Here is a 72,089-nt window from a genome sequence, read left to right as displayed (position 1 = left end):
TTGAGAAAATTATGGAGTGGGTAGATAAAGATCTATCGAAAAGAGTGAACTGAAATCCAAATCTACTGCTTATCAAGCCAAAACACCACTGGAAATGTTTATGTTTGGCAAGGAATTTCTAGAACATTTGACATATGAATCCAATAGGTACAGGTTACAAAACCGTAGCAAAATGTATTCAATCACAATCGACGAAATGAAGGCATTTTGAGGAACTGTATGTACATGTCAGTTGTAGATTTACCATTTAGAAGATGGTAATGATCACTGCAAACAAGGCAGGAAATGATTTCAAATGCAATGACCGTAAATCGTTGGGAAAAGATTTGTATGCACGCACGTATATGCATGCTGTCCACTGAAGTGAACAAACTGTGTTTATTATTTAAAACGAAATTTGAATAAAAATTACTTTTTTATTATTACTAAGATTATTTTAAGTAGAAAAAATACAAACATTTTCGTTTAACTTCTCTAAATTACTTGTATGCAAAAAAGAGTTAACTAGAACAGAAAGATTTCTTTTGAATGTGAAATGCCTCTAGAAAATCCAGTTCACCAATGGAAGATGTTTTTTGAATAATTAATGAATAGTTTATGAATAAGTGTGATTTTCGGACCAACAATGTTGGGCAACAGAAGACTTCTGTTGCCCAACATTGTTTCGCAGGACACACGATAACGTGCAGTTTTTAGAGACTAATAATAATTATTATTTAATTTTAAAAGACTTGCATGGGAATACCCGAAATTGTGTTGCCTTGACTTACGCTATCTCGCATTAATATAGCATATTCTCTTCTAAAATTGATTTATGCTGAGTTAAGACAGCTTAGAATGGAATGTTTCACTTTAATAAGAAACAGGAAATACAGAATCCCTTTGAAGAAATAGTGGAATTTGATATCGAAGGAGAATAGAATGATTGATTTGAAAAATTATGTAAAAGGTACAAATAAAATTTATATAAAAGGTTTATATGAAAATTTATATAAAATTACCCAAACTAGGATTCCCATCTTGGAAGATGATTATTAAAAAAAGGAGGCATTAACAATCATAAAAAGTGAAACAATTAAAACAAACAGAAGCCTGTTAACGTTCTGCTAAAATACTGGCTGTGGAAATATAGCAGGTTTCTGCGGGCTTATGAGATGCATCTAGGGTGTTTATACGTTAGGAGTTGCATGTCCAGGTCGGTCTCTCTCTTAGAAAGTCCTCCACGAAGGCATCCCTCCCCTTAGACAGATAGCCCTCCTGGATTTGCCGTAATGAGATAAGCCAAACCAAACCACACCAAGTCTGTCTATCAAGTATATGTCGATATTGACTTCAGTATAAAACTTCTTTTGGACTTCAAAGAATCTCTTATTGCATTAGCCTTTTGAGGCCGGGGCTTTGGTAGCAGTAAAAGCTACCAAAGGACGTGGAATCTTGAACCGAATGCTTTCACCTCTTTAAGAAATCACCTCCTATATTCAAACAAAGATTCTTGTGTGCAGTTTAATGGATTCTCAGAGGGGTGCATCCATGTCGCAAAAAGGAGATCTTTGAAAGAGATAAGTGATTAAAACCTCAGGGAAGTCAAATTTGACATTTCACCCCACTTTTCAGCCTGGAAAATGGGGGGGGGGAAGACATGGCCATTAAAGTGGACAACTCCGTCTTTTCAAAGAGAGGACTCTATGGCCACTATAATGGCCATCCCGTCTTCAAAAGGTTAAAATCATCCAAATGCACAAACATGTAGAAAACTGGATATTGTTACGAATTTTGTATTTATTTAGCCATTTTTAGTAGAATTGTAATTAAAATTGTTTTATATCCCCGTGCAATGCAGCACGAGACATATTTTAAGAAAAAGCTACGCCGGAAAAATTAAAATGCAGAAGCACGCGCATTTAACATTTAATAGATATCTCGTAATTCTTCTCTTTTGCTTTCCAGAAACCTCGAGAAAACGGAAATTACCAGAAGCTTTTCGTGACTGATTAAAAAGCTTTAAAAAGCCGGACAGAGACATCTCAGTTCAGTTGTTTACTGAGTTGTTGTTGTTTACTCAGCTGCTGTAATTTTGAGATCGAATTAACTTTCTCTGGGCTTTGAATTGCGTTCTATTTAACATTTTAGTAGTTTAAATATAATTACCGCTTGATATTGTGATATCGTACGAATACCTGTGAGGAAAAATTTCAACATTTTGTTTTATTTCTTGTGATAAGAATAAATTTTGTTAACTTATTTTATCAACTTTATTAACTGAATTTTATGGTTAAAGTGCGAAGAACATGATATTTAATAAATAAAGGCAACACACAAAATGTTTTTAAAAAATGTCCCTTTGGACGTAATTTAAAATCTGAAACCTTTCAGTTTTTTTATTTTTATCTGAGAGTTATTTCTTGTTCAGTAGCTTTACTGTCATCTTCCGTTTTCCAGAATGATCATTTTAGTTTGCGTGTATTCAAATGAGGTAGAAAGAGATAGCATTTAAGGGGACGTTTTTAGATTGTAGAATCAGAGCGTGTTTCGCCTGCAGAAGGCCACGTTTCTAATTGTAATTCTTCGACAACAGTCTGTCTTCGGCCTTGTGTTGTTCTTGCCAATAATGCTTGTCACTCTGGCTTAGGCTTGAACCAAGTTGTGCGTTAATCATTTCTGCGTAGCCTTTGGCTAACTTACTACTTAATTTGAATCTATTTTAAGTTACGCCGTAAGTGCTGGCTGGTTTGTAAGCACAAGAAATGCCTTCTGGTAAATTATCTTGAGCCTTGAATAAGGGTCTTTTTAACCCTTCTTAAGTCCTGTTTCATCTTAGATATAAGTCGCTTACATGTCTGTTGAAGGATTTGTCGCAAGGTTACCTTTAGTTACAGGCACAGTCTCTTCAAATATAATGATATCTAATATAGGATTAAAAAATCTGATGTGTGCACCACATAACTTCCTTGCACGGAATATTAAATTATACGCATTTTTTTCTTGCATTTCATTTTAACTGATCGGATTGAATTAGATCTACTTCGTCGATAGCGCATAAACCACAACAGAATAAATGCACTCTTTTAAATTCCCTTTATTTGTTTACCATAGCGACACTCTGGCGTTAGGTTCACTTAACAGAGTTATGTTTCGTTCATATTATAACTCAGAATGTACAAAATTTATACCATTTGAAGAATTATCTAATCATTGCCACATGTTCTATTCAAATACTATAATAAATCTAAAACAATGTATAAAAGAAATTAAGCAAAGAACAATTTCACAGGCGATTCAGTATCTCTCATTCAATTCATTCAGTTCTCACTTCGCGACAAGGCAAAAATACATTAAAACTCAAAATATCTGTATTGAAAAATTATGAAGTAAATCTTAAACACTTATTTCCTCGAATAAATTCCAGAATGGATCAAGCATGATTTAATTCGCAATAATAAAAGAAGGAATTATGTTTGTTATTGCGAAGTTTACTTTCTCTAGATTGGCAATAAATCCGCTGTTTTGCCAAGTGTGAATGTCCGCCATCGCAAAATTAATTAGGCTTAGCTGCACTTAAACAACTTTTAAATTGTTGATACCTCCACATTGCATGCATATTTACTAAAGGCATAAAACCCTTAACCGGAAGATAAGAAAAACATAATTCAATCATTTTTAAAGCAAAAAATGCACAATTTACAAACATATAAGAGTAAAGAAACTGAGATCACTGAGCCGGGTAACACAGTGAATATATATATAAATAATATTTATGTACGTTTGGTGCGGCCGATTGCAACCAAAATGCGACGTGCACATCTGCATGTTATAGCAGTCCTATATACAAAATTTCAACGTTCTGAGGCTACTCGTTTTTGAATTATGCGAGATACATACATACGTACAGACACCATAAAAAATTCTCTTCAGAATACATTTTAAAGCAGTTTTATAGTTTTTGGAGTAAAAGAGTCCTTTATCTTGTCCTTACGTACAGATGTCACGCAAAAGCATCGTTAAATTGCATTCGAAAGCGGGGAAAATGGGTATTTGCGTTTAAGTATGATGCCTGAAACTTTTCGCGATTACAATTCTTCCTCTTTACTTCGTGCAAGGAAGTAAAAAAAGGCATTCAAAATGGCACTCAACTTCTTTTTACTTCCTTGTACGATGTAAAGAGAATATGGTAATCGCGAGATATTTCGGGTATCATGTTTCAACAAAAATATCCATTTTGACCACTCTAGAATCCAACTGGACAATTTCTTGGTGTGACATTTGAACCTGCGGACAGAATAAACGACTGTCTTTTTCAAAAGGAATTGTAATATCGATTTAAAATTGATTCAGAGAGGATTTTTCGTAACGTCTGTACGTAAAAACAATTAGCCGTAGAACGTTGTATTTTGTGTATGGGACTTCAATAATACCTATTTGTGAGCCTGCCATTTTTAATTCCATTTCGGTTGCACCAAACGTATATACATACGTTTATATATATGTGATGTACCAGCTTTTGTCGTAACTTAAATCATCAGACGATAAGTTTTAAAAACAGGATCCATTTATTATATTTCAGGAGAAAATAGTAGTTAGAAAATCAGATATCCGGAGTAAATAAAAAAAAATTGCTAATAACTTTTTGTATGAAGTTTACTGCATCGTTACATTAAAGAAAAAGACCCCGATATTCTTTTGCGAGTCCTTTTATAGGCTCTGGAAAGGCGGAGCTTCCAAGAAATGACGTCAGCCTCGTCAGCCAATCCAGTTCGCTTTAAATATTTCCAGAACATTCTATAACTGTACGTGTAGAAAAGGCGGGAAAAACAACTTGACTACGGGGCTGTGAATTTAATTCCACGTACTTTCAAATAAGAGAACATCGCCATTAAAAACGAAAAGAACATACAGTTAAAATTTTAAGTGTGTTTTTGACTATGGAATTTTATTATTACAAATATATATATATCCATTCTGTTAGGTGAGCTCTGTTTTTTTTATTCTTCGTGCATTTTTTGCTTTAAAAGTGATTATGTTGTTCTTATGTTTCGGATAAGATTTTTATACCTTTAGTTGCAAAGTAAAATGTAAAATTAACAAAGATTTAAAAGTGGAGCTAAGCCCAGCATGGGGTCCATTTGGAGCTCCATTAAGTGAGTTAGCCCAACAATTTCAGTGTGTTTTTGCGCAGTGAACTATAAATTTAACTATATTTGTGGAAGTAAACTAGAAATTTGATGTACCGAAAATTTTATCTTCTCGCCCTTTGTGCCAATTACTTATTCTTGCGTAGAAACAGTAATTGCCAAAACTGTTTCTAAATGTATTCGGTGTTTAAGGTTTTTATAGTTTTATAGTCAATAAAAATGGTTGGAGATTTTATGTACCGTATATGCCGGCGTATAAGACTAATGTTTTTTCTTTGAAAATAGGTTTGAAAAATAGTGTGCGTCTTAGACGTCGATATTTAGTTTTCGATTATATGAATTTCTGGAAATTTCCTCTAATCGGAATTATGTGATTTTTTTCTTGTTTCCTTGCTGTGGGAATATTGCAGTTACGTAGAGTTCAGCGAAAGCGCATGCGCTGTCATGGACGATGACAGCTGGTTTCGTTTAAACTTTTCAATTTTTGTGAACGATTTTTAAGTGTGTGAAACTTCTACCGTTCAATTTTCTAAATGATACATGCACAATGGTCAATGGTTATATAAACCGCTTTTTAACTGGACATGGGCCATTTCCCACATACTTCTTCAGATTCAACATCTCAAACTCTGAGCAATGTGTATGTGGAAATAAAGGTGATCCAATCCATTATATTACTCAATGTCCCTTAACAAAGTCAACTCATATTAAATTGTCTAATTCAAATATCAATGCCTTCCTTCGTTTTGCAATTACCAACAAACATTTAAAAAATCAAATAGAAAATACAATCAAATATCTATCTTCAATAGGCAAAAATTTATGTGAGCACTAAAGTAATTAATGTCAAAACTAATTTTCAAGCTGCAATTCATCTAAAACATTTATTATCTAATTATCTTAAAGACAACTTCTTGCAATAATAATGATATAGTAAAAAAGAAGAAAAAGAGGAAGAAGATACAGATTCATATAATAAACTTTATCTCAAGGAACTATTATGAACTGTTATAAATTATGACTGTTAGCCTACTATTATTACACCTATTATAACTACTATAATTATATCTAATACATATATCAATCAAAATATTGACATACTGTTTATACTGTTATATTATGTGTTATATTATACTATGTACTATTTTGAATATTACTTTAAAAATAAACCGAAGTGTAGTGGGACTATACCTACATTACTTATAGTAAACATTGGGTGTCCCACTACATTTCCACCTGAACCTGAACCTGTTCAATTTTCTTAAATTTTTTGGCAAGTTATGACTCAAAAACAACGTTGGCATTGTTATTACATAGCTACGTGCGATTGCGTATTCTAAAGAACATGGAAGCTGGGTTGCAGAGAGGCATTTTGGACCACCCCAATTGAGAAAATTATAAGAACTTTGCAGAATCAGGAAGAGGATCTAAAAAAAAGAGAACTCACAGTATACATAACTAAAAAAAAAAAAAAAAAAAAAAAAAAAAAAAACGCGTAGTGGCCTGAACTTGAGGCAGGGCTGAGTACTTGGATTTTAGATCCCAGAAAAGCGGGACTTTTCAGTCTCCAAGAAAATGATTACTCATCAAGCGAAAGCGATAGCGACTGATAGAGATCCAATTTTACTGGATCAACATCACGGTGTTCAAGATTCATGAAGAGAAACCAGCTATGTATGCGGACTAGAACAAAAATATCGCAAAAGACAACAGTTTTTCATTCAATGCTTTGTATACTGGACTGCTGACTGTTGAAAATCAGCACTATTGCCACTTGGAAACTTGCGGACGCTAATTCTGCGCAATTTTTAAATTTAATTTTTCTCTTGGATATTGAACGTTTGTCGACAGAAGGCAACGGGAAGTTGGTTAATTTATTGATTAGGATAATTATTATTTGTATTAAGGGGTATTGCTTATTTCATTGTAATTTTTTTATATGTAATATATTTTTATTGAAAATTCTGTCTTTTTTTTTTTAATTTTTTTTTTATATATATATATATATATATAAAGTTGTTCTGCAGAGTAAAATACTGTGCAGCTTTTAAATTTAATGTTTGGTGTTCCCTTTAAGCATTTTCCAGGTACATTTAAAAGCCAGACGAAGGCTGGCCACTTAGCGGCTAGTCAGATATAAAATGGCGTGTTTTGGTTTATGTGATTATAGCAAAGCATTGAGGGCTATCTGCCTAAGGAGAGGGATGTCTTCGTGGAGGCCTACAAGGAGCCCGTTCGCGGGAGTCGAACCTCGGACCGAACTACCAGTGTTCGACGATTTCACCGCTCAACCGTTGGTGTATAAAATGAAAAAAAAAATGAATTTAAGTAATTGTCTCCACGGCGTTAAGTTGAATTAAGTTAATTTATTAAGAAAAACACGTGACCTGTTTAAAGGGTCATACAAAGAGCCATTACCTCGCGATCGAAAGCAGTTCCTCGCGTACCCAGGGGTCAAGGGTATGTAGAATGAAACTGGGCGGAAAGAATTCCTTGCTCCTGCTTTTGGGCAAGGAAAAATCCTTCAGTGAATGAACTGAATGAATCGTCTGCATATGTGTGAAATCAGTCAGATTCAGGATAAAGTGTGTGTATGATTCAAGGACCAAAATTTTTAGGACCCACTAAAGGACTTTTGTCTAGGACTCAAGGACAAAAAATTTTAGGACTCAAGGACCAAAAGTTTTAGGACCCACTAAAGGACTTTGGTCTAGAACTCAAAGCCCAAAAATTTTAGGACCCACTAAAGAACTTTGGTCTAGGACTCAAGGACTAAAAATTTTAGGACTCAAGGACGAAAATATTTAGGACCCACTAAAGGACTGATCTAGGACTCAAGGACCAAAAATTTTAGGACTCAAGGACCAAAATTTTTGAAGTATCTTGAGATGTTCGATTTTCAAACAACACTGAATAAGATCTGAGTTGATATTTTTCCCAAACAAGTTCACAGGTCTACGGGGCTCCAGAAAAGTCTGAGAAGTGTCATTTCCCAGTTCAAGTTCTGATCTAAGTTTCGTCACTTCTGGAGGAATCCATCTTGGGGTATCAGATTACTGTGGTCATTTCTGTAACAAAAAAAAAAAAAAAAAAAAAAAAAAAAAAAAAAAAAAAAACATCAAATATTATGTTACAGAATTTTTATATTGCATAAAAATCCGCTCAAAAATTTCACTTTTCAATGAATATATAAACATTATTGTAAAGATTTAAAACACTTCTGTAGTTTAGATTAAGATAACACGCCGAGCAAATATTAAATTTGAAGTCGAACAACAAAAATCAGCGTTATATTTGCAAATTTTCACAGGACTAGTTTCGATGGTTTTACCGAACGATCTGTTTAACTTAAGCTTCTGTAGGTTCAAAACGATAGTTAATAAAAACATTATTTTGAAATAATTAATAAATAAAAAACCTGAAAGCTTTCAGATTTTACTTTACACCAAAATGAGCGTTTTTTTAAACGTTTTGTGTGTTACCTTTATTTATTAAATGTACTGTTCTTCGCACTTAAACCATAAAATTTAGTTCAAGAGTAATATCTGAAAATAATTTTAAAATGAGCGTATCTTACTGTGCATCGTAGAATTTCCAATACACAGTCTCACGCACTGGAGACGAAAATGCTTTTTTTTTCGCACAGTATTGCCATTGCTGGCTTTGAAATCGTTCAATTTGCTAATCAAAAATTCGTTAAAGTTTTACAAAATATGAAATGGATAACAAAACAAATTCCAACTTTGACCTTCCAGATGCCCACATTCAAGTGGAGGACTGCGTTATTCAAAATTTGATGTCTCTAGATATCGTTGTTTCTTCACAATGCGAGAAACATACATACATACATGCGTATTCTTCATTATTTAATTTCTTTTAAGTATAATACAGGTTGATAATATTTGGTGTCAACAATTTGAAAAGTGAAATGCCGTTTATAGTGAACCAACGCAAAATGCCAAAACAAAATTAATAAGTCTTCTGGGCAAACTGTCCCTTTGGGTTAATAGTTAATTACTAAGAAAGTGGTAGGTGTTTTCTTCCTTTCGCCATTTTTACATTTTACGCTTTTCTTATTTTTAGGGCAACTTCCTGGCTTCATTCCCTAGGAATTTTGTAAGAGTTTCTTGACTTTGTTCCCTACAGCGTGACAGACATTTTCCCTGTTCAATATTGAACGGCTGGTGCCTTTCTGCTTAATCAGGTGCACTCGGAGAATCAGATCTGTCCGGGCGATTTGGAGTTTTCAAATACAATTTTGGAGGGTTTTGAAAATGGATTTTTCCCAACGATTACTATCGAAATTTCCTGTAACTGAACACTACTATTTCCGACTGTCAAAGATGCTGACTGGAAAAACAAAACACGGCCCGGGGATTATTAAGGACCAGAGTTAAGTTGGCATCATTTATGGGAGAGAATATTGAAGGGACATAAAAATTTGAGCGACAAACTTAAAAAAAAAAAAAAAAAAAAAAAAATCTGAAAGGTTTTTATATTTTTTTTACGTCCAAAGGGGCGTTATTTTAACGTTTTATGTGTTACCTTTATTTATTAAATATCATGTTCTTCGCACTTAAACCATAAAATTCAATTGAACAGCAATATCACAAAATACTTATAAGCAGCATAATTTTAGAATTTCCGATACACAGTCCCGCACGCTGGAGATATTATTATTATTATTTTTTTTTTTTCCCGTAAAGTATTGCCATTGCTCGATTTGAAATCGGTGAATTTGTTAATCAAAAATTCGCTAAAGTTTTACAAAATATGAAATCGACAATAAAACAAATTCCACAATTCAAATTTCGGCTTCCAGATGCCGAATTTGAATTGTCGACTTCCATAGAATCTCCCATATTCTATGGGAGATTACGTTATTCAAAATTGGATGGCTCTAGGTACAGTTGTTTTATGACAATGCGACAAACATGCATACATTTGTGCAGATTTTTCATTATTTAATATCTTTAAATAAAATGCAGGGAAGGCAACAATTTGAAAAGTGAACCAATCGAAAATGCCAAAACGAAGTTAATAGACCTTCTGGGCTAACGCCCTTTGGGATAAAAATTCTTTTTAATGATTTTTGTTCTGAAACCTTTTGGATGGTACAGTTATTACGTTTTAATCTCGTTATATTATATTATATAACGTAAAAGGATATCAATTTGAAATGTTAAAATAAATAAAACTCAGCTCTATATTGACACCGGTAACTGTGCCCGTATATCTGAAAAATTTGTAGAGTTGCGAAATCATTTTCTCGTTTAGCCAGAGATACGTCATTTAAGTGTAAAGAAGTATTAAAAAAAGGGAAGTATCAATTGCAGCGCTATCTGTTGAGCAAAATTTAAATGATAGGTCTATGAAATTATCAATTAAGACATTTTAAAATTTCGGTAAGAAACTGGATTCGAATTAAAATCGTTAATTGTGGTTGAACAATTTTGATTAAGAGGAAAAGTTTTAAAAATTCGAATTAGAAAAACCGAAGAAAAGTTAAGAATGATTTTAGTGGAATTAAAGTTAACTAAGTTTAGTATAAAACTTAAGTAAGTTGAATTAGCTACTAAATAACTTACTTTCGACCGGTGTATGATGAGTACTTTTAATACAAAAAAAAAAAAAAAAAAAAAAGAGAGAGAGAGAGAGAGAGAGATCAAAATTTACGGGCGCCCGTTTTACTGCGGATATAAAAATGATAGATTTTAAAACAAGGAAAAGATGAGCGTACAAAAATTAGATTTCTACAAGTATCTAAATGCTGCTTCTGCCGATTCAGTCGACTTTCTGGGAGCAAGTTCGTAACACTTTCTTCTAGGATAGGCCATTTCATTACTCCTTTACGCAAAACATATTTATTCGTTGGTATTTCAATTTTGTGACTTTACTTCTCTTGCATCCCCTAGGGAGCTTTTAGCAAAACGTCAAACATCCTTGTTGCAATCGCAATAGTATTTCCATTTTTTTTCTCAAGCTGAATGACTTTAAAACCAGCACGTGTTTGTTTCGTTTGGCAGGCGCCATATTTACTACACGAGTACCCCCCAAATCGCCCAAATTTGGAATTTGGAACTGGTTTTATTATCAGTTTCATATTTTGTAAAACTTCAAAGAAATTTTGATTAAAAAACTAAGCGATTTCAAAGGGAGAAATGGCAACATTGCACGCAGGTTTACGTAGAGAACTCTGCAAAGCTACTGGCTAGGATATGTACCTAGGCAGTCTCGGCCACGAGGTATAAAATGCATGTACCTAACGGTGTAGGCCCCAGAACGGTCACGCATTGGCCGGCCCAGTGGTTTGGCGAGTTCTAGAGCAGAGTGGCTCTAGTAACCCGGGTTCGCTGGGTAATATCCCTCTGCGACGGGCAGCCAGTATCAGTAATTGTATGTACATGGAACAATCTAGTTGTACGATTATGTATATTTATCTATTATGTATGTTATTATGTATCTTTATCTATTGTGTAAGACAGTAAATGTGTGGATGTATAGCACGGAACAATTTAGTAGTATGATTATGTGTCATGTATGTGGGAAATCATAACGTCCAATGCTGAATTAGAATTGCCCGTATTGACGTCATAGCCCAGCGCAGTAAGAATCATCTCAGACAGCGCTGAGACCTGGTCGAGAGCGGATGGCAGACGTGAGCAGACGGCTCACGCGTCTTCAAGAGTTTATGAACTTAGATTGTGCTTTTGATGTTATGCCTTTAGCTGTGATGATTTTAGATTATCATACTATTTAAAGCTATGCTCGAATGTTTGTGTAAAAGGACTGCATCATTATGTTAATCCTGCATACCGTTAACTTCATCTTTATATACTTTTCTTAATTACTTTTATTTCTTTCTATTAAATAAACCATTTAAATATTACTTCGTGCTCTCATGCTGTGAATTAAGTCAAATTCTACATATATGTTTTTGTATTATGAATCAGTATCAGTAATCGTGTGTATGGCACGAAGGAATTCAGTTGTATGATTATGTATCATGTATGTTTATCTATTATAAATCAGTATGTTTATCTATTATGTATTATGTATATGTTTAATATGAATCAGTATGTTTATCTATTATGTATAATGTGTATGTTTATTATGAATCAGTACGTTTATCCATTACGTATTATGTATCCTTATTATGAATCAGTATGTTTATCTATTACGTATTATGTATCCTTATTAAGAATCAGTATGTTTATCTATTATCATATGTATCATGTATATAAGTAAAGTATGACCTGTTCAGTGTGAACTAACACACGCCCCGTTCAAATTACACACAACGTGATCAGATCATACACACAACACACTAAGCTTGATGCTTACAATTCAGTATTTGTATGTAACTAAGAAATTGTGTAAGACAGTAAATGTGTGTATGTATAGCACGGAACAGTTCAGTAGTATGATTATGTGTCATGTATGTTTTTGTATTTTGAATCAGTATCAGTAATCGTGTGTATGCCACGAAGGAATTCAGTTGTATGATTATGTATCATGTATGTTTATCTATTATAAATCAGTATGTTTATCTATTATGCATTATGTATATGTTAAATATGAATCATATGTTTATCTATTATGTATTATGTGTATGTTTAATATGAATCATATGTTTATCTATTATGTATTATGTGTATGTTTATTGTGAATCAGTATGTTTATCTTTTACGTATTATGTATCCTTATTATGAATCAGTATGTTTATCTATTATCATATGTATCATCTATATAAGTAAAGTATGACCTGTTCAGTGTGAACTAACACACGCCACGTTCAAATTACACACAAAGTGATCAGATCATACACACAACACACTAAGCTTGATGTGTACAATTCAGTATTTGTATGTAACTCAGAAATTGCGTAAGACAGTAAATGTGTGTATGTATAGCACGGAACAGTTCAGTAGTATGATTATGTGTCATGTATGTTTTTGTATTATGAATCAGTATCAGTAATCGTGTGTATGCCACGAAGGAATTCAGTTGTATGATTATTTATCATGTATGTTTATCTATTATAAATCAGTACGTTTATCTATTATGTATTATGTATATGTTTAATATGAATCAGTATGTTTATCTATTACGTATTATGTATCCTTATTATGAATCAGTATGTTTATCTATTACGTATTATGTATCCTTATTATGAATCAGTATGTTTATCTATTACGTATTATGTATCCTTATTAAGAATCAGTATGTTTATCTATTATCATATGCATCATGTATATAAGTAAAGTATGACCTGTTCAGTGTGAACTAACACACGCCCCGTTCAAATTACACACAACGTGATCAGATCATACACACAACACACTAAGCTTGATGCTTACAATTCAGTATTTGTATGTAACTAAGAAATTGTGTAAGAGAGTAAATGTGTGTATGTATAGCACGGAACAGTTCAGTAGTATGATTATGTGTCATGTATGTTTTTGTATTTTGAATCAGTATCAGTAATCGTGTGTATGCCACGAAGGAATTCAGTTGTATGATTATGTATCATGTATGTTTATCTATTATAAATCAGTATGTTTATCTATTATGCATTATGTATATGTTAAATATGAATCATATGTTTATCTATTATGTATTATGTGTATGTTTAATATGAATCATATGTTTATCTATTATGTATTATGTGTATGTTTATTGTGAATCAGTATGTTTATCTTTTACGTATTATGTATCCTTATTATGAATCAGTATGTTTATCTATTATCATATGTATCATGTATATAAGTAAAGTATGACCTGTTCAGTGTGAACTAACACACGCCACGTTCAAATTACACACAAAGTGATCAGATCATACACACAACACACTAAGCTTGATGTGTACAATTCAGTATTTGTATGTAATTCAGAAATTGTGTAAGACAGTAAATGTGTGTATATATAGCACGGAACAGTTCAGTTGTATGATTATGTATCATGTATGTTTATTCATTATGAATTAGTATGTTTATCTAATATGTGTATCGATTATCCTTCGTCTCATGTATGTGAGCAAGTATCAACAAAAGTTTTTATGTACGATGCAACCAGCTCTTGTATACCTTGTATGGCAATATTCAACCTTTCTGTTTTAGGTTGACGTTCTGGGCAGTTGCGGGATTCCCATGATATCCGTCTAGTTTGTGTAAGCCACCAGGGTGTCCGGATCCCGCTCTTAATTGTCAATTGCGACGGGCAGCCTGAGCGACTGGCAGGTAGCAAATAGATAACTGTCATCGCCGTATGGCGATTGGTGCCAATAATCACCAAGGTGCGTGGAAGGGGGGTTGAACGCACAAAATTGTTCCAAGGGTTTGTTGGCCATGTAGTGCCGCCATTTATGGCGCGAGGAGCATGTAGTCCCCTAATCTTTTTACTACAGGAGTAAATATCCCTCCCTTGTCTTTTTCAGAAAGAACAAATGTATTTCAACTAAAGCAAGTGCAATTTGCTAAAGCCTTCAATGTTCACTTCAAAATCCAGTTATAAAATCATTGCAGAAAGCGAAAACATTTCACTCGTAATTCCTCAGATTCATTCGGGTCGGAAGTACGTTCGTATCCCAAATTATGTTCCCCTTTTCTCGAAATTCTAGAATAACATTCTTGTGCACAACTGCATTCAATACAACCCATGCAGAATTATTTACTCCCTCAAGCACTCCCCGCCCTTATCGGTTTTCATTTCGTTATACCAATGTTCGAAAGCCTGGGAAAAATCTTCGATTAAATGACTTCAAAAGATAAAACCATTGCGCATGTTATCCTTTCAGGCTTCTTCGTAAGGAAAAGGGTGCGCGTTATATAGTGAATATACCTAAATATTAAAAAATCTAATTTGAAATTACACGTGCGAGTTATACTCGGGTATATTCGGTATTTAAAATACATTTGCGGGCCGTATGAAACTGTTTCTGGGGCTGCAAGTGGCCAGCGAGCCTGTAGTTTGAGTCAATCGACTATTTGAAATAAAAGCTGAACTGCTTTTCATTTCATTATACCAACGTTCGAAAGCCTGGGAAAAATCTTCGACTAAATGACTTCAAAAGATAAAACCATTGCACATGTTATCCTTTTAGGTTTCTTCGTAAAGAAAAGGGTGCGCGTTATAAGGGGAATAGACCTAAATATGTAATTTTAAATTATATGTGCGAGTTATACACCAAAATATGCGGTAATTAAAATATATTTGCGGGCCGCATGAAACTGCTTCTAGGTCCGCAAAGAATGAAGCACCAAATAGAACTTGTCATAACTCTCCTTTTTTTTAAAAAAAGAGAATATTAAAGTTTAACTTGCCTTTTTCACATTTTTAGCCCAAAGGGCGTTTCCCCAGAAGGACTATTATTTCGTTTTGGCATTTTGCTTTGGTAATCTATAAATGTTGGTTCACTTAATCAAATTGTTGCCAGCAAATATTAGAGCCCTGTATTATATTTAAAGAAATTAAATAATGAAGAATCTGCACAATATATGTATGTTTCTCGTGCTGTGATAAAAGAACAGTACCTAGAGCCATCCAATTTTGAATAACGTACGTTTCCACTCGAATATGGGCATCTGGAAGCCCAAATTTGGAATTTGGAACTGGTTTTATTATCAATTTCATATTTTGTTAAACTTCAACGAAATTTTGATTAAAAAACTGAACGATTTCAAAAGGAGAAATGGCAACATTGTACTTAGGGGGGGGGAATTTTTATCTCCAGCGCGCGAGACTCTGTATCGGAAATTCTAAAGATACATTCATTTTAAAATTATTTTGAGATATTGCTTTTGAATTAAATTTTATGGTTTAAGTGCGAAAAATATGATATTTAGTAAATAACGGTAACGCACAAAGCGTTAAAATGCGTAGTGTAAAATCTGAAAGCTTTCAGATTTTTAAAAAAAAAATTTTAACATTTTTTTTCACATTTATTTTAGCTTCATATCACAAGCTTCATATTTTTCACGTTTATTTTAGGCTACATTTCCTTAAAGTGATGACTGTAAGTAAAACGTGAACACACCGTTGCCAGATTTATTTCATTTTATATTTTTGTTCATTAGAGGGGTGACTGTGGCTGAAATCTCGTTAATGGAGAGCTTAAAAGTAGCTTTTAACTTCATACTGTTTGAACTTCAGCGATTTCTCCACACCATAATACCTGTTTAGAACTTGACTATAAGCTCTGTCAGCTTCTTTTTGCAAAGAATTCTGAGCCTATTTCTCGGATGTCCTCGAAAGGGAAAACTGCAACAACAGCGTTAGGGAATATGTCTCTCTTTTCGGAAAGCCATTTCTCTTAATTCATCAATTGGATGGACGAGTTTTCCCTGAAATGCCATTAACAGGGACACATTTCGACATCCTAACGTTCTCGGGAGAAATTTCTCTCTAAATTTAAGAGGTTCAGGTCCAAGTGAGCGGTAAATATACTTGGGGGATGGGGGGGGAGGCATGGACGGGAGGGCTGTAATGGCCAAATAATGAGCTTGTGCCCATTAGATTGTGTGCGACTGGATATGCGCCTACTCCACTTGTATTTCCGAGTTCCGAAGAATTTCTTGCCTTCCCCTTTGCATTCCCCCATCCGGTAAAAATGTGAATTTCGATTATGGTTCCTGCCGTGCCATCTCGGTTGCAGTTAAGAGTTGTACGTGCTTCCGGTGTTAGTGGCCTGTCATTGGTGGTCTGACGCGTGGAGTTTTTCTGGGAGTGTGTTTGTTATCGTTTGTATGAAAGAGACTGCAACCGTCACTTCGGTGTTCTGGAATGAATTTAACGAAATGGTGGCATGGCCAGAGAAGGCAAATTTAATGAATAAGTCTTTCATTTCTGGACTGAGTAAACAGGGAGCTACATTACGCAAATAATATTACTCCAAAGTTTCAGGTATATTAGTTGAAGATTAAGTCACGAGTGATTATAAACAGATCAACATTTCAATCTATCTAAAGTCATAATTGTAAAATTTCAAATACTGTAGATACCATTTAAAGACTGGCTACAAATACTGTAGATAACAATTAATGACTGGCTAACGAGACGAAAGCTGAAGTTTGAATACGTCACAATAATACACAAGTCCGATAAAAGGTTAATAAAATTTATTTTTATCAAAAGAAATCTTTCAGAACTCTGTAATTTTCCTCAGAAATATCAGTGCAAGTGTTCAGAATATCACGTAGTATAATTGGTAGTTACACTTCAAACTACTAAGAACGTTAAACACAACGCAATGCAAAGCACATCTAAAGAGAAAGCTAATCAGATCTCACGCTGAACTCGCAGCAATAACAACAGCAGCTGAGAGCAGCTGCTCAATTGCTAACAATGGTAACTGAGAGCAGATGCCCTCTCTTAGGTATTAAATAGTTTTTAACCGACGGCGAGATATTTCTAGTACTTTCTGCTTCTCGAAATTACCAGAAAACAGTACAAGGGTTGAACTACGGTTACAACTAGCATAGTGATCAATTACATTTCTGCAATTTCAATACATATTACAGTAATAGTGTCAATAAAAATTTATATTGTACGAAACTTTTAATAAGTTTTGTACAATAAAATTTGTGAAAATTTATAAAAATTTTTGTGCAATATAAATTTTTATTGCAGAAAACATTATGAAAGATAAAGAAGCTACTCAATATAAATTTTTGTGCAAAACAATTAACAGTTTTGTACAATATAAATTTTTGTTGTACAAAACTTTATTAAAAAATTTTAAAAAAAATTTATGTCTTTTGACTGAAAAGGCCTCATTTGAATTATTATGTAAACTGTTAAGGAGATAACTGTTGCATCATTTTTGAAATGTTAAACTCAGTCAGAACCACAAACATTAAAAAACTTTTGACAGCCTTCATTTAACATCTACAGAAGGTCATCGGCAGGGATTTAAATTGGAAGAAAATGCTGTTTCACTCTACCGGTAATTCTAATCTCAGTTCCCACGTGAAAAAAAGCTGAGGTGTTTTTACGCATGGCTACGTTATATCGTCCCAGTTACTTATTAAAAGAAGCTTTTGCTTTAAAATAATAGATCTGAAATCTTAAAGCCTTTTGCTCGAATGGAAAAGCATCATTAATGCGTCGATAAAACTCATGGTCACAGTTCGGTTGCTTCAACCTTACCTGTGGAGAGAGGCATCAACAAAGTTACTGCATATCTGCAACAATGTCTACTTAATCGAATTCCTCACAATATTATGTAATCTTTGATCACCGTATAATATCGCAATTAAGGTGAAGTACTTCAATGCATAATTTAGTACCATTTTGTAAAATACAGAGCAAAGAATGGGATGATATGATGCCGTCGAAAATAACCTCGAAGTTGTTTATCCTGAAAGTTCCAGCTAGGTTTTACGATTACATAGCCCTTTGCGCCTTAGAATAATTCAAAATGTTCCGGATATCAGAGTTCAAACAAAAATGGCGCAGAAAGAGTTTTACATACTTAATAGAAAATGATTTATTCCAGGCGAACTAAAGTAAAACGGTTTTCATCACAGAGCAAGTAAAAGTTATTTAAAGTGATTGTCTTTGTAAATTAAACAAAATTATAAAGTAGTACATGTTTCAAAATATCTCGGATATCAGAGTTCAAACAAAAATAGCGCAGAAAGAGTTTAACCAATTTAACAGGAAATAGATTCGTTCCGGAAGAAATAGAGTAAAGTGGTTTTCATCACAGACTTTTTAAAAGTTAGTTAAAGTGATTATTCCGCAAATTAATCAAAACTATAAAGAAAGACATGTTTTCTAGAGGTCTAGAAAATTCAGGATAGATGTCAGCTGTGGCTTCCTCAGCTCATTTTCATCACAGACTAAGTAAAAGTTAGTTAAAGCGATTATTTTGCAAATTAATCAAAACTATAGAGAAAGACATGTTTTCTAGAAGTCTAGAAGATTCAAGATACTAGATGTCAGCTGTGGCTTCCTCAGCTCCTTTTCATCACAGACTAAGTAAAATTAGTTAAAGTGATTATTTCGCAAATTAATCAAAACTATAAAGAAAGACATGTTTTGTAGAAGCCTGGAGGATTCAGGATAGATGTCAGCTGTGGCTTCCTCAGCTCCTTTTCATCACAGACTAAGTAAAAGTTAGTTAAAGCGATTATTTTGCAAATTAATCAAAACTATAGAGAAAGACATGTTTTCTAGAAGTCTAGAAGATTCAGGATACTAGATGTCAGCTGTGGCTTCTTCAGCTCCTTTTCATCACAGACTAAGTAAAATTAGTTAAAGTGATTATTTCGCAAATTAATCAAAACTATAAAGAAAGACATGTTTTGTAGAAGCCTGGAGGATTCAGGATAGATGTCAGCTGTGGTTTCCTCAGCTCCTTTTCATCACAGACTAAGTAAAAGTTAGTTAAAGCGATTATTTTGCAAATTAATCAAAACTATAGAGAAAGACATGTTTTCTAGAAGTCTAGAAGATTCAAGATACTAGATGTCAGCTGTGGCTTCCTCAGCTCCTTTTCATCACAGACTAAGTAAAATTAGTTAAAGTGATTATTTCGCAAATTAATCAAAACTATAAAGAAAGACATGTTTTGTAGAAGCCTGGAGGATTCAGGATAGATGTCAGCTGTGGTTTCCTCAGCTCATTTTCATCACAGACTAAGTAAAAGTTAGTTAAAGCGATTATTTTGCAAATTAATCAAAACTATAGAGAAAGACATGTTTTCTAGAAGTCTAGAAGATTCAGGATAGATGCAGCCTCATAAGCTCATTTCCCCATCATTTGCAGTATTTCCATCTTCCCACATTTGCATCGATTCCCTTTTCCTACCTAATTTAATCATTCGATTCCTCCTAATACGATTCTTTGGCAGACGTAACCGCAGCCACATTAACAAGCGAACGGCTTGTCCATCTGCATATTCCAAGAATCTTCTCCCCGTTCCTTAAACGAATCGTTTCAAATATCGAGTCAACCGTCCCCTAAATCGCGATCGGGTCGACTCTTACCTGAGTCGGTGGAGGCCTTAAAAGACATTAAAAGGTTTCTCTCTTTCTGATCTCATTTGGTCGGATCTTCCTGACCGAGGATCCGGCAGGTAATGGGCTTCAGGGAGCACTTTTCTGACTTTTGGGAAAAGCTGTTAATGGACTCTATGCTCAAAATTTTCCTTTTCCCCTAGCCCTTAATCGAAGTGATGGGTATTCCTTCGTTATGCAGCCGAGATTAAGATGGTGATTTCTGTTGAAAAGTGGAGATACTTTTAAGTCTTTTATGGTTGAAATGTAAGAGGTAGGACCTGGTGCCATATTTGGTTTCTGTAACGTCTGGCAAATTGTTCTTCAGGTAGAGGAGACTTATAAAGTGCTACTTTTCTGTAAATATCACGAATCTTTTCAAGCATTTATGTTAAATTCTTCATTCATTTTCATAATTTTAGTAATTTTTACTTCCTTGTACTAAGGAAGTTTTGTAATCACGAAAAATTCCGGGTATAATATTTCAACGAAAATATCCATTTTGGCCGGTATGGAATGCAAATGAATGATGTTTTGGCGTGACATCTGTTAGGAATGACAGAATGAAGGACCCCTTTTTTCCAAAACGAAATATAAAGCTGATTTAAAATGGGTTCAGAAAAGGTTTTTTTTTTTTTTTTTTTTTTTTTTTTTTCTCCTGGCTTCTACGTACGTACGTATGAATGTATTTCGCATAACTCAAAAACGAGTAGCCCCAGAACGTTGCAATTTTGTAGATATGACTACTGTAATATGTCTTTGTGCACCTCCCGTTTTGGTTGCAATAGGCCGCACCAAAAGTATATATACACACACACACACACACATATATATATATATATATATATTAAATTAATGAAATTAAATTCATTGAAATCGAAATAAATTTCCAAATACTTGCGCAATAGCTGCAAAGTAAGATAATTTTTTTTTTACTAAAGAAATATTGTACTTCATTTAGATGCACTCTACCTACATTCAGCAGTTACACTTCAAACAACTAAGAACGTTAAACACAACGCAATGTAGAGCGCATCTAAAGAGAAAGCTAACCCGCAGATATTTCAGTTCACGCACACTGAACTAACAACTCGCAACAACAACAACAACTACTAAACAACTGAGAGTAGATGCCCTCTGCGGCCTTATATAGATTTCACCCGGCCACCGAGATATTTCTAGAACTTTCTGCTTCTCGAAATTACTGGAAGGCAATATGAGGGGCGAAATACATTGATCATTACATTTATTCAATTACAGTACAAATTACGGTGATACAGTCACCGGAGCAAAATGTTACCAAATGGTCGCCATGTTTGGCAACTGTCAGCTTGGCACTATCTCGCCAAATTACCGAGATATTCATTTACTCAATGTTAAATGCACTTTCCCCTGTATTCCTACTTTTGCGGCATAGCTTCTCTCTTTTAGGTTTTTCTTATGTTACATTAGACAGAAAAGACAACAATTTCACATATAATTGCATTAAACTCATCTATTGATGCTCAAAAGTCCTAACAATGTTGTTGCGTGCGTATCGAAGCGTTCGTAAATATTGAATGCAAAAGTCCTATAATAGGTTAATAAAATTTATTTTTATTAAAATAAATATTTCAGAACTCTGGAAATTTCCACAGAAATATTCGTACAAGTGTTCACAGTATAATCAGTAGTTACACTTCAAATAACTAAGATCGTTAAACACAATGCAATACAAAGACCATCTAAAGAAAAAGTTAATCCGAACAATAACAACAGCAGCTAACTAAACAACTCACAGCAGCTGCTCTCTATTCGGCCTTAAATAGTAAATAGTTTTCAACCGGCCGCGAGATATTTCTAGCACTTTCTGATTCTTGAAATTGCTGGAAAGTAATACGAGGGTAGAATTACGGTTACAGCTAATATAGTGGTCAATTACATTTATTCAATTTCAATACTTATTACGGTGATACAGGGACTGAACCCAAATGTCGCCAAATTTGGTGACAAAAATAAGTCGTTAAAACCGTTATTAGCTTGGCGAAATCTCGCCAAATTAACCGAGATACCCATTTACAAAATGCTAATTGCACATGCCCCTGTACTCTTGCTTTTCCCCATAGCTTTCTTTTAATATTTGTCTCGCACTACAGTGCACAGAAAATACAATTTTAATTGTTATTCTACTAAAACTACCGATTTAAGCACCAAATTCGTAAGAATATGTTCTTTTTGAGTGAGCTAGATTTGTTCTGTACAAGAGGAATTTTTAATTTTGAGTGAAGTTTTACGAAATTTGTAATTAATTCAGTGCTTAGGATAATTTCAATCTTACGGAAACAGAATAAATCAGCTTGGAAAAATATGTTATGATAAGAAGGTTTTTACCTGCTCTTGACAACATAAAAGCCTGAAGGTAACAACACAGTTTTTTCTGCTATTAATAATTTCTACCTTTGTAAGGATAATGCAATTACATATTTTGACTCAATTTTTAGGTTTAATTTTAAAAAATAATTAATTAAAAAAATTAAAACTTCATTTATAATTTGCTATACTATTAATTTGCTCAACGAATAATATAGTGTTTATTTTGTTATAAGTTTTTCTTTTGCTTGTTTAGTTTTATTTTATATTTGCATTATATCTGAGTAGCGTTAAAGAATGCAGATATGTTTTATAGATATGTAGTAACTATACATAACAAGATAAAAAGTAATATAAAAATTATGAAATTAAAAAAAATGCTCATTTTATTTTGCCTGCATCTCCTTCCTGTAATCTAAACTGCATCGCTTTAAAAACTAATCGCATTAATGTCATCTACATTATCTGCATTGTTTAGTACTCTTATACTAGTCACCGTTCAAAAGGATTCTAGATGCCCTCGAAATAGACTGAGTTTTTTGTCTAAATCTATGCCAGATACGCCAAAGGTAGATTCTTTACTAATTTTAAGTTTCTCTGCTGATTTGAGTAATCACTTTCTTAATTTAAATGGAATAGAACTTTAAGAATATTGTTTTGCTCAAATAAAAAACAATTGCTTTGTTTGATTCCCTTCAATCTTAGTGGAAACATACTTGAGCGAATAAAAAATAATCTCTTTTTACTTCCTAAGTTTCAGGCAGCATATTTCAACGAAAATATCCGTTTTGACCGCTATCGAATGCAATTTAACGATGTTTTTGCGTGATATCTGTAGGTAAGGAGAGAATAAAATACTCTTTTCCTTCAAAAAAAAATATAAAACTGCTTTAAAATTAATTCTGAAGAGAATTTTTCGTGGCGTCTGTACGAACGTATGTACGTACGTATCTGGCATAACTCAAAAACGAGTAACCTCAGAACTTTGAAATTTTGTATATAGGAGTGCTATAACATGTAGATGTGCACCTCGAATTTTGGTTGCGATCGGCCGCACCAAACGTATATAAATATATTTATATATATATCCACTCTGTTACCTGACTCAGTGATCTCAGTTTCTTTACTCTTATATGTTTGTAAATTGTACATTTTTTGCTTTAAAAATGATTGTATTATGTTGTTTTTATCTTCCGGTTAAGGTTTTTATGCCTTTAGGAAATCTGTATGCAATATTTTGAGAATTATCAACAATTTTAAAGTAGTCTAAGTGCCGCTAAGCCTTTTTTATATGGCGGCCATTGATGTTTACATTTGAAACAGAGACTAGTGGATTTGTTGCCAATCTAGAGAAACTTAGCTTCCCAACAACAAAGATAGCGCATTCATTTATTATTGCCAATTAAATCATGCTTAATTCTTTCTGGAATTTTTTCGAGGAAATAAGTGTTTAAGATTTACTTCGTAATTTTTAATAGAGATATTTTGAGTTTTTATGCATTTTTGCCTTCTCGCTAAGTGAGAACTGAATTAATTAAATGAGAAATACTCAATCGTCTGTGAAAAACTGTTTCTTTTTTTTGTTTTGTTTGCTTAATTTCTTTTATACATCATTCTAGCTTTATTATAGTATTTGAATAGAACATGTGGCAACGATTAGATAATTCTATTCTTTGAATGATATAAATTTTGTGCATTAGGAGTTATAATATGAACGAAATATATAAGTTAACTGTTATATAATTATTGGATCATATAACAGCTAACTTAGTTTCCGTTATATAATTATTATATAAGTTAACTGTCTTACAATTATTAATACTGTAAAGTGAATCTAGCGCCAGAGTGTCGCTATGGTAAACAAATACTAGAGGGAATTTTAAAGAATGCATTTATTCTATTGTGGTTTATGCGCTGTCGGCGAAGTAGATTTAATTCAATCCAATAAGTTTAAATGAAATGCAAGAAAAAATGCGTATAATTTAATATTCCGTACAAGGAAATCATGTGGTGTACACATCAGATTTTTTAAATTCATTTTAATAAACTAGAAATGACCTTTGCGAATCAAAATTATTTTCCCTTCTTTATTTTAGTACAAATGAAAACGGATCGCATGTTTAGGCTGTCGAGTCATTACGATTTCTTTTTATGTTGGAGATATGAAAAATGTTCAGTGCCGTCGCCGGGACCCGAACCTGGACCTCTCGAATGAGCGCCGAGTGTGCTACCGCTACACCACGAAAGCATGCAGGAAGGAAGGAGAAAATAAATGTGCAGGCGTGTACAGAACTCAGTTTTGCCCACATAAAAGGAAATTTGGTATTCCAAAATGCTGTCACCGCCTAAGTTCCCATCTAGCTTCATACAGAGGTTGTGCTAAATTCCCTCAAATAATAAATTTAGTAAGAACATTAAAAAAACCTTAGAATCCATGTTTAATGACAACACCTGCCAAACCCTACTCCCCCTTTTAAACGGCCGGAGTTAATTCTAAATGTGTTCCGTTTTCGTGTATGTTCAGTTTTGATGTACATTCTCTTTATAAATGTGTCTGTGCTCCATTAATAAATACTTTTAGAGCTAAGTTTGCATTTATAGAAGAACGGCTGCAGTGTTATAATTGAGTATGCGGGTGTGACGAACCTGCATTTATCCCTGGCGGCCCGTAGAGCAATCACAAAACATCCGGTGGTTCAGTTTTTCTAATACTATTTATTATCCATTATATTTACATATTTACAACTGTCCTATTGTTAGGTGGACTACCTTCACAGAAATCATGTTGCCTAATCAAACGATATTTCGTTTCTATTTACATGCATTAGGCTACTGCCAAGCAGCGCCCTCTACTTCTCTCTTTACAACAGCGGGTAAGGTATATATTGCTTAAGTATGGTAAGTAATTAAGTGTATATTACTTAAATATGATAAGTGATTATCATACTTATTACTACACATCGTATAAGTAGTTGCTTAAATAATATTTGAACGTGTTGTTTTTAAATTTAATCTGCTCAAAATCTTTAACCTTTTTATTAGTCCAAAGGGACTTGAGTCCCGAAGGACTATTACTTTCGTTTTGGCATTTTGCGTTGGACGGATAAATGTCGGTTCACTTTTCAAACTGTTGCCATAAAATGTTAAAGTCCTGCATTATATTTGAAGAAATTAAATAATGAAAATCTGCGTAAATGTATGTATATTTCTCACATTGTCATAAAATAACGGTACATAGAGTCATCGAATTTTGAATAACGTAATCCTCCAACGAATATGAGCATGTGGAAGACCAAATTTGAAATTTGAAATTTGTTTTATGATCGATTTCCTATTTTTTAAAATTTTGACGAATTTTTGATTAACAAACTCAAGGATTTCAAAGCGAGCAATGGCAACGTTGTGCAGAAAAAACATTTTTATCTCCAGCGCGTGAGTCTCTGTATCGGAAATTCTAAAGATATGCTCGTTTTAAAACTATTTTGCGATATTGCTGTTGCACTGGATCTTATGGTTTAAGTGCGAGGAACATGATATTTAATAAAGAAAGGTAACACACAAAATGTTAAAAAACGCCCCTTTAGACGTAATTTAAAATCTGAAACATTTCAGATTTTTATTTATTTATTTATTTTATTTTATTTTTTCCCCCATTTTGATGCTATAGTTTTGCAATTGTTTGCACTGCTTTCTTCGCCTGTAAGGGTTGGATTGATAAAGACACAGATTTTGATTGTTTTCCTGAGATTATTTTGAGCTTTAAATTGTTTGTGTGGTGATGGCGATAAGGAGCGCGACTTGCGCCCTCCGATAAGTGTGGCAACCCTAGAGGAGAAGTTTCTTACGAGTAGCGAGCAGAGCGAAACAGGCAGGCTGTCGGGCAGTGTGCGCGAAGTTCCTAAATAAAGCTTAATTTTTATTGTGCACTATGTCTTGTTAATATTATATTAATGCAGTAAGAACATAATCTGTGATATGGAATTCGAGGATTGGTGGTAAAAACATAAGCGGAAATCTCCATAATGGTAACCCGGACTGTGTTAAATCGTATGAACAGTTCTCAAGCACTTTCGGTTTTGACTACAAGCCATCACTCAAGATCTCCAAACCAGAAGTAATGGATTACATCGGTTTTCATCCTCCGAATCACAGATGAGTACTAATTATAGATCATTTTATAATTCTGTTTTCTACTTATCATTTAATTTAATTTTCTTTAGTTAAATTTTTGCTTTTATTTTGGCTTAAAAACCTTGCACAATGTCTGATGTTCATGCCGTCCAAATTCCGGTTTATAACCGATCAGACCCATCTTTATTATGTGTGAAAGTACTTTTGCTCTTGCCACCCCCAAACCTATCACAGAATCCATTACTAAATATAATTATGTAGTTTCTCATCTTCCTCCAGATATCGCATCACTAGTACGGGATTTACTTATGAAACCAGACCCTATTGATCCATATGCAAAGCTTAAAACTGAGTTAATAAATCGTTCAGGAGAATCTTCTTAGCAAGAAATTCGCCAATTATTATCTGGAGAAGAATTAGGTTCTCGAAAACCTTCCGATTTGCTTAGAAATATGAAACGTCGAGCAGAATCTTTAAATGTTCCTGATAACTTAATGTTAGAATTATTCCTTCAACGTTTGCCTTCGACTGTTCAGTCTATTTTGGCAGCGGTTTCCAATTTAACTGTAGATAAAGCTGCAGAAATTGCCGACAGAATTTTAGAAGTAAATCCAACCTAAGGGACTTGTTCTGTTTCTTGCACAGTCGATCAGTCTTTTGAGGATAAATTATTTAAACAAATAGAAAAATTAAACAAACGTATTGATCGCATTTCTCTTTCTCGTGGTCGCTCGCCAATCGCGGAGATCGCAATAAAGAAAGAAGCAATTCGAAAAGGAGAGATTATTCTGTTTGCTGGTATCATAGACGTTTCGGGAAAAAGTGTACAGAAGACAAATGTACAAAACCTTGTTCATGGCAGGGAAACGAAACCAGCAAAGAATAGAGGCGACTTATTCTTTGTCTCAAGTTTCACGTCGCCTGTTCGTTCGTGACCGTAGAACAAACCTTTCATTCTTGGTCGATACCGGCTCTGACGTGTCTTTACTTCCAGCAAATAATTCTCAAAAACGGAATTCTCACCAACAAACACTTTTCGCTGTTAATTCTTCCACTATTCATGTTTATGGTCAAAAAACACTTTCTTTGGATTTCAAATTAAGATGACAGTTTACATGGACTTTTCTTATAGCAAATGTTAGTAAACCCATTCTTGGAGCAGATTTTCTCCATTTCTTGTGCCTGATCTCAGAAACAAATGTCTCAAAGATTTAAAAACGCATTTTAAAACCGTCGGTTGCGTGAAAAATGCAAGCATTTATTCAGTAAAAACTGTATTTAGTGATACACCATATCACAAAATTTTAAAAGAATTTCCTTCAGTTACTAGATTACCAGATCCTAACCAACCTGTTAAACATAACACCGTTCATTATATCATAACTAAAGGTCCACCTGTGGTTGCAAAACCTCGTCGGTTAGCTCCAGATCGCTTAAAAATAGCAAAACAAGAATTTCAAACTATGATGCAATTGGGGCATTTGAGACCTTCGAGCAGCAATTATGCATCCCCACTTCACATGGTTCCAAAAAAGGGAAGTCTGGAATGGAGACCTGTAGGAGATTATCGAGCATTGAATGCTCAAACAATAAAAGACAAATACCCTATTCCATGCTTAGCCGATTTTACTGCTGCATTGCACGGTACTAAAATTTTTAGTCATGTCGACCTGATTAAGGCATACCATCAAATACCAATTAACCCAGCCGACATCCACAAAACCGCCATATGCACACCATTCGGTTTATTCGAAAGTATCCGTATGCAATTCGGCTTATGCAATGCATCTGCGACTTTTCAACGTTTTATAGATGAAGTCACGCGGGGTTTAGAAGGCGTTTACGCTTTTGTCGATGACTTGCTCATAGCCTCTAAAGATTCTGAGGAACATTGCAGGCATTTGAAAGCTTTATTTTCCAAACTTCAGGAATATGGACTTTGCATAAATGTTTCAAAATGCACCTTTGGTCAAACATCTATTGATTTCTTAGGTTTTCACCTTAGTGAAAACGGAATTGAACCTCTTCCTGACAAAGTCAAATGTATTTTAGATTTTCTTCAACCTACCACTCTCACTCAGCTTCGCCGATTTTTAGGCATGTTTAACTTTTATAGATGTTTCATACCTAAAGCAGCACATATTCTTTCTCCTTTAATAAAATTGTTAGAAGGCTATATTAATAAAAAGAAATCTCGTTCTCGTGTTCAGGATTCATCCCCACAATTAAATTGGAACGAGAATGCTGAACAAGCCTTTATTGCTGCCAAAAATGCCATTGCTCAGGCTACGCTTTTGAGACACCCTATTCCCGGAGCTCAGCTAAGCATCTGGGTAGATGCCTCAGACGTCGCAATCGGCGGCACACTTATGCAGTTGTCTCAACAAACATGGGAACCTATAGCATTTTTCTCTATGAAACTCAATAAAAGTCAACAGAAATGGTCCGCGTACGATAGGGAATTATTTTCTATTTATTCTGCAATTAAGAAATTCCGACACATGTTAGAGGGCAGAAATTTTATAATTTATACGGATCAAAAACCGTTAATATACGCTTTTAAACAGAACCCTCATAAATGTTCACCTCGACAATTGCGACATTTAGATTTTATTTCTCAGTACTCTACTGATATTAGGCATGTGCAAGGTTCAAAAAACGTCGTTGCTGACGCTCTTTCAAGAATCGAAATTGATTCCATAACAAAATCTCCATTTTTGGATTTTAAAAAATTTTTGGAAGCTCAAAGGCATGACCCGGAGGTACAAAACCTTCTCAAAAACAACACATCATCTTTGAAACTGGAATTTAAACCGTGCCAATATTCTGATGGTAATATTCTTTGTGACATATCAACAGACATTCCTCGTCCATTTGTTCCAAATTCCTTTCGCAGACTCATCTTTAATCATCTGCATAATCTGTCACATCCAGGAATTGCAGCTACTACGAAGCTTATTTGTTCTCGTTATGTATGGCCCGATATGAAACGTCATATCAAAAATTGGGTGAAATCCTGTGAATCTTGCCAAAAATCGAAAATTACTAGGCATACTAAAGCACCACTGGGCACATTCTCTCTTCCTGATGCACGTTTTTCAGAAATCCATATGGATATCGTCGGACCGTTACCTCCATCAGAAGGCAATGTGTACCTTTTGACTCTAATAGATAGATTCTCCAGATGGCCTGAAACCATTCCCATCCCGGATATGAAAACGGAAACCATTTGCAGAGCCATCTTCAACTGTTGGATATCTCGTTTTGGCTGCCCATCGATCATAACAACAGACCAAGGTTCTCAAATGAGATCCGCACTTTTTGCAGAATTTACGCGCATTTTGGGTACGAACAGAATCACAACAACAGCCTATCATCCAATGTCAAACGGCATTGTTGAACGATTTCATCGACATTTAAAATCTTCTCTCAAGGCTCACGAGACCAATAACTGGACTGAAACACTACCAGTTGTTATGCTTGGTATTCGGACAGCCGCAAAGGAAGATCTACAGTCATCTTGTGCTGAACTGGTGTACGGCACAACTCTCAAGCTGCCTAGTGATATGATAACGTCATCTAAGATATCTCCGTATGACACACAATTTATCACGAATCTTCGGCATAGAATGCAACAGTTGAATCCAATAGCAACATCTGCACATTGCCAAGAAAAATGTTACGTAAGTGCTACCTTAAAGTCGTGTACGCATGTATACTTACGTGTCGATCGAGTAAAGCCACCTCTGTGCCAACCATATACAGGTCCGCATAAAGTTCTTTCTAGAACGGACAAAACTTTCACAATTGATATTAACGGTCTGAAATCTACTGTGTCTATAGACCGCGTGAAACCAGCCCATTTGCTTTCGGACTCTAATTTGACTGAACTGAAAACAAATAAAGACTTAAAGACAGTTCAGCAGAATAAATCTGCAAACGAACTCTCTAAGACACAAACTGTCACCAGATCGGAAGACACGTTCACTTCCCTAAGAAACTTGCTTCTTACATAACAATTTTAAAGTCATATTGTAACATATTTTTTGTTATTTCATGTTTATTATATGTGTCATTCCCTTGTTATATACTGAACTGCATTTTGATCTTTTCTAATTTTATATTATAATTTTGTAATCATAAAAAAAATACCCGACAGTACGGATCCTCTGAGATAATTTCTTAACCTATGTCGTTCCTTTGAATAGCCATTTAAGGAACTGGGGGGAAACTCTGTGGTGATGGCGATAAGGAGCGCGACTTGCGCCCTCCGATAAGTGTGGCAACCCTAGAGGAGAAGTTTCTTACGAGTAGCGAGCAGAGCGAAACAGGCAGGCTGTCGGGCAGTGTGCGCGAAGTTCCTAAATAAAGCTTAATTTTTATTGTGCACTATGTCTTGTTAATATTATATTAATGCAGTAAGAACATAATCTGTGATATGGAATTCGAGGATTGGTGGTAAAAACATAACCGGAAATCTCCATATTTGTTTTTATTGGATCATAAGCAGGTTGGTTTATTTGCCCTTTCGCGGCAAAAGCTGTTTCATTTTTTTGGTCTTGTCCTTTTTTTTTTTTTTTTTTTGCCCCCTTTTTCCTGCATCCTTTCTTTGCAGTTTTCTGCTTCTGGTATTTGGTTTTTGCATATGCTTATTCCGAATTGAATATGGGATGAATTTTAAACGAATTATTTTTAAAATTTATTATGAATTATCACCACAGCTTGTTTCTACTGTAATATTTGATTATTTAACAAATAATTATATTTGTTATCCTGGATATTGGAGTGGCAACATAATATTTTGTATCCTGTAACCGTTACTGAGCAACGTCAGAAAATGTTTGAAAAAGTTATTTTGAAAGTTTACCATTTTGTAGGTGTGTGAAAAATGTATCAAGAAAGAAACTGTAGTATTGAGCTGGAGTGTGATGCTGTAACGGATAGAACTGTTTTTCAAATTATATATCTCCAATGAAATCTTTATTTGACTTTTAAGAAGCTCATCAGTTATTCCGTTAGGTGCTGAAACAAAATGTTACATTGCTTTCAGCATGCAATTGGATTTCAGCGTGCAATTAGACTGCGTTTTACTTTCTATTTATTCATTTTGCTCTTGCTTACGTATGTATATAAGTATGTCTTGCTTAAGATGTGTTAAGAATTTATTTTTATTTTCAATTCATCAATTTCCGCTTCATGGTACTATCTATGCATTTTATTTTACAAGAATGTACTTGTAAAATAAAATGCACACAGAAGTTTTACAAGTTTATATCCTAACATATCTGCCCTGGATCTTTCCACGCGAAAATTTAATATTTAACTTCACTATGATTAGTACCATATGCCAATAAGCCTACTAATCTGTAAAATCTTTCGGTGAATCTTTACATTATGGTAACTTGGCGATTTTTTGGCGAAACTTTGGCGACCAACCCTGCTACAGCAAACTGCTAGTTTTGTTTCGGACTTTATCTATGTACACATCGACTTATTTTCACTTAAAAAGTCAAAGAAAATTGACAAAAATCCAATTCTTCTTACTCTTGTAAAAAGCGCCAAACAAATAAGTCGGCGATTCTGCACTTTAGCAGCGAAATTGTTTCTAAGTGTTTATTAGCTAGAATCACGATCGGAATTTTCCGGAAAATGCCACATGACATGTCTCATGATGTCTCATTTCTCTGAGACAAAATAATCTGTGATTCGAACTGTGTACTTCTCAGATTATTGCTAAAGTCCTAGGTAGTAAACATTACCGCCTTACCAAAATGTCGCCAGACTACCTGTTACCATATTCTAAAGACTAGCCAATCTTTCATATTCGCTTTTGGCTTTAGTGTTGCATTTATATGTTATAAAAATATAAAAAATACAAAAAATAAATAAATAAATAAATAAAATTTAAAAATACAAAAAAAAGTTTAAAACCAAAAAAATCAAAACTTGATTTTTCCTATACCTAAACTTTCTCGAGCTAATGTGGCTCCTTCTAGTATGCATCATGGTAACTATTTATACATTTTTCCTATTTCTGCTCACTACTTAGATATTTTTATGATATGAAGGTATACGGTTTATAATAATCATTGTAATAATCATTGGCATTGGCATTGGCATAGCATATATTTCAAGGCAGTTAAAGTAGCGGAAAAACGTATGACGTTAAATTTCTTAAAACAATAAATAGTTTCAACCTTTTATTTTTATCAGCAAGATTTTCCAGTTTCACTTTTCCATTTAATTTGGAATCCATGATGCTGGGTAATATCATTTCAGCAATTCGTCTCCTTGTTAACTTCAGCAGAGCCAACTACGACGTTTTTGTTACCAAAATGAACTCTTATTTCTTAATTCAGCACACATATGTTTGACAGCTTGCTCCATCTATTGACAAAAGAAACAAATAAAATGGTCTTGAATATATAATTTATTACATAATTTCTCACACTGACCTGAATTCCTGAGTAAATAATTTCGACTGATTTCGCATATATTAAAACAATATTTCAAAAGGCGTCAGTTTAATTAGATGGTAAATTAGCTAAAAGTGGCCATTTTTTTCACGTTTTAATTCAGACCGTTAAACCTCTTGTTTGACGTAATTCATTGGTTGCATTCTGTAAAAATAAATAAATCAATAAAAAATTTAAATAAAAAAATATGAAAGTTTTCAGACTTTAAATTACGTCCAAGAAGACGTTCTTTTAACGTTTTGTGTGTTACTTTTATTCATTAAATATCATGTTCTTCGCACTTAAACCATAAAATACACTTCCACAGCAATATCTCAAAATAATTTTTAAATGAGTGTAGGTTGGCAACCAAAATTAAATTCTAAAGGAATCTCTTACCTTTTCTGTTTTCCGGGTGGCCGAGATTACTCCATTCTATTCTGAACGAAACTAATTTAAACATTGGTGAAATAGTTCACACTGCCACGTCTGGTAAATATAAAGAAAGAATATATTACATTTATATACACAATTAATTATGTTACATGGACATTGCGCGCTTTCCTTCATACGATCTTTCTAGTTCTTGTTCTAGTTCTAGTTCAATGCAAATCAGAGTTCTATGTACATTTTTTTCACGACTATTCTAGAGTTTAGGTGTAACGGCGCTGGTTGTGCAGAGTTTAGATGTAGCAATGAGCATATCTTTAGAATTTCGGATACACAGTCTCGCGCGCTGGAGATAAAAATGTTTTTTCTGTACAACGTGGTCATTGCTCGCTCGCTTTGAAATCCTTGAGTTTTTTAATCAAAAATTCTTTAAAGTTTTACAAAATATAAAACCGATAATAAAACCTATTCCAAATTCCAAATTAGGGCTACCAGATGCCCATATTCGCTGAAAGATTACGTTATTCAAAATTGGATGGCCTTTAGGTACCGTTGTTTTATCACAATGCGAGAAACATACATATATTTATGCAGATTCTTCATTGTTTAATTCCTTTAAATATAATACAATAATAAATATATTGTTTAATATTTGGTGGCAACAATTTGAAAAGTGAAACAACGCAGAAAGTGAATCAACGTAAAATGCCAAAACGAAATTAATAGTTCTTCTGGGCAAATTGTCTCTATTAAGATTAAGAAGATGGGTTAGTAAGATTTAGAGCTGTTGCCCAATTACAGCAAAGGACTCCTTGCTCCTTGTATGAGAGCAGGGTATATTATGTCATTCACTAAAAGATAAATATTCCATCTCTTTCTGTTTGTATTCGGCTCACAGTAGTGAAGCACGGTAGCAACTGGAGATACTAAGCTTTGAATACAAAGTCGTCTACTCTAACATGTGCATTTCAAAGACCGAGGATATATAAAACATAAGGATATATAAAATAATTCTTGCATAAATAAATAAAAATCTGGGTTAAATATGAAATTGGTTAAATATAGATGCCAGTAATTCAAGATGAATAGTTCCTGAAAAGTAATGAAAAGTTAGGTTATGATACATATGTACAAGTATGGTACAAAAATAAGCAGAGTAATTTTTTTAACGAACAGTTCCTGTAAAATCATTATATCTTCAAAATTAATGCCGCGAGCGACATCACTTTCAATACACAGAAGGCCCAGTGACGAAGTTCTCTCTTGACCCATAGTTGAACGCATAAAATTTTTTATAAGCTTCAACTTGGAGAATTATCTTTCTCCTTCTGCATTCGAACCCAATATCGAAAGGTATATGCGCAATGCAATATTAACATTTGGGAAACTTGACACAAGTTTATCCTTTATTTGTAATTTGATGAGATCCGTTATAGAGGTGGTTTTGGAGTACAAATTTGAAAAAATCAAATACTCATCAACAAAGTTTTCTTCTAAGTCAGACGGATACATTTTTACCAGAGCTTGAGCCTTAACCTTGATAATGTCCTCGGTCAGTGTATTATCCGTAAGAAAACTAAATGTGTCATAAAGGCTGGTATACGCAGTGCGTCTCTTTGTCATTTCAGCGCAAAGCACATCCAGAACAATAAAAAAAACATTAATCTTAAAGGAATCTTTGGCACTGCGAGAGGGAGTCTCATCTGGCCCTTCATCGAACTGTCGTTTTCTCTTACGAACTCTAGTTTCGGATTCTTTAAATTCTGAATCTGGTGCAAGGGCTTTTGCCTTAAGATAATAGCTATTATACATGTCCTCAGTTCTGCAGTGAGATAAATATTGAATTAAACTGTCGTAAAGTCGCACCATCGTGTTAAACTCGATGCCAGGTTCTTGAAGAGATTTATTTACAATATCGACGTGTTTTAGTAGATCTTCCCAAATAACTGTGAGTAATACCATCTCCAAAGTATTCATTTGATGGATTAAGGTTTGTGCCTCAATCACTGTTGTAGGTTTCATACCTTCACTAGTTGAAATATTTGTAAGAATACCACGTATATCATCATAATGGGCACATAATGTTTTTACAGCCTCATAACGTGCTGACCATCTGGTCTCTGAAAGTCTTTTTACAGAAATTTTACTTCCCAAAGACCTTAGTTTAGACCATCTTTGAGGGGACGCTGCAAAGAAATTGTAGAGCGATTGCAAAATTTCAAAAAATTTTACAGCTTCTAAGCAGCTTTCTGCCGCCGCTGTGCCAACTAGATTAAGACTATGAGCTCCACATGGTACCCAAGTGGCTGCGCTGTTGATTTCCCTAAATCTAGTTTGTACTCCCGAATACACTCCGCTCATATTAGCCGCATTGTCATAAGACTGACATCTGCAAAATTTTGGGTCTATTCCCTGATTTTCTAAAACTGAAATTAGAGTGTCAAAAAGATACTTGGCATCATGTTTTTCTATTTTAACAAACATAAAAAATCTTTCATATATATCTCCAGTTTTTGAGACATATCTAATAACTATGGAGAGTTGATCCGTATGGCTAACGTCAGGTGTAGAATCCACAGTGATTCCATAATACTTGGCTTCTTTGATTTCTGTAACTATTTTTTCCAATACTTTTGACCCCAGTAAAATTATTAGTTCTTCATACGTTGTGGAGGATAAATATGATACTTTTACGCGGCCTGGGTTACCGTATCTTCTTACATGTTCTTCTAGAAATGGATCAAATTTAGCTAAGAGATCGATACACCCAAGAAAATTCCCATTACTAGGATCACCACGTATTTCATTATCGCCTCTAAACGCTAGTCCCCTTTCGGCCAAAAACTTAATTACTTCCACTACTCTTCTTAAAACCGTTGTCCAATATGTGCTTTCTTTTTCCTTGACAATATCAAACGTCTCATCAATTTTTCTAGTTTGTTGGTAGTTCACTAAAGCAGAAATAGATGCAAAATGTTCTTTTGACACTTCATGACTTGAAATTCTCGAATGTGCGTTTTTCCAGTCATTAAAGCCTGTAAGGAATTGGTTACACAGGTTTGGATTTCCAGGTAGGTCCGATTTGAACAAAATACATTTATAACAAAAAAACTTGCCAGTAGATTCGGAAAATATCAACCAGTCCCTTTTTATAATATCATTGTTGTTCAGTTTTCTGAAAAAATAATCTTGTGATGGACATCTCATTATTTCGCCAAATTTAGTGGCGTATAACTTAAAATTTATATCCAATTTCTGCACAGGGTGATTACGAGAGAAGTAATCGATAAGAACTGCGCTTACGGTTGTCCACCGTGCTGGATCACAACTGAAAATACTTGAGGCTGATGTTAGTAGATGAAAAATGGGGGTTCTGCGACACGCGGTGTGCGGTGTGGGCGTGGTCAATGACGTCACACAGAGGGCGGGGCCAAAGGGAACGTCATCACACTAGGAGGCGTGGTCACGAGTGGAGTTGAGGTGTTGGTAGATTGCTGGTTGAGTTGTAGACCTCCTGCTTTTCATTTAAAGTTAGTTTTTTTTAAATTGGCAACGGGAAATATTTTCTGCATCTTAATTTTGATGAAATGTCGATGCTGCCCTCTCTTGACGAAAAAGTGAATTATATGTTTTAGAAATATATTTTTTAAGTCTGGTGTTAAAATTATTCAATGCGCGACTCTGAAAACAATGTAAAAGAAACAAATATATATATATATATATAAAAAAAAAAAAAGACTTTCCTTTAATGAAACTACAAGATAATTTTCTTTTATTACTCAATTTTATTCTGATACTTTTATTCTTTCTAGTTTTTCATGAAACTTTAACTTATTTCTCAGGTTTTCTGTTCATAATAACATATTTATTTACTGTCATATTTTTTTAATACTTAACGTTTCTAATTTGTAATATTTTATTTAATTTCCACATACTAGTTTTTTTTTTCATACCTTTCATACCGTTTCAGCATACCCTGATTTTTAACTTATATATTATATTTCACAAACGTTCCCGCACATGCTGTTTATTTGTTACACTACTTAATTTTAGATGCAATTTCACACTTTTTTTTAACGTTATAATGTTCAATATATTCTGAATTTTAACTTCATTTACTTTTTTTAAACCATTCTAGTATTCTATACACACTTTAACTTAGTGGTTTGAAATTCTATTTAAAAAGAAACGTTTATTTTTCGTGATCTTAGTTCTTTTACTAAATGTTCTACAGAATTTCTAATTTCTTTTACATGTTTAACAATATCTTCCTTACATTACCGAATATTTTTTTTAAAAAACTTAAGTCTATAACTGTTAATTGCTTTTCTTACCTTCATGATTTCCCTTCTGTGTTTATATTTCTTAATTCTTATTTAACTTATTTATTATAATGTTTTTATTTCCGTCTCATCACTCGTAATTCCAACATTTTATCTCTTTTTATTCATTTTAACGATATGGATTGTTTTCATTTACTCCATATTCAAATATTTCCTTACAATTTTTAAAATACTTGTTTTATTATCCGATCATAATAGATCATCTACAGGTTTTACTCAAATTTCCATTCACAACTTTACAGTTTAATACCATTTATATCTAAATGTATTTCTTTCTCATATAGCTTTACGATCTTCAAAGTTTCTAACATCATGTTTAGTTTTAAGTCCCTATTACCTTTATGTGTGTTGATAATTTTCATTTCTAATTTTACAACCACGTTCAGTGTTTCATCCACACATACCAAAATATTTCTTACATCTTCTGGTATTTAGTCTATGTCATATTTCAGTACTTCAAATGAATTTACACTGCTCACATTATTATTTTTTCATGGTTTAGAGACACTGACTATACTAATTTTACTACTTTTCATACACTAATTGCATCTATGTCAGCACTCATGATAAAGCAGCAATTGTTTTGCATCACATGCATAAAGAAATTTTTAAAACCAACTTTTTCAATATCGTAGTCAAATTACTGTTTTCCAGATGGGAATTACCAGTAGTCTTTGGTTTTACTCTGTTACATCTTTTTAAATTTTAACATCTAACTTTTAATTCTAATATACATCTTTCGAACAGTTTTTTCTTTTAATGATAGCCTTACCTTATTTGTTCAAATTAATTCTTTAATTCACCTTCTTTACTATCTTATAATACCTTCATAATTCACTATGCAAACGCAATGTCTTTCACTGACATTCTGTCTGATAATACCACAAGTTTCCTTAATTGACAAAAAGCGAATTATTTCTCATTTCAAAATAGAACTACTATATTTTTGCACAAACATTACCTTCATCCATTCAAGACGCCCCTTAACCTGTAACTGATGTAGCGATAGGAAAAGAGACTCTTATCATATGCTCTTTCGACTTTTGAGGTTTTTAGAACTTCTTTGGCAAGTATATCAGTACCATCAGAAAGTATACTTGACATTTTTACTCAGTTTAAAGGCAACATACTGTTATAAGAATGGTTTTAGTTAAATTTATAACACAAATAAACACATTTTGTGCTTAAACATTTAGATTCAGAATATTTCTTTTTAATCCGATGTAAGACTTGAATTTCATTCATGATACGGATTGTCTCTTGATTTTTTTTTGTTTACCTTACACTAATAGAAAATTTTTATTTTACAAGTTCAGCTTTTAACGAAATAGAAACAAAAACTACGATACACCTGGTGTTTTTAAGAAAAGGAACTTTGATATATTTCTGGAAATGTAAATGCTTTTAGAGTTTTTTTTCTTTCAATAGTGTTGATTTTCATTACTTTATTAATTTGAATAATTCTCTTATTAGCTAATATGAATGAAAGTAGATTGTCAAAAATGTGATACAGTATAATTCTTACGAACATACGTACCTTTACCAGCATACAGATATTACCGATTGAAATGAAGAAAGATACAGATATTTTACTCCAATCTACATTAAATTAAAAAAATATTTAAACGTTCATACATTCCAAAGAATAAACGAAAACTCAATAGATATTTATTAAATTCGCCAAAGCTCTTTTATTTCTGCATTTTCACACTCACGACACATTTTAAATGTAACTATTGATTACCATTTCAAACACCGATATCATAACTCAGTGTAAAACTACATCATAACTCATTTTTTTCCTACTAACTACAATTTTATATATTCAAGAAGTACATCTAAGATGATCATTTTCTATGTTCTAGAAAATCGATTCAATTGCGAACATACTATTAAGACTTGCGATTTTAGAAGACTTGCATGTATTAACGATGTCAACGTTTCTTCGTTTTTGTAAGATTCGCATCAAACCATGTCGCATTCGAATGTGGTGTTAGAGATCACTTTTTCTTTTAAACACTTGTAAACAATGGATGCAATTTATAAGAAGAGAAGTATCATGCTGTTTCAAAACATCATCATCAGCATATTTCTGTTTCTTTTGACACCAGCAAAATTAAAAAAAAAAAAAAAAAAAAAAGGTTCGTGAGATTTTCTTCAAATTCTGTTTTACTTGAAAAAATGTCCGAACATTCAATACGATGTAAAGATTCATATTGTTTTAAATTCTTATGCTCACTAAATATTTTTTATCATGATTTACTCTTAAAAGTAACTTTATAAGCTTTCATATCCTTTTTACATGAAAAGAACTTGTGATTATTCACTACAAAATTCTAAGACGAGAAGCTTCGAAACTTTTCAAACTATAAACTTAAATTTCTTAGGACATACACTGCATCTGATGTTTCTTTCATGAGATGTCAAATATCTCTTCAGATTACTCGTATTCAAGAAACCTTACAAATATATCACATAAGTTCAGCGAATAATCGCTTCATAAACTCTTAAATTTTCAACACGAGTGAATCACTTGAAGCATATACTGCACTGTAAACATACAATACTTAAAAAAAATTGTTATAAAAAATAAAAATACATTCATTTCACCAAGAAGCTTTTCTATTTAAATACATTTATTTATTTCCAAAGAACCAGTTTCTGTATTACACATAAAATATACTTAGAATTTTCTTACATTAATTAACATCAAATTAACAGCAATATCCATTTACTGACATTTGATATACATGTTTGCTTTAAAATTAAAACTAAAATTTCAATATATTTCTATTAAAAAAAACATAAGGAAAAAAACATAGTCATAACATCAAACAAACACAGAAATTTAAATAGAATAGCTGTACTTATATTAATGCATTTTTATAATCTTCATAACATTTCAATTCAAAAAACCTATCACAAAATAAATGAAAAATTTTTTTCTGCCTTAAAGAATCTCTTATATTTTTAAAATTAATACATAAAAATATATCTTCACCAATATATTTAATTCTATTATCAACATTTATTATAATGCAATCATGTCTTGTTTGTGAAGGATGATTTACAATGCAACCTTCGCATTTAAATAGCTTTTTAATCACTGAATTTAATTCAGTTTTGATAGAGTTTATGAGTTCTTTAGAAAGTTCATCATCATCACTTACCATATCCGAACAATTGTTTTTACATTTGATTTGCAACGGTAAAATAATTTCAAAAATACTTTTATATAAAGTATTAGATACATCAGGAATAATTTCTTTCAATTTTTTTTAAAATATCACAGTTTACTTTTAGGTATGTAGGTTTTAGTTTAAAAGAATTTTCATCTTGTTCAAAAACTTGTTGAAAAATACACTCACCTTCTTTGTTGAAAACTACCAACTCATTATTGCAAATGATGCTGGCACTCGTATAGAGAAGATTAAATTCATATATTTTTGAGGAAAATTCTTGCCATGTTGCAGGAGTTATAACAACAGCGCGTGTAGTAGGGTATAATATTTATTTTGTTCCACACATTCACGTAGATGAATGTTCATTCTGTTTTCAAACTGATTTATGGACACAAAATATCCCCAACCAAGAGTCCACTGTGCAATCAACTTCGAACTTTCTTTTTTTCTGTTCTCGATTATTCGGCATGAAGATATTTTCAGGAACAGATTTCATATAGTGGGCAAACCAATCATCCTCTGGAAGTTCATCCTCATTATCTTCCAAGCGTCGTTTTTTAATTTTCGAAATTTGTATGTTTCGGAATGTGATACTAATTCTAGGATCTTTAACGTCAGGTTGAGAGGGTATTCCATGCATCCAAAATTGATTCGTTGGGGGTTTCATTACAAGGAGAGTTCCATGAGTTAAGTCCACGCTTCGAGATGTGAAATTTCGCCTGGTAAATACCATTTGACGTTTTGCACCTAAACTGATGATAGGTATATCTCTTTCAGGTTCGAGACAAGTTTCATTGTCTTTATGCGTTGAAATTTTCGCCACTCCGTCAGGATAATAGTTCAATAAAGCAAAATTATATTTTTTGCCAGTTATCGTTTCAACATAATCTTTTACATTTAGAAGAGTTTGAGTCCATGGTTCTGCACAAATGCTCGTTCCAGAGAATTCGTAACTAAGTCCTTCATCACCAAAACCGAGTACTTTTCTTCGTGGAACATACTGAGTCCCATTAATTTCAAAACTAATATTTTTAAAATCATAATTTGATAGTTCATCTAGCAAAATATCAGCTTCATTTCGTGAATAAAATTCTTCGTATAATTCCACAATTAACTCTGTATCACATATATTCCTCATATTCGCTTTTGAATCTAACGACAATTCTGAATGATATAGAAATACGTAGCATTGTTAAATAGCAAAAATTATCTATAAAATACATTAACGAAATGATTTCATCAACACTTATCGTAATACATTCTTGTCATATCTTGTTTGTGAAGCCAGTCTTTCCGGCGTCATATGTGTAAAAATAATCATGATAGGATAGTGGGAAAGAGTTGTAGTGTCCTAATGTTGTTATTCTGAACCTCGATATTACATATATGCATAAGGAGAATCTTAAAAGCATCATCCACTTATCATGATAGAGTAATGGAAAATTTCTAAAACTCTGATAATCATACGCGAAAGAATGTATTATCTTAAGGTTGTTGTTACTATTCCAAGTTTGACAATACATACAGAAGTGAAGGAAGACCCTTGATAAGCGCTGCACGTTATCATGATAACGTGAAGTCTACAGCGCTTATCAAGGATGTTCCTTCACTTCTGTATGTACTGTCAAACTTGGAATAGCAACAACAACCTTAAGATAATACATTCTTTCGCGTATGTTTATCAGAGTTTTAGAAATTTTCCATTACTCTATCATGATAAGTGGATGATGCTTTTAAGATTCTCCTTATGCATATATGTAATATCGAGGTTCAGAATAACAACATTAGGACACTATAACTCTTTCCCACTATCCTATCGTGATTATTTTTACACATATGACGCCGGAAAGACTGGCTTCACAAACAAGACATGACAAGAATGTATTACGATAAGTGTTGATGAAATCATTTCGTTAATGTATTTTATAGATAATTTTTGCTATTTAAGAATGCTACGTATTTCTATATCATTCAGAATTGTCGTTAGATTCAAAAGCGAATATGAGGAATATATGTGATACAGAGTTAATTGTGGAATTATACGAAGAATTTTATTCACGAAATGAAGCTGATATTTTGCTAGATGAACTATCAAATTATGATTTTAAAAATATTAGTTTTGAAATTAATGGGACTCAGTATGTTCCACGAAGAAAAGTACTCGGTTTTGGTGATGAAGGACTTAGTTATGAATTCTCTGGAACGAGCATTTGTGCAGAACCATGGACTCAAACTCTTCTAAATGTAAAAGATTATGTTGAAACGATAACTGGCAAAAAATATAATTTTGCTTTATTGAACTATTATCCTGACGGAGTGGCGAAAATTTCAACGCATAAAGACAATGAAACTTGTCTCGAACCTGAAAGAGATATACCTATCATCAGTTTAGGTGCAAAACGTCAAATGGTATTTACCAGGCGAAATTTCACATCTCGAAGCGTGGACTTAACTCATGGAACTCTCCTTGTAATGAAACCCTCAACGAATCAATTTTGGATGCATGGAATACCCTCTCAACCTGACGTTAAAGATCCTAGAATTAGTATCACATTCAGAAACATACAAATTTCGAAAATTAAAAAACGACGCTTGGAAGATAATGAGGATGAACTTCCAGAGGATGATTGGTTTGCCCACTATATGAAATCTGTTCCTGAAAATATCTTCATGCCGAATAATCGAGAACAGAAAAAAGAAAGTTCGAAGTTGATTGCACAGTGGACTCTTGGTTGGGGATATTTTGTGTCCATAAATCAGTTTGAAAACAGAATGAACATTCATCTACGTGAATGTGTGAACAAAATAAAATATTATACCCTACTACACGCGCTGTTGTTATAACTCCTGCAACATGGCAAGAATTTTCCTCAAAAATATATGAATTTAATCTTCTCTATACGAGTGCCAGCATCATTTGCAATAATGAGTTGGTAGTTTTCAACAAAGAAGGTGAGTGTAATTTTCAACAAATTTTTAAACAAGATGAAAATTCTTTTAAACTAAAACCTACATACCTAAAAGTAAACTGTGATATTTAAAAAAAAATTGAAAGAAATTATTCCTGATGTATCTAATACTTTATATAAAAGTATTTTTGAAATTATTTTACCGTTGCAAATCAAATGTAAAAACAATTGTTCGGATATGGTAAGTGATGATGATGAACTTTTTAAAGAACTCATAAACTCTATCAAAACTGAATTAAATTCAGTGATTAAAAAACTATTTAAATGCGAAGGTTGCATTGTAAATCATCCTTCACAAACAAGACATGATTGCATTATAATAAATGTTGATAATAGAATTAAATATATTGGTGAAGATATATTTTTATGTATTAATTTTAAAAATATAAGAGATTCTTTAAGGCAGAAAAAAATTTTTCATTTATTTTGTGATAGGTTTTTTGAATTGAAATGTTATGAAGATTATAAAAATGCATTAATATAAGTACAGCTATTCTATTTAAATTTCTGTGTTTGTTTGATGTTATGACTATGTTTTTTTCCTTATGTTTTTTTAATAGAAATATATTGAAATTTTAGTTTTAATTTTAAAGCAAACATGTATATCAAATGTCAGTAAATGGATATTGCTGTTAATTTGATGTTAATTAATGTAAGAAAATTCTAAGTATATTTTATGTGTAATACAGAAACTTGTTCTTTGGAAATAAATAAATGTATTTAAATAGAAAAGCTTCTTGGTAAAATGAATGTATTTTTATTTTTTATAACAATTTTTTTTAAGTATTGTATGTTTACAGTGCAGTATATGCTTCAAGTGATTCACTCGTGTTGAAAATTTAAGAGTTTATGAAGCGATTATTCGCTGAACTTATGTGATATATTTGTAAGGTTTCTTGAATACGAGTAATCTGAAGAGATATTTGAAATCTCATGAAAGAAACATCTGATGTAGTGTATGTCCTAAGAAATTTAAGTTTATAGTTTGAAAAGTCGCGAAGCTTCTCGTCTTAGAATTTTGTAGTGAATAATCACAAGTTCTTTTCATGTAAAAAGGATATGAAAACTTATAAAGTTACTTTTAAGAGTAAATCATGATAAAAAATATTTAGTGAGCATAAGAATTTAAAACAATATGAATCTTTACATCGTATTGAATGTTCGGACATTTTTTCAAGTAAAACAGAATTTGAAGAAAATCTCACGAACCTTTTTTTTTTTTTTTTTAATTTTGCTGGTGTCAAAAGAAACAGAAATATGCTGATGATGATGTTTTGAAACAGCATGATACTTCTCTTCTTATAAATTGCATCCATTGTTTACAAGTGTTTAAAAGAAAAAGTGATCTCTTACACCACATTCGAATGCGACATGGTTTGATGCGAATCTTACAAAAACGAAGAAACGTTGACATCGTTAATACATGCAAGTCTTCTAAAATCGCAAGTCTTAATAGTATGTTCGCAATTGAATCGATTTGCTAGAACATAGAAAATGATCATCTTAGATGTACTTCTTGAATATATAAAATTGTAGTTAGTAGGAAAAAAATGAGTTATGATGTAGTTTTACACTGAGTTATGATATCGGTGTTTGAAATAGTAATCAATAGTTACATTAAAAATGTGTCGTGAGTGTGAAAATGCAGAAATAAAGGAGCTTTGGCGAATTTAATAAATATCTATTGAGTTTTCGTTTATTCTTTGGAATGTATGAACGTTTAAATATTTTTTTAATTTAATGTAGATTGGAGTAAAATATCTGTATCTTTCTTCATTTCAATCGGTAATATCTGTATGCTGGTAATGGTTCTCTAATACGTATGTTCGTAAGAATTATACTGTGTCACATTTTTGACAATCTTCTTTCATACATATTAGCTAATAAGAGAATTATTCAAATTAATAAAGTAATGAAAATCAACATTATTGAAAGAAAAAAACTCTAAAAGCATTTACATTTCCAGAAATATATCAAAGTTCCTTTTCTTAAAAACACCAGGTGTATCGTAGTTTTTGTTTCTATTTCGTTAAAAGCTGAACTTGTAAAATAAAAATTTTCTATTAGTGTAAGGTAAACAAAAAAAAATCAAGGGACAATCCGTATCATCAATGAAATTCAAGTCTTACATCGGATTAAAAAGAAATATTCTGAATCTAAATGTTTAAGCACAAAATGTGTTTATTTGTGTTATAAATTTAACTAAAACCATTCTTATAACAGTATGTTGCCTTTAAACTGAGTAAAAATGTCAAGTATACTTTCTGATGGTACTGATATACTTGCCAAAGAAGTTCTAAAAACCTCAAAAGTCGAAAGAGCATATGATAAGAGTCTCTTTTCCTATCGCTACATCAGTTACAGGTTAAGGGGCGTCTTGAATGGATGAAGGTAATGTTTGTGCAAAAATATAGTAGTTCTATTTTGAAATGAGAAATAATTCGCTTTTTGTCAATTAAGGAAACTTGTGGTATTATCAGACAGAATGTCAGTGAAAGACATTGCGTTTGCATAGTGAATTATGAAGGTATTAAAAGATAGTAAAGAAGGTGAATTAAAGAATTAATTTGAACAAATAAGGTAAGGCTATCATTAAAAGAAAAAACTGTTCGAAAGATGTATATTAGAATTAAAAGTTAGATGTTAAAATTTAAAAAGATGTAACAGAGTAAAACCAAAGACTACTGGTAATTCCCATCTGGAAAACAGTAATTTGACTACGATATTGAAAAAGTTGGTTTTAAAAATTTCTTTATGCATGTGATGCAAAACAATTGCTGCTTTATCATGAGTGCTGACATAGATGCAATTAGTGTATGAAAAGTAGTAAAATTAGTATAGTCAGTGTCTCTAAAACATGAAAAAATAATAATGTGAGCAGTGTAAATTCATTTGAAGTACTGAAATATGTCATAGACTAAATACCAGAAGATGTAAGAAATATTTTGGTATGTGTGGATGAAACACTGAACGTGGTTGTAAAATTAGAAATGAAAATTATCAACACACATAAAGGTAATAGGGATTTAAAACTAAACATGATGTTAGAAACTTTGAAGATCGTAAATCTATATGAGAAAGAAATACATTTAGATATAAATGGTATTAAACTGTAAAGTTGTGAATGGAAATTTCTGAGTAAAACCTGTAGATGATCTATTATGATAGGAGAATAAAACAAGTATTTTAAAAATTGTAAGGAAATATTTGAATATGGAGTAAATGAAAACAATCCATATCGTTAAAATGAATAAAAAGGGATAAAATGTTGGAATTACGAGTGATGAGACGGAAATAAAAACATTATAATAAATAAGTTAAATAAGAATTAAGAAATATAAACACAGAAGGGAAATCATGAAGGTAAGAAAAGCAATTAACAGTTATAGACTTAAGTTTTTAAAAAAAATATTCGGTAATGTAAGGAAGATATTGTTAAACATGTAAAAGAAATTAGAAATTCTGTAGAACATTTAGTAAAAGAACTAAGATCACGAAAAATAAACGTTTCTTTTTAAATAGAATTTCAAACCACTAAGTTAAAGTGTGTATAGAATACTAGAATGGTTTAAAAAAAGTAAATGAAGTTAAAATTCAGAATATATTGAACATTATAACGTTAAAAAAAAGTGTGAAATTGCATCTAAAATTAAGTAGTGTAACAAATAAACAGCATGTGCGGGAACGTTTGTGAAATATAATATATAAGTTAAAAATCAGGGTATGCTGAAATGGTATGAAAGGTGTGAAAAAAAAAACTAGTATGTGGAAATTAAATAAAATATTACAAATTAGAAACGTTAAGTATTAAAAAAATATGACAGTAAATAAATATGTTATTATGAACAGAAAACCTGAGAAATAAGTTAAAGTTTCATGGAAAACTAGAAAGAATAAAAGTATCAGAATAAAATTGAGTAATAAAAGAAAATTATCTTGTAGTTTCATTAAAGGAAAGTCTTTTTTTTTTTTATATATATATATATATATATATATATATATTTGTTTCTTTTACATTGTTTTCAGAGTCGCGCATTGAATAATTTTAACACCAGACTTAAAAAATATATTTCTAAAACATATAATTCACTTTTTCGTCAAGAGAGGGCAGCATCGACATTTCATCAAAATTAAGATGCAGAAAATATTTCCCGTTGCCAATTTAAAAAAAACTAACTTTAAATGAAAAGCAGGAGGTCTACAACTCAACCAGCAATCTACCAACACCTCAACTCCACTCGTGACCACGCCTCCTAGTGTGATGACGTTCCCTTTGGCCCCGCCCTCTGTGTGACGTCATTGACCATGCCCACACCGCGTGTCGCAGAACCCCCATTTTTTATCTACTGATGTTGTTGGTAGTGATTCAGGCACCACCTGCTTGGAAGCGTCGTTAAAATTTCGTAAACCCCCGTCAGCCTCGTCTTCTGTGACATTCTCAGTTTCATTGGTTGAACATTCTTGCGAGTCCCAACAAGCCTCAGCTTCTTTAGGTCTAACCTCGATCGAGGAAATATCTACCGCATCTGCATTATCTTCTGTCTCCTTAGAAATGTTAACATATTTCAATAAAGAACCTTTAATTTTACTAAGCGACTCACTCACTTTCTCTTTCTTTTTGCGTTTTTCATGTCCACTTTGGTGTTTTCTTTTATATCCATCAGACATTTTTCGCTAAAAAAAAAATATTTAAAAAAAGCTTTTATAAATTGCGCTTAAAAGTTTAAAATAATTTTTTAACTTTCTGATATACCATAATAAAAGCGATGGGCACGCACAAACTAAAATTTAAACTTGTTTTCTCCATCTTCTCGTCACCTTTAAATATACATTTTAGTTTGCGCCCGTCGCTTTTATTATGCTATCAGAAAGCTAAAAAGTTATTTTAAATTTGTTAAGTAATGCATTTTAAACTTGTAAAAACGAAACCCGGATTTACGAGTATGGATTAAAATTAAGCTATTCCAAAGGTGATTTGGACTGTACTATTTCTACGACTACTACTGGAGATTTTTTACAATAGTATGGCCAAACCACCCCATAGTAGGCCTACTCAAAGTTCCTTGCATTGTGCTGCATTCTACGGCGGACTATTATACTAATAAGAAGTGATAAAATGAAAATTCTATTATTTATAACGGAATGAAGCAATATTCCAGAATCAAAAACTAGGTTGAAATAAGTAGAGTATAAAAACAACTTTCCTTTACTTACCTTACTTATAATAAATTTAACTTCCAGTTTTTAAACTAAAGATTGACTTTGGGTTGAGCGTGATTAAATACAAGCACAGGCATACACGCTCTATCGTAGTGTTTACATATTAACTTATTACACAACTGAGCTACTAAAACAAAAGACCTTAGCAGCAGGGAAAACCTCTCGATCGCGCGCAAGCGTTTGGTAGTGGGCATGGAAACGTGGCCAACTGTGTCAAACGCATGTGCCCGTCCGAGAGGTTTTCCCGGCGGCTAATGTCTTGTCATGTTCATGTACTAAAACCCTGGAATTCTGCATGGAATTTGGTAGATATAAAAGTTGCATTGTTGCAGATAAACTCAATTCTGGAATTATGGCTATTGAAAATGGCTCTATGAAAAATAAAAACATTAAAATCCCAAAATAAAATAATGTTATTTTACCGCATCATCACATTTTCGGATTTATATCTACAACAAAATTATTACTTAATATTAGCGGTCAATTTCAGTTAAAAAATGTTTATTATTTCGGGGCCTACGCTGCTGGAGTGCCTAGGGCCTACGACACCCTTAATCCGGCCCTGGTAAAATGAAAATACAAAATAAATTATAATACATGTATACAATTACAATGCGAAAACAAATACTGTAAAAGAATATCTGGGTTAAATACTGAAAGCAAAATATGTAAAAGGTAAATATATTACAGCAATGTACAAAAATATGTTACGTTGGAAAATTTAAGTCACAGAGGTGAGCCGCCCAGGGTCTCAGATCTTTGTCTTCAGCAAGGATGGTATAATTGAAAACTTCAAACTTTTCCATAAAAGGACAGTTTAAAGCTTTATGAAGGAAGTTGTCATTAATTTTCAGAAGGTGATCCTTGATGTAGTCGATTTTTAAATCTTTATGTAAAATGGCATTCGATACGAAGAAATGTGCATTTGTGATTAGTCTAAGGAATTTATTTTATACTATTTGCATCTTTTTGATCTCTCTGCTCTTCACAGTTGCCCAGGCAGGTGAAGCGTAACAAAGGGTAATACAGTCCCAGGCAAGCCCAGGCAGGTGAAGCGTAGCAAGGGCGTAGAAAAGAGTTCACGTATGCATGTATATACAGTCAAAAGTCGTTAATCCGGACTCGTCGGAACTTCGGCGATTCCGGATTATAGATCATCAGTTTAAATCTGGTAAGATGGCATGCAGAAATTATAAAATTAAAAATATGAAACCGTAATTTATGAAATAAAGAACAATGATGATCTAAAGGGTATCAAAATTTACAATATTTATTTGTTTACTTTATTAAACATTTCTTTCAATGTAAGTTGTTTCGTTTTTTATATGATAATACATTCTCTTTAATTCTATAAACAGACATAATTTCTTGTTCAGTTACAAAGTTCCGCTGTTCAAGTCCTATAATTGCTGTGTCGCAAATATCCACTAATTTATCAATCGAAATTTTTTCGTTTTCAATAACCTCTGTTACTTTCTTCGCTATCGGAAACGAATTATAATGACGAGGAATTTAATTTAAATCATATCAAAGACGGAGTACATCAAAATGAAATAATACATTTAGTAAGGAATTATAAGCCAAATAAAATAAAAACATCTGCCCTGAAGATAAGGATAGGGCTGACAGATCAACTTCCAATTAATATCGCGCCGCGGCGTTAAAGATAAACAAAGTTTAGATAAACAAACGTTAAAGTTTAGATAAACAAAGGATATGCCTTTATCCATTTTTTGCAGCAATTCCACTTTTTGTTTGATGGACATCGGAACATGCTTTCGCTTTTTAGATCCTTTGATAGCTCCAGAATCGGAAATTCTTTTTGACATAATCGAAAGTTCAAGCTTACTTTTATAAAATTGCTCTAACAGCCTGCAAAAAATAATAAGCCGGATCCAATTAGAAGATTAAGGAACAACGCAATCTGCAACATTAACTGAATTAGATAATTTTAGCTTAGCTTATACCGTCCGTTATACATTAAACGCGCATTCGTAAACGTATTTTGCGCACGCGCACACGCGTATTCGCAGCCGTAAAGGTCTTAAGCACATGCGTCCACGCGACGCATTGACTGTATTACCTAAATCATGACTTCTTAGTGATTTACTTTCAATTTTTTGTTGTTTTATTTAATTTTTATATTTAAATTTATTATTTACCTATTTAGTATTAATTTAGAAACACTTATCTCTCTGCATTGCATTGTTTTTCTGTCACTTGAGGATCTCTGATCGACTTGATTTAGGTGAACAGAATTTTTGTGCTTTGCCTAATTAAAATAATCCAGTCCTACTTCTTAAGGAAGATAACTTTTAAAATTATCCCATAATCTGCACACAATCATGTAAAACCGTTGTAATTAAAAAATAGGAATGGAACAAATCAGCTTTTTAGAGTTACACAAATCTTTTTAAATTAGAGTGAAAGAAGAAAACTTTATCACTTTTCTTTTAAGAAAACCTTTCATTATATATAAATGTCTATTACAATAATTACGTTTTTTTTAAAGCTAAAACTATGTGATTAACAAAATATTATTATTATTATTATTATTTTAAACATCATTGATGTGTAGATAATTAATAAGTAAGGAATATATTTAAAATGTATATAACATATGGTACATCATGAACTTTTATATTCAACGCCTACCAATGTAGCTGTTTTGATTCGAAATCAGACTTCGCTTTATATCCAATTTATTTCGTTTACGAACACATACATATAAATGCGATTATTTACATGTAGAATTTAGTATAAAGATAGAGTGATCCATACATCTTAATGATGAAGAAACATTCAGTATTTCAGTAACGTAACTAACTTAACTTCTGCTTGCTTAGAAGAACGAGGCTTCCCCCGATCACAAAATTCGAAATTGGTTGACAGATTCATACATCAAACTTAATTGCAAAACAATATCTTAAATAATAATAAACGGAAAATGCTAAGCTTAATAGAAGTCACAACAGTAGCTTTAGCACACTTAAGGACTTTTTTTCCTCCTGTGATTTTACATTTTTATAAATGATGCACGTATAATTATATATTCTATTTATAATTATGATTTAAATATTAAATAAATATGGGAAACAGTAAATAATTCAAAATGATTTTAAGAAATATGTAATTATTTTTCACTCATAAGTATGCAATTCAATAACTATCAAATCTGATACAGCTTCCTGTGTATTATTATTTGTGTTTACTTGTTAATAATATTTACTATTTTCAACAGGATTTGCTTCCTTTTAAATTGTTTTTATACAATCAAAAGAGAAAATTTTCACAAATTTTCAAACTCTCTCCAAATCAGATATGTAAAGAGGTTTATGATGCTTGCAGAATATAACACCTAAAGTTAGCTCATTATATAAATATTAAGCAATGTAAAGAATGCTATTAATTAAATTGGGAAAATATTTAATAAAATGGATTAGAGAAGAAATTATGCATGAAGCGGCAGCTGAAAATAAATCTTTTCAATTAACAAACAAGAAAAGCAATTCTTGTGCTGCTTTTCTTATAAAATAACACAATATTTTTATTTATGTTTCAAAAATAAAATCCAAACAAATCAAAGAAAAATTTATATTAATATCAGAAAATATTGACAAATACAAAAATTGCCGTGATGAGTTCTGGAGTTTCAATAAAGGAAGATTAATTTTTATATTTATATTATCTTGTATATATTTTCCACTTTTTAGTTTTCGAGTTTGTACTACTATGATCATTTTTATTTTGAATTGTTTAGATTTTATGTTTAACCCCTTTACAAGGATGCAATTATTAATATTGTTGAGGAATAGTCTTGCTTTGACTCCAGTTTACTTTTAACTTCAGATGGTTCAACTTCAGTTAGTTCTTTTGCTATGATATACGGGAAATTCACCGCCAACACACCGCTTTGTGACTTTTGTGAGGATGAACAAAATCATCGCCAAACTGATGCAACCCTCATCTTAGTCGCAGATCACACCTGTCTACAAACTGCAGTCTACAAGGTCGCGCGCTCAAATCCAAATAGGCACGACTTACAGGATACAAAACTTCTGAGATTCAAGACATTCACAAACGTAATTACGAAAATTTAAATTTTAAAACAACTACAATATTCATTTACTGGCGACTACTGGCATTCAAAGTGCATGTCCTCTTTTGTTCTGTTAACAAAATTGGGCCTTATGTATGTTTTTATATTTGCGTATGCCGCTTTATTTTTTCATTTGCATTGTGTATTGTACAGGTTTTTATATTCAAAATACTGATTTTTCTGCTTAACGATGAAATATCAAGCCATTAAAAGATGGCGGCACCTAAATATGTGTTCTTCTCTCCAAGTATTATTTTTTCTTTTTGTCTTACTATGAAACAAAAGGCCACTAACAGACTGCTATCTGTTTAAGTTGAAAGATCTGTTTTTTTACTTAAAGCATTTCTTGTTCTTTCGAATTCAAACCCCAAACGTTTTGCCATGAAGTGCTTAAAACATTCCATTTTGACGGGATTATTATGCTTAAATAATTTTCGATTCCCTAATGAACATGTCGAATATTTTACAAACGAATGTCCAATATTTTACAAACGAAGGAGGATGTCCGAATTCAGATGCAGTCATAAAGACCTTATTCGTCTTGGTTTTAATCGGTGTTCAAATGAATATGAATCGCAAACAATAGAAGCGATTCTAACATAAAAGAACCTTATGTGTTTTCTTCACGGAAAAGAAATAGAATTTGGGCTTGTGTAACAAAGAGTTGGGGCAACTCCCCACGCTGCTCTGGGACCACGCCTCCCACTAAAGATATGAGTTAAAGAATAAATATTCAAAGAATTAAACTTTTTTCCATATTTTAATCAAGAAGAGAGCTTGAACAAACCCCAGCCAGGATGACGCTAGCAAGTAGCTAACATGGACCTTGTCATGGACCTTATCAGAAATACACTAACCCAAATGGATTTTCTCCTTTGTCTGAGGCGTTCCCGGCTGTCATCTTGATCACATCCGGAGGAGTAGGGACGACTTGCAGAAATTGAACAGTGGTTGCCTATTGCAGCGTGTATAATTGTCAAGAAGAAGCTGGTTATAGCGCCTCATTTCATAAATTAGAATTTCTACATATTTTTATTTTTGAAATTCAGATTGATTTTTAAAAATTTAGCATATTTATCAAGCATAATTAACGTTCCAAATTATTATAAAGCTACTGCATGCTTTCAGGGCTGGATTTTTTTTTTAGCTTTTCCTATCCTGTAAGAAAATTTGTAACTACTTCTTTTAAAAATAATATTTTAAATCTGAACTCATAGAAAATTTCAAACAAGCAATTTTCTCTTGCAATTTTTATGCTTTTTATTGCTGTAAATAAGTAAAATATTTAAAAACGAATTTTTGAAAGTTTTGTTTAAAATTCTAAATTGTGCTGCATTTTTAAAATTATAGATGAGTATTATAGCACAATTTCTATAAAGGAATTTTATTTCAATTATATTTCATAATTCATCATAGTGATAAACACTTTTGACTCCTTAAAAATTTTTATACATTTAATTCGAATATTAAAATTTTATTTAACCATAATAATTAATTTTGCTTGTATTTTTTAGTGATTATTTTTTTAAATTTCTTTTTAATTCTGCATAAGATTTTTTTTTTATTATTTATTGTTAATTTAATTTATTAGCCCAAAGGGTCGGTAGCCTAAAAAGGTTCTTAGTTTCGAAGTGGCATTTTGCTTTTACTATAAATGTCCGTGTCTAATTGCAAATTGTTGTTACCAAATATTATCGTCCTCTATTATATTTAAAGAAATTAAATAATGAAGAATCTGCATGAGTACATGTATGTTTCTCGCACTGTGAGAAAAATGACAGCATCTAGAGCCATCAAATTTTGAATAATATAATCCTCCACCCGAACATGGGCATCTGGACGGCTGAATTTCGAATTTGTTTTAATCTATTTCATATTTTGTAAAACTATAACGAATTTTTGATTAACAAACTCAACGAGTTCAGAGCGAGCACTGTACGGAAAATAACAGTTTTATCACCAGTGCCGAAATTCTAAAGTATTTTTCTGTAAGTATTTTTTGCTTTCTCTCCTCATGGCGGCCAAAAAACCACCAGATCGTTTTTGGAATAGGCATGAAAGCGACAGCGACATGGATCACGACACAGATTATTCGAACTCATCTAAGAATAGCGGAAAATTAAAACTTAAAGACTTTCTAAAACCCTCCAGTTTAGAAACTAAATTGCAGCAGCTTAAAAGAATAAAGAAAAGTAGCTCCTCCAGCACTGCTACTCCAAAAACCCAAGATTTTCGCGACACCATGGAAAAGTATAAACATATTTTCCCTAACTTATTTCAAGGACTCGGAACTGAATTAGATAAAGATCCCAGATATCAAATACTCAGAAACGGAGCCCTAAATGAAATCTTAAATAAATCCCAAGAGCGTATGATTGAACAATCGAACTTAATGGACACCGGATCGATGGACGAGAAAGATTACGCAGAAAATGTGAAAGAACACGAAGATTTAGTGAACTCTATCAAAGAAGTTTATAACAATTTAACAGCTCCAGAAGCAGATAATAATTCAGAACAAAATTGGTCAATCCCCTCAAAAACATGCAAACCTAATCTAAAACCTAGCGAAAAAGAAGAAATAGAACAAAACAACAGATTCGAGCCCTTAAATGATAAAGAAAATAATGAAACTACTGAAGTTAAAACTAATCATAAATCTGAAATAAAAATCCCACCAATTGTCATCACGCAAGTTGAATTAGATTGGATTGATCTACAGAAAATCTTAAGTACTAAAATCCTAAAAAACGAATATGAAACCCAGATGAAAGCCAAAAAAGTTTATTTAAATACTTCCACCGAAGAGGATTACAACAGCGCCATCGAATTTCTAAAGAAATCTTGCATAGAATTCCATACGTATCAACTTTATTCCAAAACTAACATTAAAGTTATTCTAAAAAATATGCCCAGAAGCATCTCTGAAACTGCAATATTTGAAGACCTAAAACTTAGAAAATTCCCAGTACTAAACGTTAAACAGTTCACAAAGAGAATAGAAAGTGATTTCATAAAATTACCCATTTACTTCATTGAACTTGAAAGGAATAAATTAGGAGAAGCGATTTACAATTTAAATAATATGTTTAACTTCAATATCACTATTGAGAAATATGCACCTAAAACTAAAAGACCAATTCAATGCTTCAAGTGTCAGAGCTATGGACATTCACAGGCGAATTGCTTTAAAAAAGAAATATGTTGTAAATGTTCCCAGAATCACAGATCTAATACCTGCTCTTTAAAACGTGAAGAAAAACCCATCTGCTATTTTTGCCGTGGGGAGCATGTATCGTCCTACCGTGGTTGCCCGATTTATTAAAAGCGATTTGAAACTCCTAAACCAGCAGAGAAAACCCAAGAGATTCCAAATCTTAAAGATTTCCCAGCACTCGCAACTAAATCTGAAACTGAAATTAAAGAACTTCAAAGAAACATCCCATTCAGCGCCGTCCTTAAACAGCAGAAGATCCCAGCAGATAATGATAATCCAATATCCCAAGTTTTTTCAAATCCTAAAGTTTTCAAATTCATTCAAGATATGAACAATGTTGCAGTTAATATTAAATCCGCCAAATCCAATACAGAAAAACTTTCTATCGCTTTCTTAGCGGTGAAGATTGCTCTTGATTTCGCAGAAGAGGAAAACTAATTTCAAAATTCCAATAGATGGCGACACCCATGCGACGTTGTTTCACCAGAAACTTTCCACTTTAAATAAACTGATTGTTTTGTAATGTTATTATAGTTTTGAAAATCACTGCCTGAAAATGGTCATTAAATTAAAAATATATATATATATATCAGATATTGTTTAATTTTACCTTATTTGTTCCAAAGCATCATGAGCTATCAATCTTATTTAATTTTACGTTATTTGTACGCAAAATTAAGTTCATAAGTTTTGTGCTTAGAGTTTTTACCGTTTTACCAAGGTAAAGATGTTTGTACAAGAAAATAACGCGTGAAAAAAATGCACGAAATGCAGTTAAAACTGCTTTAATGAAATATATTAAATCTTATTTGGAAAAAACTGTGGCTTTCATAATCTCATCACTATATCACATTTAATAGTTAAAAAGCGTTATGTGATACAAACGCCATAGGTTTCAGTGTTAAAGTAAACCAGATCGTCCCTACTCTTTCTTGCCGACATGTCGGTGACGCGCGGCCCGCCCACTGGGTTAGTCTATCTCTTATAAGGCATGCTTATCCATGGCAAGCTTTCGTATAAGGTTTAAGCTAGCTCAAGGAGGTTAGAACTCATCTAGATGCCCTCCACGCAGTCCAAGTGAAGCCAAAAAAGGGGGGAAAGCATGAATTTAATAGTCGTGGCTTAGAATGATTGACGTGCTCTAACCACACCCAATTTTGTTCCTGGTAGCATGGACCTTATATGAGATATACTAACGCAGTGGGCGGGGCGCGCGTCACCGACATGTCCGCAAGGAAGAATAAAGCCGATCTGGTTTACTTCAACACTTTAACACGGAAACCTATGGCGTCTGTATCATATAACTGTTTTTAATTATTAAATGTGATACGTTGTAAAGTAATGATATTATGAAAGTCACAGTTTTTTTCAAATAGGATTTAACACATCTCATTAGAGCACTTTTTACTGCATTTCGCGCATTTTTTTTCACACGTAATTCTTGTACAAACATCTTTACTTTGATAAAACGGTAAAAACTCTAAGCATAAAATTCATGAACTTAATTTTGCGTAAACGTAAAGTAAAATTAAATAAGATTGATAGTATGTGATGCTTTGAAATAAATAAGGTAAAATTAAACATAATCTGATACGTTTTTTTAATTTAATGAACATTTTCAGGCAGTGATTTTCAAAGTATTGTTGCGTGCGTACGGGTTCGTTATGAAATGAATGCACAAGTCCGATGAAAAATGAACAAAAATTTATTATTATCACAACAAAAATGCTTAAATTTTCTCAAATTATCATGCAGTATTACAATATCTCACAGTAGTTATCTTTTAACTACTCAAATGTCCAATAGAACGTAATTCAAAACAGCTAAAGAACGCTAATCCGCGAATTCGCTACAATCAACAACAGTAGTTTTCTAAACAACAATAAACTAAGCAACTACTACAAACTGAGATGTTTTCCTCCTTTTATAAGATTTTAAAATCACGCGCTAGAATTTTCCAGTACTTTCTCGAAATCAAAAAGAGATATTTATTTATTTAATGCACGCGCTCTTGTATTTTCAATTTTCCGGCTTAGCTTTCTTTTAATATTGGTCACGCGCTGCACTGCGCGAGAAATAAAACCATTTAATTTATAATTGAACTAACATTAGCTTTTTAAATACCAAATTCGTAACACTGTCCCCTTCCCAAGGACTGCACGTCCCGGGCAGTACAATCCCTGGACAGGAAGCTAAACTTACAACTGTGGCATAAATGCAACTGAGGCATAAACATTACATTACAATATCAAACAATATAAACAATAAATGCAATAACTAACTTAAACAAATCAAATGCTATCAAATACTAAATACAAAACAAATACTAAATACAAATCAAATACTAAATGCAAATCAAATACTAAATAAAAATCAAATACTAAATACACATTTATAAACAAAAAGGACCATGGTCTGATACTATTTACAATTATTTACATTACGTACTATGGCCATAGTAATGAGCTAACCTGTCGTAAGAGTTCGAAGACTCACGGATCCGAACCATGACGTCATTTAGCCTGTTTAGGATTGTGTGCGAACCATCCCAAGGTGACTGTAAATCAGGCCTGACTCCTTTTCGTCGAATGGGGTTCCACAACCACACCTTGTCTCCTTCGTTGGATCTATGTCCAGCAGCTCTCGTGTTGTATCTGGTCTTCACTTTCTCCGTCGCCAAGTTCACTCGCTTTCGTGCGGAACGGTGCATCACTTCAAAACGGGCCTTGACATCTTTGATGTGTTCCTCAGGCGATGAAGGCGCATCCGTACGGCGATGAAACAGGCGGTCACAAGGCAGACGAAGGTCTCGACCGAAGAGCATCTGAGAGGGAGAATAGCTGGTAGTCTGGTGTTTCTTTTCGACCCTAGCATGATTTCGGCTGTTTCTCGAGCTGGTTCTTTCGGACAAAGCGTCGGCATTTCCAGGTGAGGATCCCTTCTTAGGATGGATAGTCATGTCTTCAGATCCTGAAAGCAGCTTATTGTTTTTGAAATCTAAGGAAAAATTGTATTTCCTGAAAAAGCCCAATCCGAGTATGCATGGATCTGTAATATCCGCCACATATGCCGTGTGATGGTAGGCGGCACTTCCAAACGTGATGTTCACATTTAACTTCCCAGTTATGTCGATCTTGTCACCAGACGCAGTCTGAAGGGTAACACAGGATGGCGTCCAAATAAGTTTATCTTTAAACTGTTCAGCTAAATCTTTCCTAATGATGGTAACATTAGCTCCTGTGTCAATGATCATATTGCAAGGAACTCCATCGATATTCCCATTGATGGACAGTCCGTTATTGTTGCCACTCACTATAGAGATCTTAAGCGCTTTAAAACAGGGTTTTTCATTATCTGGCAACCTCCGTTCCTTGATATGGTCATTAATTTGTTTCCTGCGTCGTTGCTCAGAAATTATCTCAATTTTCGTACCCTGGGGTGTTCTGCAATTCTTTCGTACGTGGCCTTCAGCTCCACAGTTCCAGCACTTTGGTTTCTTGTCAGTCCTTTTCCTTTCCGTGGCATTTAATTGTCTGTTTAAATCGTATGCCTTATTTTCCGTGCTCTGGGGAGTTCTGCAGTTCCTTCTTAGGTGGCCTTCAACACCGCAATTCCAGCACTTTAGGGTCGGTTTTGTTTCACCAATATTCCGTCTTAAAGCATTCACTGGTCTTGTCAACTCATCCGTTTTATTATCCGTGCCCTGGGGTGTTCTGCAATGCCGTCGTAGGTGACCTTCAGAACCACATCTCCAACATCTTACAGCCACTTTGTTCTCACTGCTACTTCGTATCAAAGCATCGACTTGTCTGGATAAATCATCTAAACGAGCCATCAATTGGTCCCCTGGGTCGTGGACTCGCACAGCTCTGACTGGGTAGCTATCCCTAAGAGTTGCTTGCTGGGCTGCCTCAAATTTCATGGCATACACTAAAGCGCTTTTCAGATCTTTAACATCCGCCATTCGCAGTGCTTTCTGTATTTCAGGGTCCCGGATGCTATCGATGAAATATTGCAGGGACAGGATTTCCCTTGTTTCTGTCGGGCACTCCGAAAAGGCGTGATGTGACAGCCTTTCAACATCCGTGGCGAGCTCCTGAAGCGTTTCGGTGAGCTTCTGTTGACGAGATTTTAATTGGAGCCTGCTGTAGTCTTTTAAACATTTCTCGCCGAAGCGCAGCTCCAAAGCGCCGGATAGAGCTTCGAAATCTAGCCTTTGATTTTCGGGAAGCGTCTGCAGGATATCCGCTGCGTCTGCTCTCATAGAAGCGGCGAGATGACAGGCCTTAGCTTGGGAATCCCATCCATTCGCATCCGCAATGATAGAAAATTGTGTCCTATACACCTGCCAGGAGGTCTTCCCATCATATGTAGATAGTTTCAGAACGGAACGAGCAGGCATCGATAAAAATTTGAAACCTTCAGAATTGTTTCCTACCGTCGCTATGCACTTCTTTAAGCTGTCAACTTCTTTGGCGACGGCAGCAGAAACCCTATCATCAATTTGTTGTTCGACGGCAGAAACTCTTTCTTCAATTTGTTGTTGGAAGGCCGAAACTCTTCCTTCGACTCATTGCTCCACAGCCGACACTCTATCTTCAATTTCATCTTTGACAGAAGAAACCTTTTCTTCAATTTGCCCGACTTTATTTTCGACAGCTCCTATTCTGTCTTCCATAGCCTCAAAATTACTTTCTATTACGCAGGTTATTTCTCTTTTCATTTCGTCTTGACCTGCTTCAATCTTTTCTTGTACAGCTTTATGTCTTCTTTAAAAGTTACTTGACCAGCTTCCAACTTTTCGTGAACGGCTTCCATTTCCTTTTTAACGGATCTCATCTCTCCTTTAACGGAATCTTGGCCCAATTTCATTTCTTCCTTAACGGATTCCTGGCCCAATTTCATTTCTTCCTTAACGGATTCCTGGCCCAATTTCATTTCTTCCTTAAATGCAGCAAAGGCTGATATCAGCTGTCTTAACTGCTCTTCCATCGCTCTTGTGATTGGCATTCAAATCCCACTTCTGACACCAAAAATTGTTGCGTGCGTACGGGTTCGTTATGAAATGAATGCACAAGTCCGATGCAAAATGAACAAAAATTTATTATTATCACAACAAAAATGCTTAAATTTTCTCAAATTATCATGCAGTATTACAATATCTCACAGTAGTTATCTTTTAACTACTCAAATGTCCAATAGAACGTAATTCAAAACAGCTAAAGAACGTTAATCCGCGAATTCGCTACAATCAACAACAGTAGTTTTCTAAACAACAACAAACTAAGCAACTACTACAAACTGAGATGTTTTCCTCCTTTTATAAGATTTTAAAATCACGCGCTAGAATTTTCCAGTACTTTCTCGAAATCAAAAAGAGATATTTATTTATTTAACGCACGCGCTCTTGTATTTTTAATTTTTCCGGCTCAGCTTTCTTTTAATATTCGTCACTCGCTGCACTGCGCGAGAAATAAAACCATTTAATTTATAATTGAACTAACATTAGCTTTTTAAATACCAAATTCGTAACAGTATAATAACATTACAAAACGATTATTTATTTGTTTATATCATCATTAAATTATTAACATTAAAGTGGATTATTTATTGTAGTAATTAATAATATTCGGAGCATAAAATTTTCTGAGTGTAATGAAGGAAAAAAAAAGATAAAATAAAATCTAGAAGCACACAGATTTTACACCCCAAAAGGAACCTTTCTTTAACGTTTTGTGTGTTACCTATATTTATTGAATATCATGTTCTTCGCCCGTAAACCACATTTGAAACATCGTTGTAAAGATTAATCCAGTAATCATAATCATTGGTATCCAAAGGATCCGCTTGTGGTAATCCAACACAGCTTTCCCTGATAGAAGGCGGCTCCGCAGGGGCGTTAATATCCATCGAGGGATTTGCATCGTCGTTCGTTTCACTCGTCGCAGTCGGAGCGCTCATGATGAGCAACCTACACTCGCGAGGATGAAGGACCAAATGTCACTGTTGAAGTGCACGTTTATCAATCTGTTCAATTTTGAGGAATAAATTTTGACTAAGTTTTTTTTTAATAACAATGTCTGTGGGTTTAATGTTAAGATCCGAATGAATCACATCAGTACCGACATAATAAGCTGCATTAAGGACTAAACACAGGGACTTACTTTGAAAGCCTTGAAGTTTTTTGATATGTCTTTGTACCTCAGACGGTGCAAGCATACAAAAATATTGGTCGAATGATGGAAGTATAGAGAAGAGCTTTGTTTGTAATTGACAGAGGGCTCTATGCCAATGGTTAAAAATTACGGATTGCCTATGGTTCAAACCCATGTACTACCTCATCAGAATTACATAAAAACGAGCAGAAATAGGAAAATTGCATAAGTAGTAAACTTAATGCTCACTAGAGGGAGCCACATGGCTCGAGAAAGATTAGGGATAACGAGAATTTATAAAACTTAAGAATACATAATTTTTTTTGTAAGATTTTTAATAATTTTTTATTTTTTGTATACACGATAGAAGACAAGAGCATAAAGCGGAGAGAGAGGAGGTAAAATTGGGTTCGATGGTCTTCGCTTTTTTGAGTGTATAATCAATATGAAGACAGCAGATTAATTTGGAATCAAGTATCACTCCTAGATACTTAGACCACAGCACATAGTCATCGAAGAAATATAAATTAATGGTAGGTACGGGATTCGGGAGCATGTGAATATCATGGCAGCACATTAGCGACGTTAATTTTCATATGTAGAATAATTTGATATATTTAGTTTAGTATGTAATTTGATACGGCGTTAATTTTGACATACTTAAGTTGATTTTTTCGTGAGGAGTGTTAGGAAAGATGTGGATAGGGCTTAGGCATTATCTTCAAGAAGGTTTGCTAAAAAGCTGTCTTCTGCAATTTGGAATTGAATGGTACCCTTCGCAGAAGAGACAGATATGCTACATCTCAGCCATTTCCCGACACCCTGGAAAACTGCTATGATTTCACCCATCATAAAACCCAACAAACCAGCCTCGGAGCCAGCATTGTATCGCCCCATCAGTTTACTGTCATCAACGAGCAAAGTAGTGGAGCATTTCATACAACAACGGTTGATGGATCATCTACAAGTCAACAATCTCCTCATTGCTGACCATGGAGATACCAAGGGAAAGCATACCGACGGTTTAGGAAAAAGCACTCCACTAATCACCAGTTGTACCGGGTCACGGAGATGATTTCCCAGGGACTTCAAGAGAAATCGATAACAGGAGACATACTCCTTGACGTTGCAAAGGCCTTTGATAGAGTCTGGCTGGAGGGCCTCATGCACAAAATCATAAACCTGGGTTTCCCAGACTACATCACATGCATCACCTATTCTTATCTCATGGATCGACACTTTGTTGTTCGTGTCAACAACAAAATTTCCTCCCCCAAGCCCATCAGGTCTGGGGTACCACAAGGGTCAATTTTAGGCCCGTTTTACTTCAATATTTACACGAACGACATACCACATACCCAAGACACTACACTAGCAATGTACGCTGACGACACGGCAATTCTATCAAAAAACGCATCTCATGGCTCAGTCATTCAAGCACTACAAAACTACATTCATGCACTGGAGTCCTGGCTACTGGCATGGAAAATTAAAATCAATGTGGAGAAGTCAGACGCCATCCTGTTTACAAAGAAATAAAGTATTGATTACAACATACAGGTCAACATGTATGGTACTCCTATCCCCTGGACCAAGCAGGCCCTTTACCTAGGCGTTACCCTAGATCAATGTCTCACCTGGACCCCTCACATTACACAGCTCATTAATAAGTTCCAAGCGCGTAAACATACACTTTCCCCCTTAATTGCTCGGAAAAGCGTTATCTCTACTGACACTGCAAACACTCCAGAATATTGCATTAAGACAAGCGGTGGGTTGTCCGTGGTTCATAAGAAACTCGGCAATCCACCGCGAGTACAATATTCCATATATACATGAGTATATGGCCACCCTGGCCCAAAAATTTTATCAAAGCATACCAAGTGTTTCCAACCCCACAATACCCATGTTAAACCATAATTTCAAAGTCAGAGAATATAGAATGAGGCCTTTAGCTGTTTTAAGGCATCTAAAATAATCCCCTCCCCCCAAAAAAACGATATGCAATTGTGTTATGTCCTTGTATGAATATCAATATCTGTACCATATGTATTTCCTTATTTCTGTAAATATTTGTTATACTTATTTTTCAATTGTATTTTTATGTGCATGTTTCATTACTTATTGCTGTACTATTGTTGTCATAATATATTTTAAAATCTTGACTTATGACTTACTTTTTTCTGGATATTAACTACTAAAGAGTTTTTGCCAGTAGACCCGTGGGCATTTTAAAATGCCAATGCCAATGATTTAAAAATTTCGGAGTTCCTATGGTTCAAAACCATCTACCTCCACATCAGAATTACTAAAAGCGAGCAGAAATAGGAAAAATTTGGCATAAGTGATTTACTTGATGCACACTAGAGGGAGCCACAGGCTCAAGAAAGTTTAGGGATAGAGATGAGAAAATAAAAACTTAAGTATCATAATCTTTTTATAAGTTTTTAGGTTTTTAAAATTTTTTTGTATTTTATATTTTATACTTTTTTTGGTTTTTTATAATTTTTTTATACACAGTACAAACACTAAAGCAAAAAGTGGATAGGAAAGATTTTACGATTAATAGGCTCATTGGCATGTGGCTTGTGTTGGAGAGTGCAAATAATTATTGAGATCGCGATGAAAATATTCTTAGGCAGATTTGAAATCTGCGGGAGATGTGATTCTTAAGTAAACAGATTGATAACGTTGCTTGAAGATCTTGATGGTAGTAGCAGAGGATGAAATAAGCAATTATATGGCAGCTCGCTGAAGAGACGTCCTTCCTTCATGGCGCGGGGGCTTTTAAAATCTTATCTTCTTATCATCGAGTGTCTTACTTATGGACTCCTCTTTCCGGCAATACTGGTGTTTACTTTTTTTGTATGAAATACTCCGCACTGCCTCACATCTTTGTCTTAAGTCGTCCAGCCATGGTAGTAGTTGCTTGTCTGTTTCTCGGTCAACTTTAGTTTGCTACATCTACTTTCGTTCAACTTTGCTTGAATTATTTAATATATTAGATGATATGCCAAACTCACCTTAGAAACCACATGCATTCGAAAATCGTCCACAGATCGACAGGGTTAGCTCTTCTCGCGCGGGAACCTTTCAACAGATGCATATTTCCCTGATCCGAAGAGACGAAGCTAGGCAGGTTACGACTGCGATAGAAAATCCAACGTAGCACCGAATGATAACTGCATTCGTCCTAACGACGCGCTCAAAGGTAAATGGGCGCGACTTACTGGATGGAAATTTTTGGCGAATGGAAATTCACAAAAGTTATTTAAATATTCTTAGTAACACTACTATATTTACTTACTGGTAATTATTTATGTGTTTTAACTAATAAATTTAAATTTCATTTTACCTCTGCGGTCAAACTTTAACAAATTTGGGGGTTTATGTATATTTATATTTGCTTATGCCGCTTTGCCAATAGTTTAAAACCATTTACCTCCTCATCAGAATTAAATAAAGTGAGCAGATATAAGAAAATTGCATAAGTTAGTTTACTTGATGTAAGCCAGAGGGAGCCACATATGCTCGAGAAAGGTTAGGGGTAGAGATAAATGATTAATAAAATGAAGTTTTAGTTTTTATTTTCATTTTTCAAAATTTTAAACTTTTTTGTAATTTATATTTTAAGGTTTTTTTTTTTTTTTTTTTTTCATAGTTTTGTATACACAATGCAAACACTAAAGCAAAAAGCGGTTTGGAAAGATTTTACGATTTATAGGCGCTTTGGCCTGTGGCTCGATGTGGCTCGCTCGGCCTGTGGCAAATATAACAAGGTAATCGTGAGAAAACATTTAAGGCAGATGTAAATTTTGCGGAAAGATGTGATTTTTAAAATAACAGATTGATAATAATGTAAAACGCCACTTTTCAGGTTGGTGTGAGCAAATTCTAGCGAAGATGGATAAGCTATTGGTATATTATGGCAGCGTAACAAGACACGTCCTTCCGCCTACGCCTTATGCCGCTCTATGTATTATGTATTGTACAGGTTTTTATATTCAAAATACTGATTTTCTGCCTAACGATAAAACATTAAGCCATTAACAAATGACGCAACTACAATATGCGTTCTCTCCAAGTATGGTATTTTTGCCTACTTGACCCCCTTCTAGGCCGAAAGAACACTCTGTCAATTAAAATCAAAGCTCTTCTCTATACTTCCATCATTCAACAAATACTTTTGTATGCTTCCACCATCTGGGGTACAGCTGCAAAAAGATAAAAAAAACTTCAACGCTTTCAAAGTAAGACCCTGCGTTTAGTCCTTAATGCAGCCTATTAATTCCATGGCCACCCTGGCCCAAAAATTTTATCAAAGCATACCAAGGGTTTCCAACCCCACAATACCCATGCTAAACTATACCTATAAGAACTATATAAGATACTATAAACTATACCTATAAGATAAACTATACCTATAAGAACCTTATAACTATACCTATAAGGACCTTATAAGAACCTATGGACCTTTCTTATAAGGTCCATGCATTAAACCCATAGACGTGGTTATCAAAAAACTTAGTCAAAATTTATTCTTCAAAATTGAACAGATTGATAACCGTGCACTTCAATTACCAGCCTACAATTCTGCTATTCGCACATCGCAGATATGACCTTGCTCCTTCATGGGCACATGGACCTTATAAGAAATAGACTAATCCAAACGGAATTTCTCCCTCGTCTGAGGCGTTCCCAGCTGTCACCTTGATCACATCCGGAGGAGTATGGACGACTTGCAGAAATTTAACATTGGTTGCCTATAGCAGTGTGCATAATTGTCAAGAAAAAGCTTGTTCTAGCACCTTATTTCACAAATTAGAATTTCTCCATATTTTTATTTTTGAAATTGAGATTGATTTTTAAAAATTTTAGCATATTTATCAAGCATAAAAAACGTTCCAAATAAATATAAAGTTATTGCATGCTTTCAGGTATGGATATTTTCTTAGCTTTTCCTATGCTGTAAGGAAATTTGCAACTACTTCTTTTAGAAAATAATATTTTAAATCTGAACTCATAGGAAATTTGAAACAAGCAATTTTCTCTTGCAATTTTTATGCTTTTTATTGGTGTAAATAAGTAAAAAATACTAAAATAATTAAAAACGAATTTTTGAAAGTTTTGTTTAAAATTCTAAATTGTGCTGCTTTTTTAAATTTATAGATGAGTATTATAGAACAATTTCTATAAAGGAATTTTATTTCAATTATATTTCATAATACATCGTAATGATAAACACTTTTGACTCCTTAAAAGCTTTTATACATTTAATTTAATATTAAAATTGTATTTAACCGTAATAATTAATTTTGCTTGTATTTTATAGTGATTATTTTTTTTAATTTATTTTTAGTTCTGCATAAGATTTTTTTTTAAATTTACTGTTAATTTAATTTATTAGCCGAAAGCGGAGGTAGCCTAGAAAGGATGTTAGTTTTGAAGTGCCATTTTGAGCTGTTTTACTCTAAATGTCCGTGTCTCCTTGCAAATTGTTGTTATCAAATATTATCGCCCTGTATTATACATAAAGAAATTAAATAATGAAGAATCTGCATGAATACACGTATGTTTCTCGCACTGTGACAAAAACTACAGTATCTATAGCAATCAAATTTTGAATAATGTAATCCTCCACTCGAACATGGGCATGTGGACGGCCGAATTTCAAATTTGTTTTAATCTATTTCCTATTTTGTAAAACTTTAACGAGTTTTTGATTAACAAACTCAACATGTTCTAGAGAGAGAAAACTGTACGGAAAATAACAGTTTTATCTCCAGTGCGAAAATTCTAAAGATATGCTGTTTTCAAATGTATGTGGTTTACGGGCGAAGAACATGATATTCAATAAATATAGGTAACACACAAAACTTTAAAAAAAATGTTACTTTTGGGCGTAATATAAAATCTGAGTGCTTCTAGATTTTATTTTGTCTTTTTTCTTTCCCTTAATTACGCTCAGAAAATTTTATGCTCCGAAATTTATGAATTATTAAAATAACTAATCCACTTTAATGTTAATAATTTAATGATCATATAATCAAATAAATATGATCGTTTTCTAATGCTATTATAGTTTGGAAAATTACTGTCTGAAAATGCTCATTAATTTTTTAAAAGAAATTATCAGATCTTGTTTAATTTTACCTTATTTATTTCAAAGCATTACGTACTATAAATCTTATTAAATTTTACTTTATTTTTACGCAAAATTAAGTTCATAAATTTTGTGCTTAGAGTTTTTAACGTTTTATCAAAGTAAAGATGTTTATACAAGGATTACGCGTGAAAAAAAATTCGTGAAATGCAGTAAAAAGTGCTTTAATGAGACATATTAATCTTATTTGGAAAAAACTGTAGCTTTCATAATCTCATCACTATACAACGTATCACATTTAATAATTAAAAAGAGTTATGTGATACAAACGCCATAGGTTTCAGTGTTAAAGTAAACCAGGGCCCACCAACGGCCGAGCGGTAAAGTCGCTGAACACTGGTAGTTCGGTCCGAGGTTCGAATCCCGCGGGAGATGGTCGAAATGAATATATCCAAAATGTCACGTGTATTGGGATTATTCGGCAAATACGTGTACTCGCTTGGTACATGAAAATAAATAGGGTGATTATTAATGAATTCGGAAAGCTTGATTCCATTTTTATTTGTTCTCCTGCAATTCCATTCCTGACTTTTGGCATTTAAATCCCCTGCAAGGATGACTTGTTTATTGATGTCAAGTATTTTTGCGAGATAATTTATATCAAGCATATTCTGTGGAGGATTGTACATAGAAGTGAAGTATACGTTACCATAATGCGGCAGAAATACAGACACAGTCACAATTTCATGCCCATTATATCGCTCTTCGCAGATCAGACAAGATTGGAGAGAGTTGCGTACAAAAATTGCGACCCCCCCCCACCTCGGTGACTTAGACGGTCGCATCGATAACATAAATAATTAGGAATCTTCATCGGGGTGCTTGGCGTAGCGAAGGTTTCGGTAATGAGCGCCACGTCAATATTATGACGCGTGATGAAGTTTGACAGTTCAGTGAGCTTATAATGAATGCTACGGGCATTCCAAGTCATGATAGAGATGGGAACTTTTGTTGGTCTAGTTTGACCCATTGACTATAGTAGTAGAAGTATTTTTCTCTTGGTTATTTTCTTTTATTTCTTTGACTTGTTGCGAGATCTGAAATCCCGCATTTTTTATTACGGAAACAACTTCCGCAAGGTCCGTGAAAACTTGTTTAGCTTCACTCAATATATCAGAGTATAGGCCTGTGGAGAGCGCCTGTGAATAGGATTTATTTTCAATTACCCTACTAGGGAAATTGATTGGTTTCTCAGATTTTCTTTTGGGGAATTTCTCACACCCCCTGAAACTGAAAGTGTGGGAACCCCCGCAATTAGCACAGACTGGAGGCTTGTCATTGTTATTTTTATCAGGGCATTTCATTAACAAAATGTTCTTTGCCTCATCTGACACATTTGGGTGCATAATTGTAGCCCGCTTGTGTATGATTAAACCCCTGGCAACGAAAACATTGCAGGGGTCCTTGTCGACCTAAATACTCTTTGATCTTAATTTTCATGTGACACAGAAATCTCTCATTGTATATTTCCTTGGACTTGTCACTTTTTGGTAGCGAAATTAAAAACAGAGGAAGTTTGGTAACCTCTCCGTTACGCCGTCTTGTCATCTGTTTAACATCTTTGATATGATAATCAAGTTGTTCAAGTTCAGATTTGATATCATCGATCAGAGTATGTTCAGTAAGTCCTCGAAGGACAACTTTTAAATATCGGTCTTCCGGGAGGATATACGAATGGTGTTCTACTTGTTTTTCCTTAAGTATTTGGACAACAGTCCGATAATCGTCAGGTGTTTCAGCAATGACTTTGATACTTCCCGAAGGAATATGCTCCCCGTGAAATTTGATTTTTCGCTGTAGGAAGATAGATCGAATTTCACTCCATTTCAATTTATTTTCTTTAAGAGTAATTGGCGGAATTTTTGAATTCCTATTATTTTGTTTTTGCTTATTTGTATTCATGTCAGTGAGGTTTTCGTTATCTGGTGAGGTGGTATCCATTGTCTCATTAATTTGTGTATGAGTATTTTGATTAACTGCTACCTCAGTAGCTGGTGTATCTGGGATACTGTCCTGACTTTGTTGTTTTTGTGTACTACTTTTAGGGGAACTACTAAGCTTAATTTTCTTAAAATTTTGTCTTTGAGATCTAATTCTGACTGTTTGATCACCTTTAGTCTTTGGTAAATCATCATCTGAACTCGTGGGCTGATCCAAAGGTATTTCATTCAGAGTATTAAAGTTGTTGTGTAATTTAATAGGACTTCTGTCCCTATCATTATCTGGATTTTTACCTTGTGAGGATTTATCCTGAGTTTTATCCTGTTGTGTTAACTGTGTGTTAACAGCAACTAACATTTCAATCATACTTTGTAAGAAATTGTACATCTTATTTTCAGTGTCAGTGAGTGTACCATTCTGCTGGCGGATGGTATCGAGTTCACTAATCTGTACCCTCACGGCATCCAAAATCGTATCCATAATCGCAATACAGAATTAAGAAATCCTGCGCCCAATCAGCAGTCCAGAGTCCCGCGCCCCGGAACCGGACTCACTCGAAGGTGTTCCGGCAGACGGATGAGCGGGCGAAAGTCTACTAGGCCCCTATCTCACACCTGACAGCGTGAGCCTGGGGGTAACTAAGCAGACACAATGACCAAAATCCGAAAATTTAATTACGCGCACGCAATTAATTTAAAATCTGATAAATAATTTAAATTGCAAAATTAATACGCAAAAATAAGCGCAGAAAAATCAGTAACAATAGCGCGGTATCACTCGTACCAGCAATTAGGCATAATTCGCAAGAAAAGGCAAAATAACATGAAAAATCCAAAAATAATACAAAATAATAAAATTATAAAAGCATCCAGGCTTTTAAAAATAAATACAAACCGAAGATTAGCATTTAAAAATGCTGATGCATGCGGATAAGAGATTGCACGTGGTCGCACTCCGCAACTCACGTAGATCGGACAGGGCGTACACGTGATACAGGATCGGAGGCAGGCACAATATCAACGACGAACCTTCTCCTATGGCGTCCACCCCTCGAATGAATACAAATACGACATCAAAGTCTAGCTACAGCAACGCTTATATTTAACCCCGCCCAAAGACGGACATGCCATACATTACTCCTGCAAATCCCACCCATGATGACGCTAGCAAGTAGCTAACACTGAGACCTTGTAAGAACACCCTTTCATATAAGGTCCATATAGCTAACAAGACCTATTCTGCAAGTACTTACTCTTCAAATGACTAATTGAACTTATCAAAACAGCATCCCTATGCAGTTTGTACTCATCTTCAATTTCATCGCTAGACCTTCTCCTGATCACTGAA

The 72,089-nt window shown here is 33.5% G+C and overlaps 1 protein-coding gene across 1 annotated transcript; it reads right to left on the bottom strand.

The window, feature by feature from the left end:
- Window positions 1–34,767: 34,767 nt before the first annotated feature.
- On the bottom strand, window positions 34,768–36,660 carry LOC118205598 (zinc finger MYM-type protein 1-like). The gene has a single exon (XM_035377887.2). It carries the CDS (start codon window positions 36,658–36,660, stop codon window positions 34,768–34,770), a length of 1,893 nt encoding a protein of 630 aa, XP_035233778.2.
- Window positions 36,661–72,089: the final 35,429 nt, after the last annotated feature.

The sequence above is a fragment of the Stegodyphus dumicola genome, chromosome 11 (genome assembly GCF_044657685.1).
Source record: "Stegodyphus dumicola isolate Sdum_Otavi_A_Nest chromosome 11, ASM4465768v1".
In the NCBI taxonomy this organism is placed as follows: Eukaryota; Metazoa; Arthropoda; class Arachnida; order Araneae; family Eresidae; genus Stegodyphus; species Stegodyphus dumicola.
This window is presented reverse-complemented; position numbering and strand designations above follow the sequence as displayed.

Coding starts and splice junctions, on each gene's coding strand:
- LOC118205598 (XM_035377887.2), bottom strand. CDS start 36,660: ATGAGATGTCCATCACAAGATTATTTTTTCAGAAAACTGAACAACAAT.